Here is a 72,089-nt window from a genome sequence, read left to right as displayed (position 1 = left end):
ATAAAGATTAAATCAAACAATTAAAATAATAATTGTAATATGGATTTTGGACCAAACCCTCAGAACTATCAACCTATCACGTCGAGGTCTAAGGCAACTTCGAGCTTAGCTAGGTGTGTCTAAATCTCGTGAATGAGTAATCGTGACAAATCAAGAAATATAAAACGGAGGTGTGTTTATGTAGCTAGGCTTAGAAAATAAAGAGAGAGAAAGAATAGGCTTTAGCTAAAAGAGAGAGAAGAGATGATGATTCTAGGTCAGTAAAAACGGAGGAAATTATCCCCTATTTATAGAGAAAAACGACTGAAAAGATCAAAGAACGATTAGAATTCCATCCGGAATAAAACAGGTTTTAGCGCGTAGCGATAGATTCATCGCGTCGCTATGGGGGTGTCGCATCGCGATATTTCTATCGATGTGCGATGGATCCATTGTTGCGTGACACTTTTCAGAAGATAAGATCCGTACCGAATTCGACATCCAATTAAATTGGGTTAGTCAAATATCTGTACTTATCTCTTTTAAATCAGAATTAAATCTATTTAAACACATGTTTTATCCGACATAAAATTTCTTTATCATTATCATTTCAAATATAGGATAATTAGAATCTAAAACAACCTTATAGAACATTCCAGAAGCTTAAGATATATCCTAATATTTTTAGAAATATAATTAATATTAATGGACCCTCCACATGATCATTGGGTCCAACATATAAGGCTAAAATTGGGCCTAGTTTAGTATTTTGGCCATAACTTCTTCTTTATTACTCAGAATTAGGCTTATAATATATCGTTGGAAAGCTCTTTTCAACCCCATCCAACTACACAATTATTGGAACCAGATTATTGACCAAACTAAACTGGATTAGACGTTATTCATAAAGGATACGAAATGAATGATTTTCGAAATGCAAAATGAATTATTTTGAATTAAAACATTTTAGAAAAGGAGAAATTCACGAGACTCTTCAGCGTTTCACCTTACTCGATATTCAATGATGTGAAACATACTCATCACTGGGTTTTGTTTTTAGGGAGACACAATCAGGTGTCTACACCTATATTATCAAAGGCCTTAATAACACCTTAAATAACTTCTCTATAATAATTTGGAGCTCTCCTAGGCACCCCACCGGGAACGGGAGATTGTAGGTAGTTTGTATCATAAAAAAAAAAAAAGAATTGAGAGCAAATCCTAAGCAATGCATAGGTATATTCAATTTCTCCCACAAGACAAAAGAATCTCATTCAGTTTTTCCCGGTCGGCATGATGTTTATTATTCTTCATTACATCATTAATTTCAGCAATCATGTAGTCCATTTTTTCATACAATTCCCCCATTTTATGCCACCATTAGCGAACTTTATCATCAAATATATAAGAGTGGTGATGGCCAAAATATTGTCAACTTCATCCTAAAAATCATTATCAAGTATAGTTGTTGCCACTTCCTTTTCCTAATTATTTTGTATGCTCATCTCCATAGTTCACCCAATCCTTCCAAGCCCTTAAAACTATCGTAGTAGCTAAGGCTTCTCTACATTCTGATAATCTTTTCAGTAAGATGTAATATGAAGCAAATCTAGTTTTTTCTTCTTTTAACAACTCAAGTCCTGAGTGATTTCTAAAAAATAGCATGAGCATGATTATGGTTTAAAAAATACTTCATAATGTTTTTGCCTTTAGTGTAAGTATCATGAATAAAAGGAAATGCATTAGAAAAGTCTATGAAAATCAAATTCAAGGTATGTACAGTACAAGGGGACCAAAATATATGCTTATGTACCTTTTCGATTCCCTTCCCTGCTAACTTGCAATTTGCTGCATTATCACTGACCACTTGAAGAACATTTGAGGGGCCTACTTTATCGATTGATAAGAGGAGGAAATCTGCTATTGCTTTCCTTAATTTCTCCACGCCAGAAAAATCTTCAATATATAAAAACATCGAACCTTGACTATTGGATGCAATGACATTGATGAGTGGTTTATGTTTAACATTTGTCAACCCATTAGAAATTATAGAACTCCCTTGAGTCACCCAAGTATCTTTCACAAGAGCACACTCTTTTTCAATTTCTCTCTTGCAGTCATCAAGTAAGGAAGTTCTTACTCTATCCGCTGATGGAGGTTTATAATCGTTTGGAGCATGATTAAGAGCCTTACACATATCTCCAAATTCTAGACTTCTAAAAACATTAAATGGAATCCCATTGGAACATAAAAATCAAACAATTTTAATGTCAACTTGATACCTTTCCATGGTAGCAAAAGACTTTGTTATGGGACTGCTCGTACCAAATGTGGTTTTGATGTTGACAGTAGATCGTGTTAAAGATGGTGAGACACCGACTTACTTAGCGTCTTCCACTTTCTTCCTTATCTGTTGAAGTAGTACCCTATTTGACAACATTGATGTACAACGCCCAATATCGGATTTATTTCTAGGGGGTGCACCAAAAAAATGTTAATGTATCCGTGTAACACCCTAGAAATTCTTTTCCTTTAAAATACCTGTTTTACTCTTTTTAAAACTTTAAATAGGAAAATCTAAGACATTACCACCACCGCGGAAACGGCTAAGGCAAATATCAAACACACACGGCGGAAGACTATCTTTAAGAACATTCAAAACAATTTAAATTTAAAAGTAAACCGAATGAAAGTAAAGTCAAACCAAAGTAAAACGAAGTCAATCTACAACTTGGAAATAATCAAAGCAACTTAAAAACCTTTGCTTAAGTCTCACAAGCATAATATAAAAAAATAATCAAAGCAATAAATAACATCATAAACTTATGGAAACAAACCATGATTCGCTCTTCACTCATGCCCATTAGCTATTGATTGCTAACCAACCATGCATTTAGTAAATTTGTAGCTTTGTCAATTATTGAAGCTAATAAATTGGGATAGCAAGAGCTAAAAATTTCCTAAATTTGTAGTTTGGTCAATCAATTATTGATTGCTAACCAATCATGCATTGAATAAAGCGTCAAAAAAATAAATAAAAATAATTCCCATGAACTCCCAGAGCTTAGAAATAATTCATAAGATTGTTTTTGAGTGAGAATTGGCTCATTGGGATAGTGACATGAATGAATAATTTTGGAAATGAAATGGATTAATTGTCAATGAAGTGAATTAATTGAAAATGAAATAAATGGAATTTTATTGATAAGTAAGAAAATGAATAGAATACTAAAATAAAATGAGTTCTAATAACTTATGCAACTACATAAGTTCACCGACTCCCTGTGGACAAGCCACTTATTACTTTACTGAAACTGAAATAAACAATATGCGGAAACGAATCTATGAATCCCTAAATGAAATGAAACTACAAAGATCTAGTCCTTTCGAACATTATCCCTCTTATCTGTGGATTGTTTGTTACTTCCAGGACCGAATTCAGGGTCATGTGCTTCCTCCATTGGTTCAGGTGACTTTAGTTCTTCCTCAACTTGAACGGACTCCTCCTCTTCCGCATTGTCAGATGAAATATCAATTATAATTGAGGTTGGAGGTGATTTGGATCAGAAATCTCCATAAGGGAACTATCAGCCGTATGGTCGCTCGATCTCCTCCATCATTTCTTCCTCTTCTTGCTCTCCATTTGTCCCTGCGTGTTTGCCCGTGGAAGAAGAACTACTTGACTGGTTACTAGAAAAAGGGGAATTATTCCCTACTGGATTATCAAAATAGTAGTCTGGATATGGGATATTAATGCGCTCACAAAGGCATTCCTCGACCTTAATGAGATAAGTAATTAAGTATCGGTAATCCGGATACCATTGACCATAATAATCCTTATACTTGGAATAGTTTGGGACGTCCCCTAAAAGGTAGAAATCAGAGAACCTTGCTTTAACAGCGAGATATGGAGGTGTAGGGAATATTTCAAGCATCCCACACTTGAGCCCCACTGTGATCATACTCTTAAGCATGGTGGCGTCCAAAGGGAAGAAAGCTAGAGAAAAAGAGTCGCCAATCGGTGTTAAGAACTTGTAAACCATTCACAGGGTGAAGGTTACACCCCTTCACAATCCATGAGATCGCTAACTCCATAGTGGTCCTGAACCATGACTGGATATTCGAGGATGAAGGTACAAATCCAACCTAAAAAAGATTGAACCTGCCCTAAATAGGCCTCTAATTTATTCTTCTCATATTCATGTGCGCTTTCTAACTAACATACAATCATCATATTAATCCTAAACCTGTTTTATATATGTTGGTTGAGTATTAATGCACAAACAAATCTATTATAGGCGATCACTTGAATTAAAATCATATTAGCCTAAATAAAATTATTAATTATCTTATTAAGCGTGATTTCAAGTACATATTCCCTTTAAACCTGCAAGAGAGGGCGTGATCAAGCCATAACTATAATAACAAGCAACATATTAATATTGATACAACAAATCATCATTGTAATCAATCTCATCAAAGCATAAAGTTATTAGCAAGATCCTAGGCATGATACTAACATGATTAATAACAAATCCTAGCATGTCATTAAGTAATAAAATCAAAACTTTAACCCTAACATAATACTAGAAATTAATAAAATCATCCTAATATGATACGAGGAATTAATAATATCTAAACATGCTTTCTAAATATATAGAGCAATGAAATTACTCACTTTGTTGCCTCGTATCTTTTTCTTTTAAAACAATACACACGTTAGTAACTTCAATAAAAGTATTAAATCAAACAATTAATTGAAATAATTGAAATAGGGATTTGGGACCAAACCCTCAAAACTATTAACCTTTCACGTCTAGGGTGAAGGAAACTTCGAGCTTGGCTAGGTGTGTCTAACTGTCGTGATGGAGGAATATTGTATTCGAAGAGGTGAGGTTTAGAAAGAGAGAGAAAAAACAAGCTTCTAGCTTTGAGAGTGAGAGAGAGAGAATAGAATAGATGATTGTTGATGATTGTAAACGAGGAAATACGACCCTATTTATAGAGAAAAACATCCTGAAACGATCAGAAAAAATCGAATTTTAATCGGAGTAAAACTGCTCCCATTGCGACGCAACATGGCTATGGACAAGCTATACAAGGATTAGAAAAAGGTGTATTGGTGGCCTAAAATGAAGAATGAGTTTGCGGAATTTGTAGCAAAGTGTTTTTCTTGTCAAAAGGTGAAGATAGAGCACAAGAAACCCCAAGGGACTGTGCAATCATTGGAAATTCCTGGATGGAAGTGGGATTGTATCTCAATGGATTTTATGACTTGCCTCCCAAAGTCAAAGAGTGGAAATGAAAACATTTGGGTAGTGATGGACAGACTTACAAAATCTGCAGTGTTCATACCAATGAAGGAGACTTGGAAGATGGAGCAACTTGCAAAAGCTTACATTAAATATGTTGTGAGGTTACATGGTGTTCAAAAGGATATTGTGTCTGATAGAGATTCCAGGTTCCGTTTGAAATTCTGGAAAAGTGTACAGGAAAACTTTGGTACAACACTTAAGATGAGTATAGCGAATCACCCTACCACAGATGGACAAATTGAGAGAACCATTCAAACCTTCGAAGACATGGTGAGAGCTTGTGTTATAGACTTCCAAGGGGGATGGGAAGATAGCTTTGATTTGATTGAATTTTCCTATAATAATAGTTATCATGCGAGCATAGGCATGGCTCCATTTGAGGCTTTGTATGGAAGAAAGTGTCGTAGTCCCATTTGTTGGAATAACATAAGTGAAACAATGATTTTAGGGCCTCAAATGATTGAGTATATAGTGAAACAAGTAAGGGAAATTCAAGCCAAAATTCAAGCAGCTCTTGATCGTCAAAAGAACGACGTAGATTTGAAGCGTAGAGAAGAGGAGTTTGAAGTTGGTGACAAAGTGTTGCTGAAGGTGTCACCAATGAAAGGAGTGATGAGGTTTGGAAAGAAAGGAAAGCTTAGTCCAAAGTATATTGGACCATATAAAATACTGCAAAGGATAGGCAAAGTAGCTTATAGGTTGGCCTTACCTATGGAGCTATGTAAAGTGCATGATGTATTTCATGTGTCTTAATTGAGATAATATATCCCTGATAAGTGTCATGTGTTACAACCTGAAACAATTGAGTTAGATCAAAGCATAACCTATGAGGAAAGACCTGTCAAGATTCTTGACAGTAAAGTGCGTAGTACATGCAATAAGAATGTTAAGATTGTGAAAGTGCTTTAGTCTAACCAAGAAGATGAGGAAGCCACTTGGGTAGCCGAGGATGAAATGAAAAAGAAATAGCCTGAGTTGTTTCAGGTATGTTGAGTTACGGGGACGTAACTCGCTTTCTTTAAGGGGGTAGAATGCGGTAGAATTTCGCACTTTTTCCCTATATTTTTAGTTATTTTTGTGCTTTTTGCACAATTTTAACAAGTATTTTGAGTAATTGTGATCTCAAAGAGACACAAAAAGGTAATAGCATGTCAAAAAGTACAGCAATATTATACAAAGTGAGGAAAAAGTTTGAATTTCGTTTCCTATGTTTCGGGACGAAACTTCTTTCAAGGGGGGAAGACTGTAATACCACGTATTTTTATATGTATTTTATTTTATATAAGTATTTTGTGAAGTATTTAAATAATTTGAAATGAATTATTTATGGCATTTTAATTATTTATTTTAAATAAGGTTGAAAATATTTTATAAAAGGAAAGTTGTATTTAATTATTTATTTAAGTTGGGATTATTTTAGGAAAGTTTTATAAAAGGGAAATTTTATAAAATTTAAGTTTTATTAGGAAAGGGATTAGTAAGGATAGGAAGGGAAATTCAGGTAAGAAGGGTTTCTAGAGAAAGGGGTATAAATATTCAACACATGGGCAAATTAAACTTTGCCCAGAGTGGAGAATACCCAAGGTAAATTTTCTCTCCCTTCTCCTTTATTTTCCTTTTTCTTTTTCTTTCTTTCCCCTTCCCCTTTTATTTTGCATGGCCGGACCACCACCACGCACCACCGGCCGCCACCACAGCCACCGGCGCAAGCGCCAGCAGCCATAGCGGCACCAGCCTAGCCGTGGTGTCGTGGTGGCCGCTGCTTGTGGCTGTCGAACAAAAAAAAATTATTCTTGTTTTTTATTCTTTTGTTTTAATCCTAAATCTAATTATTAATTATGGGTTTGGTGATGATTTTATGATGTTTGATTATAAGTATGATGCAAATTAATTTTCAAATTATAATTTTTATTAAAAAGCCTCAAATTTGAAACCCTAGATTTGTAAATAATTGATTATTTAAGGAATATGATTTAGGGTGGTTTAAACCTTTAATTTGAGGTTTTTAAAGTATATTTACAGCAAGTTTTTATGAATTAATATTTCTGGAAATTTTGTTAGTAAGCTAAAAATTAAGTTTGTTGAAGGAATTTTGACTACCCATTAATTGGGATTAAAGTAAGGGGTTTTAAATAAATTTTCAACTTGTTTTAATTAAATTATAAGTGATTTAATAAGAGTATATATTGCTAAAAATTTGTGTGGAGTAGATTTTAATGCCATGTTATAATTTTGGATTGTAGGCGACTTGCAAGTGAGTGATTTCTGTTAGTCGTGGCGATTTTAAGATCGTGTTCAAGGTACGTTCGCGTACTTGGTATTTATTTGGTGACGTAGGAACATGCTAGGTTTTGAATAATTGATTCCAAATTATCATGATAGATTTTGGTTGGAATTTATTATTTGGTTGATGTTGGTGATTGAAACATGAAGCATGAATTATTTGTTATGGATTATTGAATGGAAATAATTATTTTGGCATGTTGTATATGAACCACACTTTTATTATTGGCATGATAGAGAGCATGCATAATTGAACTAAATGTTTAATTTGGTTTGGAATATTAAAAAGGAATTTTATTATGGTTCATATAATTTTTATTGATGCTATAAGCATGAGAAAAGAGCTATTTAAGTGTCTATGTACACGTGGAATAAATTATATATTACTGCCTTAGTGCACTTAAGGTGTTTCTAACACCGAGGGATAGGAATTGTGGCGCATTACGCGTTTAAGGTGTCTTTGACACCAAGGTAGATTTAAAAAGGGTTCAACATTAAATATTATGTGGTTACTAATTATTCAAGAATTAAAGTGGAATTTTTAATTATTTGGATAATTTTAATGTTTGATTGTGTTATGCTTTGAGAGTCATCACCAAGTTTAATAATTATGTAAATAACGTAAAGTGAAAGAGATTACACACTAAAACTCTTGGAATGTATATACCTTGAGTATGAATATATGGGGGGAGTTATGCGACTTGATACTTGACCATAACTTCTACTGGGAGTACAGGACGCTGTATTTTTCCTTTTATTATTATGCGCAGGAATGCCGCCACTTACGAGTGGTTATTTTATACTGGCACGGTTAACTCCCGTGTTAGTACCCCTTTATTGGGGCAGGTTAGGGGAAAACCCGTTCGATGCGTCATCAATGCTAAATGAATAAATTAGTTATTTTAATTGAAAGTGATGTTGTATGTTGTATGCTTGTAAATAGGTGCAACAAGGTAAGTTGTGTATTGACAGGTGATAGCATGTTAGTGTGTTTAATTACGCTTATGTACTCAGCATTGCTGATTGTGTGTTTGTATGTTTGTTTGGCGTTGTCTTTAGCTTGGCCCTATGATGACCCATTTTTAGTGGAGAGTAGTAGAAGCAAGTAGAGAGAAGCTTTTCAGGTGATGAAGCATATTCATGATGGGCATGAGTGAAGAGCGAATCATGCTACTTTCCATAAGTTTATGATGTGTTTATTGCTTTAATTATTTTATTATATTATGCTTATAAGACTAACGCAAAAGTTTTTAAGTTGGTTTGGTTTGATAAGGGCCTACAATGGTTCCAAGTTGTAGGTTGACTTCGTTTTACTTTGGTTTGATTTTACTTTCGTTTGTTTGACTTTTAATTTGAATGGTTTTTTGAATGTTTTTAAAGATAGTCTTCCGCTGTGTCTTTTTGATAGTTGCCTTAGCCGTTTTCACGATGGTGGTAATGTCTTAGATTTTCCTATTTTGAGTTTTTAGAAAAGCAAAACAAGTATTTTAAAGGAAAGGAATTTCTAGGGTGTTATAGTAGGACTCTAACTTATGGATGTCCTTTTTACAGGAGCCTGAGCCCCTTTTCTGTCCATGGGTCGGATTGGACGTTCCTATGGGGCTGTCCAGTATACAGCTCAGCGGCGCTATTTCCAGGGGACGTACGACGCTGTGGTGTATTTGGGAGAGAGAGTTGCGATTCAGCACTCCTCGGAGTTTTTCATCATTCTGACTCGTCCTCCATCACATATGATGGACCAAGCGAGTCTTAGGACTCATATGGATTTGTCACCAGGCGACGTGGAGTGGCAGAGGTTTAGCCATCCAAACCAGTATTATGCTGAGAGACTTTTGCCGCGGTTGGCTCACCCACCTAGCATATCGTAGGAGGCGGAGGTGTGTTTTGCATCTTTTGATTTGTCTTTTAGTAGCCCACAATGATTTTTAATTTTTGTAGCTTATTTTTAAAGGTTGCGGCAGCGGCTACGGAGTTTGTACCTCTGTCCATGTCCATCACCTATCAGAGGTCTTTAGGGCCGGTCGAGGAGATGATACCCCCGGCTCATGAGGAGTAGCGTCTAGTGGAGAGATCGATCCCTTGACGTCAAACCTAGGTGGGTTTATTTCCTGTTTCTATCTGTATGTATATTTTGACCACTTCTGACCCTTTATTTTTGCAGTTTACTCGCGAGGTGATGACGAGGATGGCGAGAGCTATGGACGCCTTTCGTTACTAGTTGGTGAGGTTAGCCATCAGGCATCATGTCGTCGTGATGGTGGTGTGGCAGAGGTATGTCTCTTGTCTTGTATTGTGTTTGTCTTTCTCGTTTCTTTTATTTGACTTGGCTTATTATTTCATTTCATCTTGTTCCTCCGACTCATACTACCTCAAGGCTAGAGGGTAAGAGGGAGAGATCCGGATCGAGGCGCCATCGTACCTCGGTTGAGGGCCAGGACAGGCGAGAGGGGTCGGATCACACCGTTGTTTTAGATGATTCAGGCTCTTCTTCCGAGGGTGAGGTGACGAGACCACTTGGTCAAGGTACGCTTAAGCATGGTGGCATCCAAAGGGAAGGAAGCTAGAGCAAAAGAGTTGCCAACAAGTTTTAGGAACTTGTAAACTATTCACAGGGTGAAGGTTACACCCCTTCACAATCCATGAGATCGCTAACTCCATAGTGGTCTTGAACCACGACTGGATATTCGGGGATGAAGGTACAAATCCAACCTAAAAGAGATCGAACCTTCTCTAAATAGGCCTCTACTTTATTCTTCTCATATTCATGTGCACTTTCTGAGTAACATACAATCATCATATTAAGCCTAAACCTGTTTAATCTATGTTGGTTGAGTATCAATGCACAAACAAATCTATTATTGGTGATCACTTGAATTAAAATCATATTTGCCTAAATAAAATTATTAATTATCTTTAAACGTGATTTCAAGTACAAATTCTCATTAAACTTGCAAGAGAAGATGTGATCAAGCAATAACAATAATAACAAGAAACATATTAATATTGATACAACAAATCATCATAATCAATCTCATCAAAGCATAAAGTTATTAGCAAGATCTTAGGCATGATACTATCATGATTAATAACAAATCCTAGCATGTCACTAAGCAATATAAATCAAATTTTTAACCCTAACATGATACAAGAAATTAATAAAAGCAACCTAAAATGATACTAGGAATTAATAATATCTAAACGTGCTTTCTAAAGATATTTAGCTATGAAATTACTCACTTTGTTGCCTTGTATTTCTTTCTTTCAAAACAATACACACGTTAAAACTTCAATAAAAGTAATAAATCAATCAATTAATTTAAATAATTGAAAAAGGGATTTGGGACCAAACCCTCAGAAATATCAACCTTTCACGTCTAGGGCAAAGGCAACTTTGAGCTTGGTTAGGTGTGTCTAAGTCTCGTGATGGAGGAATATTGTATTTGAAAAGACGAGGTTTAGAAGGAGGGAGAAGGAACAAACTTCTAGATTTGAGAGAGAGAGAGAATAGAAAAGATTATTGTTGGTGATTGTAAACGGGGGAAATACGACCCTGTGTATAAAGAAAAACATCCGGAAAGATAAAAAAAAATCGAATTCTAATCAGATTAAAACTGCTTCCATTGCGACGCGATGGCTCTGTCGCGATGCGATAGGCCTATCGTGACGCGTGGACCTGTCGCAGCGCAATGGTGCCACATGATAAAAATTGTTGTACGGTGTCCTTTTTCCAATATAATTGGGTAATTAGAGTTCGTACTTTATCATTAAAATCAGAATAAATCTTTTTAAAACACTTGTTTTATTTCAACTAAAATCCTTTATAAAAATATAATATAATTACTAATCCTAATCTCTTTAGAACATAAAACAACCTTCTACATTATTCTAGAAGATTAAAATAATTCTTAATGACTTTAGGAATAACAATTACTTGACCCTCCACTTGATCATTGGGTCGCCCATACAACTTATTTAAGATCTAATTTAATATTTTGGCCATAACTTCCTCATTATTCATTGGAATTGGGCTTATAATATATCGTTGGAATGCTCCTTTTGAGCCCCATCAAACTACACAATTATTGGACCTATATTATGTACCAAACTAAATTTGATTGGAAATTTTTTATAAATAAAGTACGAAAAGAAAGATTTTCAAATAAAGAAAGAACTATTTTTATTAAAAACAGAGAGAATCACGAACTCTTTCACATTTCACCACGTTCGATAATCAATGACGTGAAAAGTACTCATCATTGGGTTTGGATGTTTAGGAAGACACAATCAGGTGTCTACAGGTGCTCATCCAGAAGACAATGAATAATCATGGCAGAAATATGGTCGGGAAGGTCATAAAGCTTGTTTCTTAGAACATTACTCATATAAGAACAGTAGTAGCGAATTTTCTCTACATAATCATAGGGATGTTCATTGTCCTTCTTAATGAGGGTACCAATTAGGGTGTATTTGTTTGGAAGAATCGGCATCCTGTAAAGGAAAAGACTTAGAAAAGAATTCCCTTCCCAAAGAAAACAAAACTAACATAGTTCTTGCATGAATTAGGTTCAATGTTCAATTAAACAGTCTTATCTATTTCTAATAATATAATCACATACTTTCCAACCAATCCAAAGATTAAACATCACAACCTAAATATTAATACATACAAGAACATAATTATTACTAACTTATATGCCCAAATTCTTTCCTACCCCAAACTCACCAACATGCTTTTAAAAGCTTTCAACACATAATACTTACCTCAATCCTTGCTTTCTTGCAAAATGAACAAACTAAAAAAAAATATTTTTGACTTCACTTTTTAAAATTTATTTTCGAAAATAAGTTCCGAAAAAGACCATTAAACTCAGCTAATTAAAAAAATTCGGACACCCCTTATAAAAAAAAAAAAAAAAAATCTCAATTTTTTTTTTTTTAAAATTCAGACTTTTAAAACAAATAAATAAAATATTTAATCTTATTAAAACAAAATAAAATAAAATAACTCACTTTAGAAATAACACAATTAAATAAGCACTTGGCCAAGTTTCAAAACAAAACACTTTAAAACACGTTTTTGGCTTTAGTGGTAATAAAATCTCAACTAAAGCTCCCATATACCACTTTGTAACACCCTAGAAATTCCTTTCCTTTAAAATACCTGTTTTACTCTTTTCAAAACTCAAAATATGAAAATCTAAGATATTACCGCCACCGTGGAAACGGCTAAGGCAAATATCAAAGACACACGCGGAAGACTCTCTTTAAAAACATTCAAACAATTCAACTTTAAAAGTCAACCAAATGAAAGTTAAGTCAAACAAAAGTAAAACAAAGTCAACCTACAACTTAGAACCATTGTAGGCCTTTATTAAAAACCAAACCAACTTAAAAACCTTCGCGTTAGTCTCACAAGCATAATATAATAAAATAATCAAAGCAAAACACCACATCATAAACTTATGGAAACTAAGCATGATTCGCTCTTCACTCATGCCCATCATGAATATGCTTCATCACCTGAAAAGCTCCTCTCTACTTGTCCCCACTACTCTCCGTTAGAAATGGGTTATCGTAGGACCAAAGTAAAAACAAGGCCAAAAAAACATACAAACACACAATCAACAATGTTGAGTAGATAAGCGTAAATAAAACACACTAACATACAACATACAACATACCTTGTTGCACCTGTCTACACCTATCATCACACAACTTACCTTGTTGCACCTGTTTACAAGCATACAACATACAACACGAGCCTCAAATAAGCAACTAATTTATTCATTAGCATTGATTACGCATCGAACGGGTTTTCCCCTAACCTACCCCAATAAAGGGGTACTAACACGGGAGCTAACCGTGCCTGTATAAAAGAACAACTCGTAAGTGGCGGAATTCATGCGCATAATAAAAAGGAATATACAACATCCTGTACTCCCAGTAGAAGTTATGGTTAAATATAAAACCCCATAACTCCCCCCATATGTTCATACTCAAGGTATATACGTTCCAAGAGTTTTGGTACGTAATCTCTTTCACTTTACGTTATTTACATATTATTAGACTTGGTGATGACTCTCAAACCATAACACAATTCAATCATTATAATTATTCAAACAATTCAACATACCAATTTAATTCTTGAATAATTAGTGACCACATAATATTTAATGTTGAACCCTTTTTAATCTACCTCAGTGTCAAAGACACCTTAAACGCACAATGCGCCAAAATTCATATCCCTGGGTGTTAGAAACACCTTAAGTGCACTTAGGCACCAATATATATTCCTCGTGTACATGGACACTTAAATAGCTCTTTCCTCATGCTTATAGCATCAATAAAAATTATATGAAGCATAATAAAATTACTTTTCAATATTCCAAACCAAATTAAACCTTTGGTTTAATTAAACATGCTCACTATCATGCCAATAATAAAAGTGCGGTTCATATACAACATGTCAAATTAGTTATTTCCAATCACTAATCAATCACAAATAATCCATGCTTCATAATTCAATCACCAACGTCAACCAAGCAACAAATTCCAATCAAAATCTATCATGATACTATTTGGAATTATTTATTCAAAGCCTAGCATGTTCCTACATCATCAAATAATTACCAAGTACGCGAATGTACCTTGAATACGATCTTAAAATCGCCACGACTATACGAAATCACTCACTTGGAAATCTCCTACAATCCAAAATTAAAAAGAGGCATTAAAATCTACTCCACACAAATTTCCAGCAATATATACCCTCCTTAAATCACTCATAAAGTATTTAAAGCAAACTGAAAATTAATTTAAAACCTCTTACTTTAATCCCAATTAATGGGTAATAAAAAATTCCTTCAAGAAACTTAATTATGGCTTACTAACAAAATTTCTAGCTTTATTAAATCATCAAAACTTGTTGTAAATATGGTTTAAAACACCTATTTCAATAATTTAAACCAACCATAATCAAATTCCTTTAATAGGCAATAACTTAGAAACCTAGGGTTTTCAATTTGGGGCTTTTTAATTCAAAATCAAATCTGAAACTTTATTTACATTACACTTATCATCAAACATCATAAAAACCATCACAAAACCCAAAATAATTAATTAGATTAAGGATTAAAGAAAAAAGAATAATTTTTTTTTTGTGATGCACGAAAAAGAGAAGAAGGGGGGGGTGGTCGGCGCCACCTCCCCCGTGGCTGTTGCTGCTGCCGCGCTGTGCTGGCGGGTGGCAGTGACCGGCTGTGGTGGTGGTGGTGGCAGCCAGCCACCGGTGATGGTGGTGGTGTGTGGTGTTTATTTTTTAGAAAAGAAAAGGGAAAAGGGAAAATAAGAGAGAGAGAGTGAAAATAAGAGGAGAGAGAGAAAAACTTACCTTTGGATATTCTCCACTATGGGCAAAGATCAATTTGCCCATGTATTGAACATTTATACCCCTTTTCTCTAGAAACCCTCCTAAACTTAAATTCCCTTCCTACCCTTAATAATCCTTTTCCTATTAAAACTTGTATTTAACTTTGACTTTAAAAATTTCCTTTTATAAAATCACATGCCCCAAATTAGATTTTTAAATAGTAAAATAAAGTATTTCCAAAATTATTAAATAAATAATTTATTTTGAATTACTTAAATACTTTACAAAATACTTATTTAAATTAAAATACGTATAAAAATACAAGGTATTGCAGTCTATCCCCCTTAAAAGAAGTTTCATCTCGAAACTTGGGTAACGAAATTCAAACGTTTTCCTTACTTTGTATAATATTGTTGTACTTTTTGTTATACTTTTACCTTTTGGTGATTCTTTGAGATCAAAATTACTCAAAATACTCGTTAAAATTGTGCAAAAAACACAAAAATAACTAAAATATAGAGAAAAGTGCGAAATTCTACCGCATTCTACCCCCCATAAAGAAAACGAGTTACGTCCCCTTAACTTAACATACCTGAAACAACTCGGGATATTTCTTTTTCATCTCATCTTCAGCTTCCCAAGTTGCTTCCTCATACTCTTGATTAGACCATAGGACTTTAACAATCCTAACATTCTTATTGTGCGTAATACACACTTTACTGTCAAGGATCTTGATAGGTCTCTCTTCATAGGTTAAGCTTTGATCTAACTAGATGGTTTCAGGTTGTAGCACATGAGACTTATCAGGGATATACCTCCTTAACTGAGATACATGAAATACATAATGTACTTTACTTAGCTCTATAGGTAAGGCCAACCTATAAGCTACTTTGCCTATCCTTTGTAGTATTCATATGGACCAATGTACTTTGGACTAAGCTTTCCTTTCTTTCCAAACCTCATCACTCCTTTCATTGGTGACACAATCAACAATACTTTATCACCCACCTCAAATTCTTCTTCTCTACGCTTTAAATCTACGTAGCTCTTTTGACGATCCTGTGCTGCTTGAATTTTAGCTTGAATCTCCCTCACTTGTTTGACTATATCCTCAATCAATTGAGGTCCTAAGATCATTGTTTCACTTATGTCGTTCTAACAAATTGGACTGCAAAACTTTCTTCCATACAAAGCCTCAAATGGAGCCATGCCTATGCTTGCATGGTAACTATTATTATAGGAAAATTAAATTAAGTCTAAGCTATCTTCCCATTCCCCTTGGAAGTCTATAACACAAACCCTCAACATATCTTCCAAGGTTTGTATGGTTCTTTCAGTTTGTCCATCCGTGTCAGGGTGAAATGTTGTACTCATCTTTAGTGTTGTACTAACGTTTTCCTGCACACTCTTCCAAAATTTTGAAAGAAACCTAGAATTTCTATCAGATATAATATCTTTTAGAACTCCATGTAATCTCACAACATTCTTGATGTAAGCTTTTGCAAGTTGCTCCATCTTCTAGGTCTCCTTCATTGGTATGAACACCACAGATTTTATAAGTCTATCCACCACTATCCAAATGGTGTCATTTTCACTCTTTGACTTTGATAGGCAAGTACAAAGAACATTGATGTACAATCCCACTTCCATCTAGGAATTTCCAATGATTGCACAGTTCATTGTGGTCTCTTGTGCTCTATCTTCACCTTTTGACAACTCAAACACTTTGATACAAATTCTGCAACCTCATTCCTCATTCTAGGCCACCAATACACCTTTTTCAAATCCTTGTATTGGTTGTCCCCTCCTGAGTGCACTGAGTGTGGTGTATTGTGACCCTTTGCCATTAATTTTCTTTTAACCTCCTCACATTTCTATGGTACACACCAATGACCATTGTACCTTAAACTCTCGTCTTCATAAATTTTGAAATCCTTAGCCTTGCCTTGTTTTATCTTCTCGCGAATCCTATCCAACTTCACATTTCCTGCTTGATTTTCCTTTATCTCATCAACTATTGTTGGTTGGATGCTTAGGTTCGCAAGTATGCCTGCTGGCACTCCCCATTCTACAACTTCTAGGTCCATTTTCCTCATTTCTCTGCATAACTCATCACCACTATCAAAGTATTCAATCCATGACTGGTTTTACAACTTAGAGCATCCGCAACTACATTTGTTTTCCCTTCATGATATTGTATGTCTAAGTCATAATCCGTCGTATACTCCAACCACCTCCTTTGGCGTGAGTTTAAATCCCTTTGAGTGAAAATATATTTTAAACTCCTATGGTCTATATAAATCCTACATTTCACTCCATACAAGTAATGCCGCCAAATCTTCAGTGCAAAAATGATTGTCGCTAATTCCAAGTCATGAGTTGGGTAATTCACTTCATGAGTCTTTAATTGCCTTGATGCATACGCAATCACCTTTCCATTTTTCATAAGCACAAATCCCAAGCCATTCTTGGATGCGTCACTATATACATCATAGATTCCACTATCGTCCGGCAGTGTAAGCGCTGGTGCTGTAATTAACTTCTGTTTTAAAAGTTGGAATGCTTCCTCACGCTTGTTATCCCACTCGGAATTTGTGTCCTTCTTCATTAGAGTAGTCATAGGTTTACCAATATTCAAAAAATCCTTCACAAAACGCCTATAATACCCTACTAAACCTAAGAAACTCCTAATGTCAGACACAGTTTTCGGTGTAGGCCAACCTTTCACTGCTTCAATCTTTGCTGGATCTACTTCTACCCTATTTTTGGACACAAAATGTCCTAGAAATGCTACTTTCTCCAACCAGAATTCACATTTGGAGAATTTTGCATAAATTTGGTTTTCTCTTAATGTTTGAAGAATTGCCCTTAGGTGTTCTGCATGTTCCTCCTTGCTCTTAGAATACACCAGTATATCATCAATGAATACTACAACAAACTTATCCATAAATGGATGGAACACCTTATTCATCAATTCCATAAAGATTACTGGAGCATTTGTCAATCCAAATGGAATCACTGTAAACTCATAATGTCCATAGCTTTTTTATTGCAGTCTTGGGAATGTCTTCATCTGCAATCCTCAATTGATGATAACCAGACCTCAAATCAATCTTAGAGAACATTGTTGCGCCTCTCAGCTGATTAAACAGGTCATCAATCTTTGGCAATGGGTACTTGTTCTTTATTGTTACCTTATTCAACTCCATGTTATCATTACATAGCCTCACACTTCCATCCTTTTTATAAACAAACAAAACTGTCCCCAAGGTGATGCACTTGTTCTAATGTATCCCTTTTCCAATAAGTCCTGCAATTTCTCCTTTAACTCACTCATTTCTGCAAGTGCCATTCGATATGGTGCCTCAAAAATTAGTGTTGTCCCTGGGACTAATTCTATTGTGAAATCAACTGCCCTCTTAGGTGGAATTCTTGGGATCTCTATGGAAACACATCCAGGAATTCATTCACCACCTCTATATCCTCTGGTTAGTTGTCTCCTCATGATCCATGTTTCTCACACTACAAAAATACAGTGGATGTCCTTTCTTAATGTACTTTGTAAACTTTAGCATAGATATTATCCTTGGGCACTTGTTCTCACCATGCATCCAATATGTTATCGACTCATTTTCACTTGTACTCATTTTTACTTTTTGCGATCGACAACTGATTTCTACACTGTACTTGCTCAACCAATCCATTCCCATAATGAAATCAAAGTCAATCAATCCAAACTCGATGAGGTTAGATAGAAATACTTTCCCTCGATTTCTAAAGGCACATGCCTAAAGGTTTTGGTACATTTTACTACCCCACCCGTGGGAATGGTTATAGGCAAGTCTACTACCTCTACTACTTTCTAATAATCTTTAAGTTTCAAAACAATATTGGTCTTTGAAATTAAAGAAAAAATTACACCAGAATCAAACAAAAACTTTAACAGGAATAGAATTAATAGAAAAAGTACTAGTGATGACATCTTTCGTGGAATCCGCCTCATGCCTACTCATTACATTCAACTTCCTTGCAGCTCCACCTTTTTGTTGATTGGTTATTCCCGTTGCTATTGTTGGTGCCCTGTGCTCTATTCTACTACACTCCTTTATTCCCAAAATAGTTGTTGTTCCCTTGAAAGTTCCTTTGGGACCCTCCTGAATTATTATTTTTCTTATTTCGATTAGGATCCTTGGAGAAACACTCATACTCCCTATGTCCCATCTTATTACAAGCACGACAAGTAACTAGATTGCCATCACAATCTTTCCCAGGATGGTTATTCTTGCACCTTTTGCAAAAATAACGCCTTCCATCCTTGTTACTCCCTTGGTTAAAGTACCTAGGTCCTCCATTGAAATTTCGTCCCCCTTGACAATTGTTACCTTGGGAATTATTGTTGTTGTGAAAGTTATTGTTGTTATGGTGGTATTTCTGCTTCTTAAAACCGTTTTGGTTACCTTGTTGGTTTCCAGAATTTTGTCCCACCTCTTTTCTCTTCTCCTTCCCTTCTATCTCAGCTAATTCTTTCTTCTTCTTCTTCTTCACTTCTAGTGCATAAATGTGTGCGGTTCTCCCTTACACTTCATCCAAGGTTTCGAATACTTGCCCACACAACTTTAGCTACAAATCCTTAGTCAAGCCACTCTCAAATTTCCTAGCCTTTTATTTTCCCATAGCAACAGACTCTTCAGGAAAATGAGACAACTCGATAAACTTTGTATTGTACTCAATGACTAATATATCTTCCATTTTAAGATTTGAAAATTCTTTAGCCTTTTGCTTTCTGTAAGAAGGTAGGGTAAAACTTATCTCTCACCTTCTCCAGGAACTTAGTCCAAATAAATCTAGGTAGTGCCTTAATGGTAGCATCATTTTGCTTCCACCAAAGGTCAGCTTCACCTGATAAGTGACTTTTATGTCACTTTTAAGGTATTTTTATGTTTATCTTTCGGTTTAGTTTCTAAATAACTTCCCTTGTTTTATGCTTTATTTCTCTCTTTTTCGTATTTTCCTTATTCTATCTTTATTTTGAGTATTTTTATAGTTTTTAATAGTTTTTAGTTTAATTTCGTAATTTATTTTTATATTTCTTTCTTTATTATGTTTGTAGCTCAAGTTCTTAGTTTTTGTTTTTAATATTTTCTAACATCCTCTCATTTTCTTATTTATTTTAGTTTTGTATTTTATTTTATTTAACTTTGTTTTATTTTATTATTTTAGTCTTTGTCCCGATTCTCCCTCGTGTTTGTTTTTGGTTGTAGGTGTGTTCGGGTCGATAATCAAGTTTCAAGTTTGGTTCAAGTTCGGAATCTCGAATTGAGTCAAACAACATTTACAAGCTGCTCTTTCTCACCCCTTTGTTGCTGCCACTAACCTACTCCACTCTATCACTTATCCTCCACCACACCAAGATAGCAGCATCTTCCACACTTGCATTCCCCTGCTCCTAACTCCCCATAAAACAACAACCACCCAAAACAACTCCCCTGCTTCCCTCACCTCATAAACACAACTCTAGTCACCCATTTCAACCACCACAACCACCGCACCACCGAACTCAGCCGCAAAAAACACACAAACAACCCTCTTCCCCTGTTCACACCACCGTCAATAACAGCTGCACAAAACCACCTCCAACTCCCACGTAATCCACAGCCACCATAAAGCCCGAGCAGCAGCCCGAATTGACCAGCACTCGCAGACCCTTATAGCAGCCACCGTGCGCACCACCAATCCCATCCAACTCGCAATTAATAGCCGCCACAACTAATCGGCACCTATCGCAATTCGCAGCAACCCATTCCACCACGGGCGTGGCTGATATTGCCGCGGACGCGGGCTGTAGTGAGCTCCCATCCCTCCAATTTTCGGTAGATGGCTGGGAGATGCCTAGCCGCGGCCGCTCCGATTTCTCGATAATTTCTGTACGAATTAATGAAATTAGACGGCTGAGATGCATTGAGTCAAATTATTGGATGCAATTTGTTGATTATTGAACTTTGAGTCGTTTGATGGTGATGATGCGAAGTCGATGATGGTGAAGCAGAGCAGCCACGAATTGATGAGTTAAGGGGACTGAGTGTTTTTAGGGCTTTCTATTTCTTTTTATTTTATTTTTTTTATTCCCTTTTTATTTCTTTTATTTATTTGTTATTTTATTTTCTTTATTTGTATTTATTAAGTCTTGTATTTAAGGACCTATTTGATGGGTTATTAGGGGGGGGGGGGGGGGGGGGGGAACTTGGAATGAAAATTATTCACCCTAGATTAGATTAGTTTAGTCTCTTTTATTTTCTCTCTCTTAGGGTTGGATTAGGATTCTCTCTCTCTCTAAGTTAGGAGTAGTTTTAGGGAGAGAAAGCTTGGATTTTTCATGGAGTTTTGAGAGGTTGAAGAAGCAATTTGTGGATTTTCTTCTCATATATTCAATGAGTCTTTCTAACCTTCTTTCATCTTTATTGCTTTTCTTTTATTTCTTGTTTTTTGTTTATTTGCTTGTTGATTTGAGTAGTTAATGAGATTAGTTGATTGATTCTTGCTTTATTTCTTATTTTACCATGTTTTCTATGCTTTTGTTCATCACGTTAGCTTAGATTTTATTCTTAGGAAATGGATGAAGGTTATGTTGATGAGTTGAATAATTTATTGTGATTAGTGTGCAATTGGTTCTTGATTATTATGTGTGGATGATGCTTATATGGATTAGAATCTTTCTAGCTAATTGATTCTAAAATCTTAATTGTGCTTTCAATTAATTGTGCGAAAGTGAGTTGGTTGAGAGTCTAAATTCTTCCATACCCATGCTAGGCTAGTTGCACGAGAGTGAATTAGTTTAGTAGGATATTTAGCATGCTTAATTGCTCGAGAGTGAGTTGAGTGTGTTGATTGTTCCTAATTGAGGTCATTTTCATCTAATTGCAATGTTGTTGTTGAATGCATTGATGTAATTGGATTCCACTTTCCCTAGTTTTCGTTGTTTTCTCTAAGTAGTGATTTATTTGTACTTCTCTCTATATCTCGACCATCCTACTAGTCTAATTAGCATAAATTGATACACTTAGTCTTCGTGGTTCGACCATATACTTGCCACTAACTAGTTTGGTGTAAGTTTAGGTATTATAAATTTCTAATTTGTTTAGGTTAGTAGTCCCAACGACCTATAAACCCTCGGTCATCACCTCTTAGATAATAAGTAGCACAACCAACTTTAGAATTCTCCGGACACCCAATTGCCCCAAACAGTTTCTCAAACTCTCTCAACTAGTTTTCCAGTATGGTTGGGTCAGGCTCTCCCTGATAGGTTGGTGTTTACTTTGTGCCACCTTCTTAAATATTTCACCCTGAGCATCCCCATTGTTAGTCGAGTTCCTTGCCAGTTGTTGGGCAACAACTGCCAATTGTCTCACCACTTCACTCAACTCTCCTCCATCATTGTTCTTACCACTTCCCCCTGCTATCTTTCTTCGCCTGAATCAAAACAAGGGTCTTTTTTAAATATGGTTTTGGTTAGCTCTCTAGGTATACACTCATCTATTAATTAATACCCTTGAAACATACACAATAAATTTAAAGTTAACAAATTGGGATAGCAAGAGATAAAAATTCCCTAAATTTGTAGCTTTGTCAATCAATTATTGATTGCTAACAGACCATGCATTTAATAAAGAATCACATAAATAAATAAAATAATTTCCATGAACTCCCAGAGCTTAAAAATAATTCATTGGATTGTTTTTAAGTAAGAATTGGCTTATTGGAATAGTGACATGAAATGAATAATTTTGGAAATGAAATGGATTAATTGTCAATGAAATGAATTAAATGACAAGGAAATAAATGGAATTTTATTGATAAGTAAGAAAATGAATAGAATACTGAAATAAAATGAGTTCTAATAACTTATGCAACTACATAAGTTCACCGACTCCCTATAGACAAGCCACATATTACTTTAATGAAATTGAAATAAACAATATGCGGAAATGGATCTATGAATCCCTAAATGAAATGAAACTACAAAGATCTAGACCTTTCGAACATTATCCCTCTTATCTGTGGACTGTTTGTAGCTTTCAGGATCGAATTCAAGGTCATCTGCTTCCTCCATTTGTTCAGGTGACTCTGATTCTTCCTCTACTAGAACAAACTTCTCCTCTTCCTCATCGTCAGATGAAATATCAATTATATTTGGGGTTGGATGTGGAGGTGGATTTGGATCAGAAATCTCCATAAGGGAACTATCAACGGTATGGTTACTCGTTCTCCATCATTTCTCACTCCGTCTTCTTGCTCTCCATTTGTCCCTGCTTGGTTGCTCGTGGAAGAAGAACTACTTGAATGGTTACTAGAAAAAGGGGAATTATTCCCTACTGGATTATCAAAATAGTAGTCTAGAAATGGGATATGCATTGTAGACAGGAAATGCTATGATATTATAAAAATCCATTCTTCATGCTAGATCAAAGTTCAAGTCTTTATGGACTATGAAATGCACTATGAAGTAAGTTAAAAACCATATTTGAGACCAATTTATCTTAGGGCCTTTTTAGATTACTAATTAGGCCTAAAACGTGCTCATACATGTTTAAACTTGATTAATAACGGACCCAAATGCGTCAAATGCAATGATTGGATCCAATGGATATTACATTGTTAAAAACCGAGCCAATTAAAAAACCAAACATAAAATTTCTATGCATGGCCACTAAATATGGATAGCCCTTTCAAAGAGCTTTCCAACAGTATATTATAAGCCCAATTCCAAGTTAAAACGAAGAAATTCTGATCAAAACACTAAACCGGGCCCTAAAATCGACACCCTTGCACTCCAACGACCATATCTTTTGATCTATAATATATTTTAACCTAATTCCAACAACATTGGAAATAGACATTCAGAGATTTACAATGATATCTCACACACCCTAATCTAACTTTGCAATCAAAAGTTATGGAAGTTTTAAAAATGCGTTTTCGTATAAGGCAAACCGTACTGAGCGCAACTCAGTGAGTTGCGCGCGCAAGTAATTGAGATGCGCACGGCATTGATGGAGGCTGGATTCTAGGTCGTTGACACTAAAATTCCTCTTATCAAAATAAATTTGTAACCAAACCTACACCTAGTAATAGGGCAAGCTCGGGTCAAACCACTAGGATTGGGGGGAAGTTTGCTACGGCCAAAGTTAAGCTATTTCAAAACGTAAGAGGTAGTGTAGGTTATCTAAATTCAACTAAGCAACAAAGTTCAATATATCAAAACACTAGGGATTTAGGATCCACATGTACTTGCAATTAACACACACTAATCAGGTTGGAGATTGATTAATTCGAGTATTGCGAGGGAAGATAGACATTGCAATCAAAAGAGCTCGACAAGCTAACTCTTAGAGGTCTAACTAGCGCCAACTACGAAAGACTCTAACTAGGAACGTCACTAACCAAGCTCAATCGACAAATGCGAGATACAAATCAATGGTCCGTATCAATGTAGACACACAATGCAATCTAGCATGAAGAACAAGGTTGATCACTCCTTCCAATCCATACATATGCACAAAATCAATCAACCAATTTAATCACAATGCTAAATCAATCAAAAACCCCCCAATTAGCTATGATCCATCACTAATACATGCTTTACCACACCTCTAGAAAGCAAACTACTCACAATCCATTAAAGAAATCAAGAACAAAGCTATACAATTCATTAAATTCATCAACATCATTTCAATCAAACCAATTTAATCAAACAATCAATAAACTTGAACAATCAACAAAACAATTGAAATCAAAAGCTAAAGATTGCATTTAAGTAAAGAGAATTCTTACAAACTTGATCAAATCAAGGAAATGTGCTTGAAATCAAAACCAATTGTAACTATCATCAATCATCAACCATCAATCTTCAAGTTTCTCTCTCTCTACAAAATCTAAAACCTAGAGTTTCTCTCTCTAAGAAAATCAAACCTAATTCTAATTCTTAAAAACTCTTCTCCCAAAAATGAAGAGAAAACTATAAATAGTAAAACTAACAAAGGAGGAAGTAGTTAGTCGTCCCAAAAGAACCCGTACAGGCGCGACCTTCACTTTAGAGGTGCGCGGCCGCAAAGAAAAGGGTACGGAACAGGGGGAGCAACAGGCGCGCCCGCGCCAGAGCACCGCGCGCCCGCGCCACCAAGACGCGCGCTCGCGCCTGAGCAGGGCTGCTCTCTTCCCCTTCATCTTGACGCTCCTCGTGCGCCACTTGGTGTGCTTGATGAACACGGAGCATGGCAGTTTCTGAAACACCTTGACGGTGGGTTCAACACCAGAATTGGTGCCCCCACGGCATGGAAGCACGCCCTAAGGAAACTTGGAACTTACACATCTCCATACTTTTTGGGCTTCAAATGGAAGACACTAAGCATCCCAATCAATGCAAAACCTAGGAAGAGACCTCGGGAACGAACTTCTCCTGAAAATAAAAGAAAACAAACAAATAAGGGGAAAAAGGCGAAATAAACCAAGAAATACATGAAAATGGAACTTCTACTAAAGAAAATGCAAACTAAAGAAATAAAGAGCAAAATTAAGGAAAAGGGAATAAAAAGAGCTACAAAAGAGAATGAAATTCACCCTAAAAGGGATCAAATGAGTGCCATAAATGACACTCATCAAATTCCCCCAAGCTAAAATTTTGCTTATCCTCGAGCAAAACCAAGCAAGCAAGAATAAGGATGAAAGAATTATTCAAATAAGAAAAAGAAAGACAAGAGATGAGAATATACACTAAGACTCACTATCATAGGAATCACGATTGGTTTTAGCTACAACAAGCCCTTAAAACCCCTAGATCGCTCTAGAGGACGAGTGATGGTCTCGTAAGGGTTTCCTAAGAGGTTTACCCATAACTCTTTGAAGTAAAATGAGGCAAAATCATTAAAAGAAAGGAAGGTAAATCAAAAATTCAAATAAATAGCTCTTGACAAGGACTTTTGCAAATGATCAAATGCAAGTGAATAAACAACTTTCTACATGATAGGGGTATGCCTGCTCCAAGATATCTAAGGTTGATTGAAGCATAAGATATGCTAAGCGTAGAGAACTAATGAGGCACAATCCACTTTCATCCCAACTAATCTAACCGCGTTCTCCCAATGGCTTCAAATCTACCTTTAGTGAGCGTCTCAATGGTTCCTCGAAGGAACCGGAAAATAAAGAAGTTTTAGGCTAATCAACATCTCGGCTATTACATACCGCTCTATAAGCTTGACCTACATCTCCCTCCACCCACTAGTGACTCAACCACAAACGTCAAAAGGTCTTGGAAAGGGTTGTAATATAAAGGCGAGAAGGGTGAGGGTAGGCTACAATTTGAAATTTGGTGGTATATCTAAACCGTGAAGCAAAGATTGGCCAAATCTCAACACCAAAACCAAGTAATCACCAAACAAAAACACAACACCCCCAAGCTTATTCAAAGATAAGAATCACAAACATATGTACAAAAAGCGTAAGAATGCTTCCCCAAGCTTAAATAAAGCATTGTCCTTAATGCGTAAAATCGGGAGAAAGAAACTTACATCAAAATATTTTTTGAATTTTTTCATCTTTCACTTTTTTATTCAATTTTTTGCCAAAGCTCTTTGAATTTGCCTTGCTTTTCCTCATTTTTTCAATTTTTCATTTTTGCACTTTATTCATTGTCCTCGCCTCTTTTAACTATAAATGGCTTTTTCAACATTTGCATTTGCTTTTTGTTCACAAAATATTTACAACACAAACTTGCTTTCATCAAGAGAACCAAACAATCATTCTCATCCACCAAACCTCCAACATAAGAGACCAAATACTTCACAAAAACCATTGATGGGAACAAAAATGAAACAAAAGGCTCAAGAATGAAAGATGTGGCTTGAAATGAAGGGTATATGGCTCAAATGGTTAGCAAGAAAGCAAATGAAACCCAAAATAAAGAAATGAAATCTATCCTAGAAAAGTAAAATTACCACCTCGAAAAGATGCCTTTGTCCTTCCTAAATGGCTCGATTGCGATCTCGGGAGATGAAAGGCAAATTCTAGATAAAGTACATAATAGCCAAGGATCCATTTGCCGCTCAAGCAAAATATGTAGAAGGCTTGAAAAGAATGAAACCTCACATGGTTGTAGCAAAAACTCACTATAGGCTTCAAATCCACCAAAGGAAGCAACTCCATCTTACCACAAACCAATAGATACCGGCTTCAAGGCCCCAAAAGTTCTAAAGACACTACCTTAGCATACTCTATCCTAGAGTCAACCAAAGATACTCTCAAAGCATGCACACCGTAAGACATAGGAAGGAACATATTCAAATGCAAAACCTCGGATGGTAGTATGTCCAAATACAAGAGCTAAACAAGTAAAAAGAAAATGTAGCCTCAAAATATTTTTGTTTGTTTTTGTTTCATAAATGCAAGAAAAAGGGGAAAAGAAAATAGAGAAAAATAAAATAAAAGAAAAAAAAAACACAAGAATGCAAGCAAGACAAGTAAAACCCAATCGTCAAACAAGTGGTCATTCGGCAACATCGCCAATGACCCCAAACACGCTAGGTGGTACAAGGCAAACATCCTCGAACAACCAACTCTTCCTAAACTAAACCTATTCTAAGCAATCAAGAAAGAAAAAGAAAGAGAAGAAATAGAAGGATCTCACCGGGTATTCCAAACTATGTTAAAGAGGAGAAGCAAGCATAAAATCGTCAAAATACCTCATAAGAAAAAGCAAGGATAAAAACCCAAGTAAGAGACAGAGAGCTATATACAAAAAGAAATTGTTAGTAACTTCCAAACAAAAACCCAAAACAACCTAAAGAAGATCATGATCATAGACCTAGAGAAGTGAAATCATAGAGGAGAGGAAAAATTCATCCATCAAGAAAGCAATAAAGCAATCAGAGAATCAAGTATTAACCGACAGACCAACATCATGTCACCATCATCAGTAAACAATCTCATCAAACAGAAACCATCATAAATCATCATAAAAAAGAGACACAAAATCGAAGACAGAGCCATAGAAAAGCATGGGGGAAACCAACGCAACACAACAAACATAAGAATACTCCCCCAAGCCTAAAATGAGCTTCCCCCCCCCCCCCCCCAAAGCCAAAACCTAGTAACAACCTGACAAAATAACAACACAAAAGCAAACGAGCATAAAAGGGAGGGTAACCAAAATGGCATCACTTGACACTATGGTAAGGGGTAGAATCGGTACTCCCCTCATCGACCTCACAAGAAACATGGCTAAAGACATCATCCACATTCATTGAACCCTTACCCTTCAACCGACTCTCCCCCATGGCCTTGTCCCTAGCAAAATAGTGGGACCAATCATCTAAAACCGGCTCACCCGAGAGCCCCCATCAGCCAAAAGTCTCAAGATTAGGGAATGGGTTAGGGTTAGCCGGGTCATAAGCAAAGTCACATCCTCCAGGCCTCCTATAGTCGTAAGAGGTCGGAGAGGTCCCCTGAATCGCATGGGGGGGCACATGGGGCCCCTCCCAATAGGGATAGCACAATCTAGGTCTAAGGGCCGGGTCATACGGGGCCCATTGAGGTATGGGTCCCTGTTGAACCGGAAGATAAGGGTAGTTAACATAAGGCTCAATCTCCCCCCTCATTACATGCATATCATAAACTTGTCTAGCATGGTAATCATAGCCTAAAACAAAGTCGTTCCCTAAAGGTGAACAATTCAAAACATTTGCAATGGAAGCGATCTTTGCATGCAAAATAGACAAGTCACAAGTAGAGAAAGAAGATGAAGAGGAAGGAATCAAAGGTGTACCTCCCCGGGACACCTGGGGCAAAGTGAGAGCAAGAGAGTGATCGGGGGCATACGGATTGAGGTGAAGTTTTGGCAAAGGAGGCTTCTTGAGAGATTGGTCGATTGGCCACTTGTTCGGTCGCCAAGGAAGAGCGGTGATAACACGATATTATATACGATTTATATGTGATATTTGGTCATATTTTATTGTATTTTCTTCATTCTCCTAATCTTTTAAAGGTATTATTCTTCTTATTTCAATATTCCTTCTCAGTTTGTTTTTTTTTTTTTTTTTTTTTGTAGGAATAGGGCTCGATTTGTTTGGAATTTTCTTTGGACACAAGATATTTTTCATATGGAGTGTTTCTAGCATCCAAGAAGCATCATGGCAGCCTAGTCCGCAACTTGATTGCGGTTTACCATGACTTACCGCAGCTTGCTTGCAGCGCACTTCACAAGGGAGCAAGAAACATAAGGCTGGCAGTCTACTTCGCAGCCTTACTGCGGCTCGCAGCCTTGTACCGCAGCCCAGTTGTGGCCACTTATTTACCAACGAAATCAGCTCTATTTTTGGTGTTTTAGGAGTCCTAATCCTATGTAAAGACTACAACTATTTTCCTAGCATATAAATAGGTTTTAGATAGTCTTTTATTTATCACTTTTACATACATTATTTTAGAGCTTTGGTATTACATTCTTCATTATTATTTTCTAGGGTTCAACTTTCAAGATTCAAGATTTCATAATTAATTCCAAGTATTGATTTCTTTTCTCAATTCTCTTATTTTAATATTGTTTATTATGTATTCTTTATTGATTATCATTCTTGATTTTATTATTATGTGTGTGTAGTTTCATAATCTAGGGTTAGGTTGAACCCTAATATGGATTAATGCGTTTTTTAATTCCCAACTCCCAATTTAATTAATTTATAATTCCTCTTTGTTAGGGTTGTTTTTATTATCAATGATTAACTAGAAATAATATTATTGAATGTGATTAGGTTTACAACGAAAGTTGATTCTTAATTGATTTTAGAACCCTAATTAAAAGTAAGAGCTTTTATGCATGAAAATAGCTAATTGTTCTTGCTAGGACTTATAGGATGTCGTTCTCAATGTCTTTAATATGTATCATTCCATGAAAATAAGTATGATTGCATGTTAAGGAAGCTATTAGTTGATCAAAAGAAACTCTCAATATTGTTACAGGGAGCATCTGTCCTGTAGAATATTTATTGATTTAATTGAGGGAAAGGGATTGTTCTATTGCATTGATTCATATTAGTGGAGATACTTAATCTTAGACGTCTTTAGTTCTTGATTAATTCCGTATTATTATTATTATTATTATTATTATTGTTATTATTATTATTATTATTATTATTATTATTATTTTAGTGCTTATTAGTTAATACAATTCATCTCTAGTGATTCTTTTGCGGGCTCATCGAATGATTGCCCTGTGATCACATAGACGATTTCTTGGAGAAATGTGACACTATGAAGCTCAATGGTGTTACTGATGATGCTATTAGACTACGCCTTTTCCCCTTTTCACTACGGGATAGAGCGAGGGAGTTGTTACGAGATGAAGGTATTGGTTCCTTTGATACGTGGGACAAGCTTGTCAAGGCCTTCCTAGTCAAATTCTTGGGGCAAGAGAACGCTGCAAAATTAAGGAACGAGCTATCTACCTTCCATCAATCCAATGACGAATCCCTATATGAGGCATGGAGAAGGTTTAAGCGATTGCAGAGATAATGCCCTCACCATGGTATTCCAGAGTGGATGTTGATCCAAACGTTCTATAATTGTTTGACCCATGAGTTTCGCATATACATTGACGCTGCGTCCGGAGGTTCTATCATGACTAAGTTCCAACCGATGCGAAGGATTTGATTGAGAAGATGGCAGCTAATGATAATTACCATCCAGGGGGACGAAATGTTACCAATAGAGGTAATAAACATGATGTTGATGCTATAACCATGTTGACTAGTTCTATGCAGGCATGAACTCATAAAGTCAATTAACTCCAAACCAGGTCTCCTCGACCCTCGATGGAAACTTGTCAAATGTGTGGAACACAAGGCCATACTGCGCAGGAGTGTCAACCCAATTATGATGGAATGACGATTGAGCAAGCTAATGCTTTTTATACCACGACCTCCACAAGTGAGCAAGCTAATGCTTTTTATACCACGACCTCCACAAGGCCATTTGATGAAGGGTGGAGAAATCATCAAGGTTTCTCATACATGAACAATCAGGCTCAAGTGAATCCTCTTCCACCACCCGTTTTTCAAGCAAGGGCACCTATCAATCATCAATCCAAGCACCAACCACCACCTCAATCTTCAAATCTTGAATCCATTATGGTGACTTTTGCTACCTCCCAACGTCAACAACAAGAGCTTATATCAAAGCAATTTGAGTTACAAGCAAAGCAAAATGAATATTTTGAAAACTCGATTCAATTGCTTGTTGCTCAAAATAGGAGGATAGAAACTCATCTTTCTCAACTTTCACAACAAGTGAGTCATCTAACTACTCTTCAAGATCAAGCAAAAGTCCAAACGAAACAATGCAATGCAATTTTCGTGAAGAGAGATGGATTGACTACGGAGGAATTAAAGGGGAAAATGTGCAATCTGGAGTCGAAAACAGAAATGCGTGTGAATGAAGGTCCCAAATATGTTGTCCCACAAGCCTATGAGGAACTGATGCCATTCCCACAAAGGTTATCAAAAGTCGTGCTTGATAAGCATTTTGGGAAGTATTCTAAGACTCTTAAGAAGGTATATTCCACCATCCCTTTTTCCGATCTTGTGATTCAAATGCCTCAATTTGCAAATTTTGTGAAGGGAATTCTAGATCATGATTATAATGATAAGAAATTAGAAAGTTTGGTAGTAAAGGAGAAATATTCTGATCTTTTACATGATAGCCTACCACCTAAATTTCATGATCTTGGTAGTTTTACCATCCCTTGTATGATAAACGAAACATATTTTGATAGGGTCTTGTGTGATCTAGGTGCTCGTGTTAACCTAATGCCTTTTTCAGTGTATGACAAATTATGTCATAAAAACCTTAAACCTTCCCATGTATCTCTTTAAATGGCCGACATGACTGTTAGACTCCCTAAGGGTGTAGTTGATGATGTATTAGTTGGAATTGGTGAACTTGTTTTTCCTGTTGACTTTGTTGTAGTGGGTATGAAAGAAGACCTTAAGATTCCACTTATCTTTGGTCGTCCTTTTCTTGCTACAAGTGAAGCTTTAATAGATGTTCCTAAAGGACAATTGACCATTAGAGCTCAGGATAAACAAGTTCTGTTTAAACTTTTTAATGACCATAATTTTACTTTTGATGGTGGTACTTGTTTAAGAATTGATGCTACTAACCCTTTCGTTGATAAGTGTGTTTCTAATAGAAATCTTGTGAGCAAAAATGACAATATTCCATCACATGATGGGTTTAGCTATATCAAAATAAGCTCGGATACAAGGCACATCAACTCTATTTTGAAGAAGTCGTTTAAAGATGGATATATTAATGAGTAATACCACGGAGTATCTTCTCTGTGTGGTGACCCAGGTTGAGCTACTAAAGAGGGGTCCAGCTAAAGACCTTAAACAAGCGCTAAATGGGAGGCAACCCATTCCCCCTTTTTTTTGTTTTATTTTTCCTTTATTTTCCTTGTTCTTGTTTTTGTTTTTTTAATGTCTTAGGGATGATGTGACATTATTTTTAGGGCGGTCCTAGCTCCGCCCCTAGGTATGACTCATATGATCCTCCCTCTGCCAGTAGGGCCTAGTTTCCTCTTTCCCTTGTTCTTATTCGATATATGTTCACATTGAGGACAATGTGAAGTTTAGCTTGGGGTAGGGATTACTTTTTGCTGTGTATATAGTAGTTAGTTTGCTTTGGGTTAGCTTAGTTTATTGCTGTCAAAAAAATAAAAATAAAAAATCCAAAAATACGTTCCAATGAATAATAAATCATGCTTCACTGTGCCCCTTGATGAAAATTTTTCGAAATTGTTTTGTTTCTTGGTTTATGATGATAAATATTATAGATTAGTTGATTATGATTTGATATTAATGCCTTGGAACCTTTACATACGTCAATTTTTCCCAACTACTTGTGAATATAGTGCTTGACTAGTTGATTTGGTGACGAATGTGTGTTAGTTCCTGGTATGTCAATGAAGTTGAGTATTGGTCTTTAACTTTGAGTAATGTTTGTATGACTCGTTATTATGCACAATGAGGAAGACGAAGGCATTTGTTCTTTTAGGTGGCCTTCAGATGAAATTAGATACATTTGTTCCCTTCTTGCTACCCATGTTGTTGCTTGTACCCTTTTATTGTTTATTTAGCCACAATACAAGCCGATTTAAGCCCCATTAGTTACTAGTCCCAAGCTTGGCTTGGGGGAGCTATTAGTTAGTGAGGTGAGGGAGTTGTAGTGAGCACATAATTTGCACAATGTGGGTGGATATGAGGAGTTGTTTGTTCTTATTTTGTGGGTTGGAAAAAAAAGTTAATTGTATTTTAAGGTTGAAAAAATTCCAATGTGAGATAAAAACAAAAGAAAAGAGAAAAAGAAGAAAATTGTTTCAATGTTCAAGTGTTCTAATGAAGGTTGCTCAAAAGAAAAGAAAGAAAAAATGAGAAGAATTCAAAAGAAAAAAATCATGTTCTAAAAAAACAAAAAAAAAAAAGAGTTCAAAGTTTGTTTGTTCACTCAAAACTATAATATCATATCTTTATGAGTGGTTAATTGTAAGTGTTGAAAATATTGTTGATATTGGATTGGTTGTTTGGTGAATTTTTGTTGAGTTATGTTGGAGATGATTGGTCATTATTTATTTTTGGCTTGGTCTTACTAGGATTTGGCTCCCTTAAGCATAGCTTTGCTCTCACATTTTCCCAAATATTTCCTACCCGTTACCGCCCTAGCCTTACATTACAAGCTTTGAAGACCTTCCGACCTTTGGGCATAGAGTTGTGTGAATGTGAAAGTATTTATTTATCAATGCAAGAAATGATTTGACATATTTCGAGTCGACTATTAGGTTGAGTGCTTGTCTTTTTAAACATACGAGTGTTATGAGTTTGGGAGGGCATTGTTCACATAAAAAAAGGTGGTTGGAGAGCGATCGAGTACATCTTTTACTCGCCACATAAATGACAATGAAGAGTGTGTGAGCACTGGTCTTGAAATCTCTATGCTCTTGTGGTTTGCTCTATTTGACAATTGTTAGGAAATATTGGTTGTTGGATGGATTTGATTGATTGACTTTGATACATATCTGTCGGATTTGCCTTGAATTGTAATTTATTGATTTGAATTGTATTTGGGGTGAAGTATTAATTTGTTTATTCATTGCTTTGCTTAGAGACAAGCAAAGGTTTAGCTTGGGGGAATTTGATAACACGATATTATACACGATTTACATGTGATATTTGGTCATATTTAATTATGTTTTCTTCATTCTCCTAATCTTTTAAAGTTATTATTCTTCTTATTTCGATATTGCTTTTCTCGATTTGTTTGTTTTTGTTTTTGTAGGAATAGGGCTCGATTTGTTTGGAATTTTCTTTGGACGCGAGATATTTTTCTTATGGAGTGTTTCTAGCATCCAAGAAGCATCATGGCAGCTTAGTCCGCAACTTGATTGCGGTTTACCATGACTTACCGCAGCTTGCTTGCGGCGCACTTCACAAGGGAGCAAGAAACATAAGGCTGGCAGTCTACTTCGCAGCCTTACTACGGCTTGCATCCTTGTACCGCAGCCCAGTTGTGGCCACTTATTTACCAACGAAATCAGCTTTATTTTTGGTGTTTTAGGAGTCCTAATCCTATGTAAAGACTACAACTATTTTCCTAGCATATAAATAGGTTTTAGATAGTCTTTTATTTATCACTTTTACATACATTATTTTAGAGCTTTGGTATTACATTCTTCATTATTATTTTCTAGGGTTCAACTTTCAAGATTCAAGATTTCATAATTAATTCCAAGTATTGATTTCTTTTCTCAATTCTCTTATTTTAATATTGTTAATTATGTATTCTTTATTGATTATCATTCTTGATTTTATTATTATGTGTGCGTAGTTTCATAATCTAGGGTTAGGTTGAACCCTAATATGGATTAATGCGTTGTTTAATTCCCAATTCCCAATTTAATTAATTTATAATTCCTCTTTGTTAGGGTTGTTTTTATTATCAATGATTAACTAGAAATAATATTATTGAATGTGATTAGGTTTACAACGAAAGTTGATTCTTAATTGATTTTAGAACCCTAATTAAAAGTAAGAGCTTTTATGCATGAAAATAGCTAATTGTTCTTGCTAGGACTTATAGGATGTCGTTCTCAATGTCTTTAATATGTATCATTCCATGAAAATACGTATGATTGCATGTTAAGGAAGCTATTAGTTGATCAAAAGAAACTCTCAATATTGTTACAGGGAGCATCTGTCCTGTAGAATATTTATTGATTTAATTGAGGGAAAGGGATTGTTCAATTGCATTGATTCATATTAGTGGGGATACTTAATCTTAGACGTCTTTAGTTCTTGATTAATTCCGTATTATTATTATTATTATTATTATTATTATTATTATTATTTTATTGCTTATTAGTTAATATTGTTTTAGTATATATTTCTCAACTTTGATTGGTTACTTGTTTAGTATGGATTTGAGTCTGTTTAATTTGTTAGTCCTTAGTCTCTTGGGATTTGACCCTTACTTGCTGAACTACATAGTAGAGTTAGGTTGGTTATTTTTGTTCGGTACGCGACACACCTATCAAGCGGTGTCCAAGCATCGAGCGGTAGCCTTCGGATGAGGGATGGGGCACCAATCGATTGTCCTTGAAACTTTCCAAATAAACAAGTCTTTTTGAGATGTACGCTCCAAAACCTTTGATTGATCAAAGCATAGATACTAAGTAGATGGGATGGAGTTTTCTCTCGTTTATCACAAATAGGCTCAAGGGACTCAAGCATCTTTCCATATTTCTTGTTGAGAGAGAGGGTCAAGATAGTGATCATTCCTTCCAATTGTATGCTTCCAGAGAGAAAGACACCATCACGAATATCGATGAAACGATCAAGCAAATGGAACGCAAAATCAAGGACCTCGACCGCATCTTCAAGAGGTTTGTCCGCCAACCAAAGCCAACTTAGTTCCTCCCTAGAAATGGCTCCGAGTGACTCTTTAGAGAAAAATGCATAAGTGAGAAGCCGACTAAAGTATCTCAAAGCCGGGTGGATGATGGAAGCCAACTTGGAATATTAAGGACGATAACTATCTTCAACCGATATGTGTCTCCACCAACGACGTTCTCTATAATTATGATCTCGTTGTAAAACCTCAAAGGCCGGGTAGATGTAGGGAGCACCTTCCATTGGCGAAGGAAACTTGAAGGCTTCGTTGAAGTAGGAGAGCGGGACCGAGTGGTCATTGTTGAAAACTCGAAAAGTAAGCCTTTGAGTAGACACACCATCCAACTTCTCCTCATGTTCTTCTAAAGATGAAAGAAACTCGAAGGTGATGCGGGCATAGGTCGGAGCATTAAGACCAATAAATTCTTCCAACCCCAAATTCCAAGCCAAGAATCTCACATCTTCATCAATTCCTAATGATGTTGTTGCCGATGCATCATAGAATCGAGTTGATAGAAGCTTCCTAGATAAATGACCACTAGTGAAAAATTTCTCATTCGTAACAGGCTATTTGTAACGGGCAAAGCTTTGCCCGTTACAATTAAGATATTCGTAACGGGCAAAATAGTGTCCGTTACAAATACTTACTTATTCGTAACGGGCAAAGTAGTGTCCGTTACGAATACTGACTTATTCGTAACGGGCAAAGTAGTGTCCGTTACGAATACTTACTTATTCGTAACGGGCAAAGTAGTGTCCGTTACGAATACGTACGTATTCGTAACGGACACTACTTTGCCCGTTACGAATAACTAAGTATTCGTAACGGACACTACTTTGCCCGTTACGAATACTAAATTACACGTAAATGACCAAACTTAGCCCAACTTATGAGAGGAGAGCCCAATACTTGGCTTTTTAGGGTTTCACTCCCTCTCTCTCTCATCAGTCCCTCACTCAGCTCCCTCCTCTCCGTCATTCACCTCTCTCTCTCCTCTCATCTCCCCTTTCTCTCATCTCCTCTCTCTCTCCTCTCCTCTCTCTCTCCGTCATTCACCTCTCTCTCCTCTCCTCTTTCTCCTTCATTCTGTTGGTTGTTGTTTTGGTGGTTTACTTGAGCAGCGATTTCGTTTCATACAAGAGCCCACTGCACATCAGACCGCGTTTTTCGATCACTTCAAACCGCCATTTTCACCGCCGTCTAGCCGCCGTCTCGATCTCTCTCTCTGTTTTCCCCTTTTTCTGTAAGTCTTTCTCTCTCTTCAATCTCCCTTCAAAATCGTTTTGATTGATTGTTTTTTCTTGGGTTTTGGTTGATCTCTTGATTACATTGTTGTTTGATTAATGCAGAGGTTATTTTATGTGCATTGTTGAGCGATTTAGGGATTTAGGTGTTTGTGATTTTGAGTTGATTGATTCGATTTTGATTTGGGGGTGAAAATTAGGGAAAACCCAAAACGATGTCGTCGAGTTTTTGGGGTAATTTTGATTTGGGTGTTGGTTGTTGTTTTCGGGGTAATTTCTCGATTTTCTGATGATTTTTGTGGTTTTTTTTTTCGAGTTTTTGTTGTTGGTTTTATGGTGAAATCAGCTTATTTTTTTTAAATTTTGATTTTTTTTTATAAATCAGCTTATTTTATGTAATTCAATTATTTTTTAAATTTTGATTTTTTTTTGACAGGCTGATTCAATTATGATTCAATGATCTTGTGAATTTTGATATTATTTTTTTTTCAATTATGTTAATTTTGGTTTGTTGAAATTATTGAATGTAGGTGGAGCATATAATATCTACACAAGGGAGCTTAAGACTCAACGTCTCAGACCACAAATGTCGGGATAAAATTTGTTTTTATTACAATTATGATTTGTTTTTGCTCTTTTATTAGTCTTAGTCTTAAGAAACTTGCGACATTATATGAGCAAGTTGATGTATTTTGCAGTGATAATAATATATTTTTGCTTATAGTATATTAGATGTGTATTATACTTTTGTAATAAAAAAATTATTTGTGTATTATACTTTTGTAATAAAAAAATAATCAGTGTATTATACTTGTGTAAAAAAAAAAAAAAATATTTATCTCATTATTTGATAAAATGATCCAGCATGTGCTAGCACGTGCTGGATTTTTTTTTAATTGCATCAAACACTATTCGTAACGGGCAGATATAATGCCCGTTACGAATAACGGGTTAATCGTAACGGGCACCTGAAACGCCCGTTACGAATAACCCCTTATTCTTAACGGGCACTTTAAACGCCCGTTACGAATTACTTATTCGTAACGGACGGTGCCCGTTACGAATAATAATGGCCATCCGTAACGGCTGTATACGTAACGGACGCTGCCCGTTACGGATGGGCCCTTTTTGCCCGTTACGGATGGCCTTTTTTCCACTAGTGGACGAATGAAATTATCCCAATGCTCTTGCTTGGTAAACTCGATGCCATAAGTCTCTTTTACATTGGGTGGAGGCAGCACAACCTCTCTAAAATTAAAACTCCGTGCCCTCTTGGTCCGGCGAAGAGGTACCATCTACACACAAGCAAACAAGAGCTAGGTTCAAAATCATGAAAGAAATGATGTGCAAAGATGGTGCATATCAAGAGCATATAAATTCAAGACCACAATTATCATGGAAATGAGCAAATTATCACACCACAAGTGTAAAAATGCACTTGAACAATAATGCTAGCAAGAATTTATGAACTACAAATGAGCACTAAGAGCAACAACACTCCAAACAATCATCTCAAACCCATCAATATGAACATCATTACTACCAAACATCATAACAACATGTCCAACAATGATGGTACTAAAATAGTGGTTGTTCAAGCAAAATCAAGCATCACAAGTTCAAATATACATCAATAATCATCATCAACACAAATATTGGAGATAAGAAATAAGCAATATGAAAGCACCATTGATGCAAGTACCAAAACAAGTCAAATTTCTCATGAAAAACCAAGGTAGAAAATTTATCAAGAAAACCAAAAGAAATGAAGATAACATACCTTGAATTGGTGAGAAATTCTAATGAAATGGAACTAATAGCACAATCACACACTATCAATCCAAATTTGCAAACTCAAAACCCCAATCAAATAATACCCAAAAATCCCAACTTTTGGAGAGAGAAAATCACAAGGAAAGTGTAAAATAGGCACTTCTACAAAAATTAGCAAACAAACCCGTTCAAATATACCTTAGAAACCGCTCTAGAACGGGTCTCTATCTTAGGGGTCTGTTTGAGAAAGAGACCCGTCCAAATGTGGGGTCTCTTTTTAAGAAAGATCAGACCCGTTATTAAGGAAATGGGGTATGTCATGTTGATTTTTTTAAAGTACAATTTGATAGGAGAAGAGACTCGTTATTAGAGTGATGGGGTTAGTTTGTATAATAGATCAGACCCGTCATTAGAGAAATGGGGTCTGTTTGATAAATAGAAACAAACCTCATAATAAAGATAGGCGGTCTGTTTTATATTTTTTAAATTTTACAAAAATAATTTGATTTGATGTGTTTTTAGTTTTGTTTTTAAATTTGAAATTCAAAATTTGAAGTTTTGTATTCTATTAGAATTGGCGGAAATGTAAATACATCAAATCAACCGATGTGTTTTTTTTTTCATATTCAAATCAAACAATAAGTTATCCATACAAAGTTTTGAAAAAAAAATGTATATACCTGTATAAACTACTTGAAATTTACAACTAAAACTAATTAAAATCAAAATTTATAAGTAAAAACTAAATGAAATTGAAATTTACAAGTATAAACTAAGGAGATCTAATGGCAGATAGACCAAATTTTAGTTCTCAAATTTTGATAAAACCAACATAAACATTGTCGTCTCTAAGTTCATTTGATTGGCACTCAAGAGTTCATGTATTTCCATGCAACCTGAATACAAATTAAGAAAAATCACAAAATAGTGAGAACAATTAATAACTTAAAAAATGAGAAAATTAAAATGGATAATTACTTACTCAACTTTATGAAATTAAGTCCCGCTTTTGTCCATCCCGATGACCCTTCATGTGTCAAACAATTTAACCAAAATTAAATTAAAAAAAAAAAATTCGAGAACGGGAGGAGAAATAACTTGGAAGAGATTGTGGGTTCTATATTTCAAGCAAAATTAATCAGTTGAATGAAAATACCCATTTCACCAATAAAAAAAAATAGCCAATTCATCCGTAACAATCAAGAAAAAACCAGAAAAAAATACATATCAACAATAAAAAGTAGAAAAAAAAACAGAAAATACCATTTATTCGGTGCTAAGGCTTGTGTTGCCTAACAATAACATCAGGCACAGGCATAACCTTCGTAGGAAGATCTGTGTTATCTTCTGAAGTCTACCCTTTTTCTCCTTCACTAATACTTATATGATGTAAAGCTTCTTTGCTTCGGTGATATCGGCATAGTTCACCGTCGCCACTAGTAAAACCCCACTGATCCTACCGCAAATCAAAATCAAACATAATTTAAGGTTTTTGAGATAATTAAAGTAGTGTGAGAGAATTTGGGGTGATGATTTGAAGATAATGGTTGTGGTTGGAGATGATAAAATATGGAGATGATTCCAAGCATGGGGTAGAGAAAGAGAGGAGGCGTTAATAATAAGAAATCAAAGAGACAAAAGGGAAGAGATAACTAGGAAGAGGAGGAAATTTCTTCAAAAAAATAAAAATAAAAAAGGCGATGGAGAAATAAAGGCCCGGATGAGTAAATTTGTAAAAGAAGGTAAGAGACCCGTTGACTCTGACAACGGGTCTCTTATCTATCTCTTCACCTGGAGCGTAATACTTGTTAAAGACCCGTTACTTTTATGATGGATCTCTTATATCTCAACTTTTTTCTTTTGTTTCATTAAATTGGTGGGTCCAAGTGCATATTAAGACTTGTTATCTTTGCCAAAGGGTCTCTTATCTCTCAACCTTTTTTATTATTATTAAATTAGTGGGTCCTAGTACACATTAGAGACCAGTTTTCTCTAATATTAGATCTCATATATCAAACAAATCCGTTGACTGCAATGACAGATCTTTTATTAGCGGTCCTTTTCCAAATTTTGTATTAGTGAGGAGATTCTAGAGTAATAATCAACAAAATGAAGTGAAAAATGATGATATTATGATGGTAAAATGACAACAAAGATGATGAAGATGCTAGAACACAACAAGAGAAATGAAGTAAGAAAATGGAGGAAGAGAGAGAAATGAAAATGGTGTGTTTAAAAGAAGGAGGCAGCAGGGGGGCGCGCCCGCGCGGAGGGGTTGCACGCTGTAGGGAATATTTCAAGCATCCCACACTTAAGCCCCACTGTAATCATACACTTAAGCGTGGTGGCGTCCAAAGGGAAGGAAGCTAGAGTAAAAGAGTCGCCGACAAGTTTTAGGACTTGTAAACCGTTCACATGATGAAGGTTACACCCCTTAACGATCCAGGAGATCGTTAACTCCAATAGGTCTGGAACCATGACTGGAAGTTCGGGGATGAAGGTACAAATCCAACCTAAAAGAGATTGAACTTGCCCTAAATAATAGGCCTCTACTTCATTCTTCTCGTATTCATGTGCGCTTTCTGACTAACATACAATCAATAGGTTAACCCTAAACTTGTTTATCTATGTTGGTTGAATATTAATGCACAAACAAATCTATTATTGGTGATCACTTAAATTATAATCATATTAACCTAAACAAGATTATTAATTATCTTATTAAGCGTGATTACAAGTACAAATTCCCTTTAAACCTGCAAGAGAGGGCGTGATCAAGCAATAACAATAATAAATATAATATCAAGCAACATAATAATCATAATCATAATCAAAGCTGAATAATATTAGCAAGATCCCAGGCATGATACTAACAAGATTAGTAACAAATCCTAGCATGTCACTAAACATTAAAGATCAATGCTTTATCCCTAACATGACACTAACAAGATATTAGAAATAATAGGAAGCAACCTAAACATGATACTAGAAACATACATGATATTAGAAATTTTAGTTATTACCCTAAACATGATACTAGGAAGCAATAAAAACATCCTAACATGATACTAGGAATCAACAAAATAAGCTATGCACGGTTTCTATATCAAAAGATCAATAAAGCAATTAGATTACTTACTTTGATGCCTCGTACCTCTTTTTAATAACAAAATACACTCGTTAGTAATTTCAAGGAAAATATAAAATCAAACAATTAAATTAAATAATTGAAATAGGAATTTGGGACCAAACCCTCAGAAATATTAAACCTTTCACGTTTAGGGCGAAGGCAACTTCGAACTTGGCTAGGTGTGTCTAAAATTAATGTATGAGGAATTTTGTGAGAGAGAGAGAGCTTCTAGCTTTTAAAAAAAGAAGAAAGAGATGATTGATTGTTGAATGATAATTGTTAATTCATGAATGAATGAAAACAGAGAAATACGACCCCTATTTATTTAAAAAATAGCACGGAATCAAATCAAGTCCCATTCGGAATAAAATACCTCCTGTCGCCAACGACATGAGTTAGCGCCAAACGACAGGAGCAGCACCAGGCGATAGCTATTAGCACCAGGCGACAGCTTTGTCGTCTCGCGCTAAGTCAAAATTAAAATGCGCTTCGTACGCAGAATCATCTTCTTATACGATTAAGCAGCTAATTCCGCGTTAAGCAGATTAAAATCATATTTGTGCCAAATCACGTATTTTATTCAAACTAAAACTCTTTAAAATATAATTATCAATCCTAATCTTATTAGAATTAAAAAGAACCTTCTAGGTATTCTAGAAGATTAAATCAATCCTAATAACCTTAGGAATAATAATTAATAGGCCCTCCTCTAGATCATTGGGCCACATTTAAAAATCATATCGAGCCTAATTTAATTTAATCCATAACTTCCTCATTATTCATCGGAATTGGGCTTATAATATATCATTGGAAAGCTCTTTTCGAGCCCAATCCAACTACACTATTATTGGACCCTTACCATGGACCAAACAAAATTAGACTGACTATTTTTCATAAATAGAGTAAGAAAAGAAATATTTTCAAAACAGAAAGAGGGATATTTTAATAAAAACAACCACATCACTAGACTTTTCACACTTTCACCTCATTTGATAATCAAATGACATGAAAGGTATTTATTATTGGGTTTGGTTTTGGGGAGACACATTTGGGTGTCTACATAAGCCCCTACTTTGACTGAGTTTGGAGAAACGCAAGTTTCGAAAACGAAAGTCAAAGTAGCGATAGGGACGGAGAATGATTCAGAACGTTCTGCGATCATATATCATTCTTGTAACGCCAATACCTGCAAACTAGCGTTAGTTAAACAGATAAAAGAGTTAAGAAACGTGTATCTTGCACCATCGAGCACACGTCTCTAGAGTAACCGATTTTGTTTGACGATCTTCCTCATGCTAGGGGATATCGCCTAAAGACTGCTACGCTTGCAACTGCCTTCTATTTCCGCTGTTTTATGACCATTTTCCACATCCTAGGGAACACGATCGAAGATAACTTCGCTTGAAGTCACCTCCTGTTATCTGACAACCTTCCTCATCCTAGGGAACGCCGTCGAAGATAACTCCGCTTGAAGCCATCCTCAGCTGTCTGACAACCTTCCACATCCTAGGGAACGCCGTCAAAGATAACTCCGCTTGAAGTCATCCTCAGTTGTTGTGATAATATTCCGAAGAAAATTACCGAAGACCAACACTTGTTGATCCTCAAAGCTCGGTTGAACTTTGCTGCTGTGATATTTGCTGAAATTACCGTGGTGCCAGTACGTCGGCGCATTTTGCTGCTTGTGAACCATTACGTCGGTGCTTTTTGCAATGAGCTAATGTTTAGGCACTTTAAGCTAAGTGAGACGATATTTTATCAGGTCGATCACTCACTGTGATTGTAATCGAGCAGATTACTTAATCATGTCAAGTTGCTTATAGGGGCTAACTGGCGTACCAAGGAACCCGAAATTGCTGTATAAGGTCCGCATAGTCATTTATGGGGGGCACACATCCTGTCGCTGCACTAGCGCACGCCGAAACACGTTGTCACCAGGATTTAGCTCTATCACCGGGCGACAGACATTAGCGCCATGCGACAACTCTGTCGTCTGACGCTGGAGTTTGGTTTTTTCGAATAAAACCCCCTTTTTCTCCATTTTCGCTGCTACTGTTGTTCGTTGCTCGGTTTTGCTCTGAATCTTCAACTTGGTCGTTTCCTTTCAACTAATTCCGCTCAAATATTTTGTAAATTAAAGCTCTTCATCCCTAATTTACTGATCCATTGTAAGTTTTGCTCAAACTCGTCTTATCTTGGAAGAATTACATGCGTTTACATTTGCGGTTTTTCACAAAATTCGAGAATGTTCTCGCTCGCTTGTCCGTTGGAAGTGATAGCTTCCCATGGCTTGAAACTCTGTCGAAAACCCTATCCTTCAAGATTTTACTGAGTCCAAGTTAATTTCCATAGAGATCTTGCATCTTGGGAAGTTCGCGATTATGACCAATTACTATTCCAAATGAGGTGCTTGATCAAAATTTGGAAGCGCTCAAACAATCAGGCTGATCATCAATCTAACTGCGATCAGGACAACTCTAGTTGATTTGCTAAGCCATTTGCGTCCTTTTGCTTCAAATCTTTTGTAAAGGTTGCTCGTACCTGCATTTATATTTTGGACTATAAAACTTTGCTCATCTTTTTTAGGGTTGACCTAAGACTTAGTGTTACTCAACTTAATATGCAAGACTACATATGACTTGGCATGACTCAAGGTGATTGACACGTGTGTTAGACTCAACTTGATGTGACATGACATAACATGACTCAATGTGCATGACTCGTGTGTGTATTGATGTGATTGACTCAAAATGTAGAAAAGTAAAACTTTCAAAAGTTTTCCGTCATTTTTGTGGAGGGTACCGACTTTCTCCTGAAAAAGAAAGACGTAAAAAGAAGAAGTGAGGTTTTTTGAAGGTGCATGTTGAATGAGCTTAGTCGAATGTAGGCGTCGACGTTGTATCTCATAGATTTCCACATTTTATCTCATAGTGCAAGGATTGTAACATCCTAGACTATCCTAGTTGACTCGATAGTGAAAGTATTTGGGTAACTTAGGCACGGAGGCTAAGTACTTCATACTTAATGATGCAATGATGAGTGATTTTGATATGATAAGGCATGTTTCAATGTTATGCTAAGACTTCATGACAAAAGGTTCCTAAGAGGTGGATTATTTGGTCATGTATCTGTGACGTGTGTGAAAGTGATACTAAAGTTAAGCTACAAAGGCTAACGGTATGGAAAAGTATTATTTCAAGAAGAGTCAAATGATGGTGACTCTTAGGCTAGGTAAGCTAATGATGTAGGGATCAAGTCCCCAAGTCTAGCTCTAAATGGATAGGGATGAGCATTAGGAATTCCTTGGTACGATCATGGTGTAAGTGCGTGAATATGAATATGAATATGAATGCATTTTTATTACGGCCGCACCCCAATGTGAGGTTGCCTACGTATCCGTTAGAAATCAGGCCGAACGTAGCTCTAACCGAACCTCGCACAAGTGTGTGTATACCTTAAAGAGGTCTTTTGAGGGTTGTAACGTGGTTAGGCTAAAGATTAGAAGAAGAAGGGGATAAAGGATGAAGACCCTAGATAAGCCCCCCAAGGTGTGCAACCTTGCTTTTGAGATCTTTATATTTTTATGCTTGAGGTTTCCTCACCTTTTAACTTTCTTTCTTTTGTTTATTTTTTGATCTCTCTCTTTTTTTTTGCTTTTGCATTTTTTGATAAGCATGGGAAATCTCGATCATGCGGTCTATCACTCACTTGGCATTCAAGTTTCTCAGGCACGGTACCAAGCACTCGATAAGAGATGCAATCCGAGACGTGTTCTTATCAAAGATATGTTCATGTCAATGACATTGGAACACTTGCCCTTTTGTACACTTTTATTATTTTTGATTTTTTAAATTTTTGTAAAATCTCTCAAGCTTTCGTATTTAGAATTTGCATAAGTTGCACACCATCCCATCCCAAGGTTTGGTAGATGTGGGTTGAAAAAATAAAGGTCTATCGTTAGACGAGGCTCAAAGTGATTTATCAAGAAAGGATGTATATTTGAAGGGTGAAAGGTGATATGATAGGCTACAAGGGGTGCCTCAAATTATTGGTATACCTTGTGCTTAGTTCGACATAGCTTTTTTTTTTTTTTTTTTTTTTTTTTTTTTTTTTTTTAATGCAATAATCATATGCAAGAAAATAAATGCTCATTTTATTAAAAGGTAAAAAGGGAAAAAACCTACAAAATAAGATCTAAGGAAAATGAAAGGTGCCTATGCTAGACTTATTAGGGAAAGGATGAATAAAAGAAATAGGAAAACAGGTCACGAAATCTTGTCATTGAAGCTCGCCTCTTGTCTTATGCCTTATCATCACTCGCTTTTCTTGCCAGCTGGAGGTATGGGAACCTTGTTATTATCGATCAAGTATTGGATGGCCTCTTTTAGCTTCCAACAACTCTCAGTAGTATGACCCTTACCTTGATGGTACTTGCAATGTGCATCTGGGTTCCAACTAGGCAATCTCTTCTTAGGTGCGGGATCTTGAATAGGTCCAATGGGAATAATGAGTCCCTTGGCATGGAGTTGATCGAAGGCAGTATCATAGCTCATCCCAATAGGAGTGAAATATTTCCTTAGTTGCTTTTTAGACCCTTGATTTTCCATGGCTAAGACTTTATTGAGATCAAAGGTACTAACGTTGTTGCTAGAGTGGGTGTTTTCAGAAGAAGAAGGATTGTCGTTCTTCTTTCCTTTCCAGCCACTGTTGTTGCTATTGTTAGTAGCTTTTTGCTTTGTAAGGTCGTCTTCAATATTAATTCCAATGTCATAAACGGCCTTGAAAGTATTCAAATTATGTTGATATTTCAAATTCTTCGAATACTTGTCTTGAAGGTTCTTAATGAACATCCTTACAGACTCCTTTTCAGTAGGGACCTCGACTATATTAGCGGAAGTTTCTCTCCACTTGTTAAAGAAAAAGGTAAACCCTTCGTTTTCTTTTTGTTTTAGCATGTCAAGTTGTCTATGGTCTGTTTCAACTTGAATGTTGCACTTATATCTATCAATGAAAGCGTTTATTATTCCGTCCCGAGTAGAGTTTTTTCTTTGTCAAGGGAAAAGAACCACTGTCGGCAAACGGTTTCAAGAGATAAAGAAAACAAAGAAGGAAAGACTTTCCTATCAATCCCTTTAATATTCATTATGGTTTCAAAATCCCTTAAGTGAAAATAAGGATTGTCTGTTGGCTTGAACTTAGGGATGTCATTGGCATTGAACTTATGCGGAAGAAATTCCTTATCAACTGAGACCCCTTGTGAGCTAATGCCTTGGAATCTATAGTCATTGGATATTTTTCTCAAGCTTTCTTGCATGAGCTCCATTTGTTGTTGCTTCACAGGGTCATTGATTTGAAGAGCCATACTCTTCATCAATTCAGTTAGGTTGGCCACGTCCTTCTTGAGTTCATTAACTTCTTCCTGAGACGCCATTATCTTCTTGGCTTTTCTTTTCCGACTGATAGGTTTGTCAAAGAGGAGTATTTGAATAAAGGTGTTGTCCTTGATTAATTTCCCTTCTCTCCTTGACCAAGTGCTGTGGAAAGGGAAATTGGGGATATTTACTGTTAATTATTTGACTCAAACTCTATTCAACATGCAGTAGATGGAATGAGGTAGGAAGAATGAAGGTTGTGATATGGAGAAAGCATGTAGAGAATGGAAAGACGATGTAGATGGAGAGGTATGAAAGAATTAAGAATAGAATGTACCCCCAACTCAAATGACGGAAAAACCGACTCATGCATGAACCTAAGACATGGTCATGATGACATATACACAAAGTGTATGCTAAGACTAGTGAGTGTAGGTGACATGTTTGACTCGTGTCATGACCATGGGACTAGACTATGTGACTAGACTAAATTAAGGACTAATCATGACTATTGTCATTAATAAACTAGTTAAACTGATTAAGTAATTGATTAATTAGACTCGTTGTGAAGACTCGAGCAAAAACACGGACTGTCGCTGGAGCAACAGGACTGTCGCTAGATGCTAATGATCAGTGCCAAACGACAACATTGTCGCTTAACGCTAATCACTAGCGCGTGACGCTACAGTCCAGACCTTTGCGCCATTGCTGGAACATTGATCTAGGACTGTTTCCAGTAATTTACTCTAAAGGGACAAGCCTAAAAAGTCGTACTAAGTCAAGTTTGATCAATTTATTCAGACTTTAATCATTTACTAATTAATTAATTAATCTAGCAAAGTCCTTAAGTCATTAATTAGTTCATTTAAACTCATTCACAGGTCAAACAAACGGTTAGTGGAAACACATATAAGTTATGCACAAACAAATAATGCACAAATAGTCAAATAGTCACAATATGATACAATGCGTTTGCAACCTAACCATGGCTCTAGTTCTTTAAAGTTCAGGATATGGGTTAGTCAAAGAGGGTCCATGGTTATGAGTCCGAATGCACCGCGTGGAAGCCTTACCTTTGGAAGGGTTGGCGCGAGTGGATGGGACCCCGCGAGTTAAACTCGCATCCACGGTTTGGTGAATTCAACAAACTCGGATGTACCCTTCGTTGCTAGGAGCGTTCGATTGGGTAGATGGAGCGTGAATCCCCAGAGGGTTATGGCCATATGTAGAACACATATCGGTTTAAGCAAAAAAGGAGAAACTCAATCAGGAAGTAAAATCGAGCAAACTGTACTAGAAACTAGTTGAAACAAGAGGGTAGATTTCTGGCTCGGTATTAGAAGAATTCAGCACGAGAAAATAGCGTATGTCGCCAGGCGACAGAGCCATCGCTCGACGATGACGCTTTTTTCTCAGCGCTAATTTCAACATGCCTCGGCAGCTTTCTGTTCTTAAATTTTCCAGCTTTTTCGTAGCGTTATTTCGATTTTAGTTGTGAAAGTTATTTCCTTAATTTTCTACGTGTAAAAATCCTATGTTTTTGACGCATTTCAGATGGTCTTTTCAATGCGGACCTTTTTATGCATATGCCACAATGTTAATCAAAATTACGCACATGAAATACTTAGAACTTTTCGAGTCTCATCCACTCATTCTAAATCATTACCAAAAAAAATTTTAGGAATTAAAATAGAAATCCTTCCCCAGTGGAGTCGCCAAAAAACTGTAGGGAATATTTCAAGCATCCCACACTTGAGCCCCACTGTAATCATACACTTAAGCGTGGTGGCATCCAAAGGGAAGGAAGCTAGAGTAAAAGAGTCGCCGACAAGTTTTAGGACTTGTAAACCGTTCACAGGATGAAGGTTACACCCCTTAATGATCCAGAAGATCGTTAACTCCAATAAGTCTGGAACCATGACTGGAAGTTCGGGGATGAAGGTACAAATCCAACCTAAAAGAGATTGAACTTGCCCTAAATGATAGGCCTCTACTTCATTCTTCTCGTATTCATGTGCGCTTTCTGACTAACATACAATCAATAGGTTAACCCTAAACTTGTTTATCTATGTTGGTTGAATATTAATGCACAAACAAATCTATTATTGGCGATCACTTAAATTATAATCATATTAACCTAAACAAGATTATTAATTATCTTATTAAGCGTGATTACAAGTACAAATTCCCTTTAAACCTGCAAGAGAGTGCGTGATCAAGCAATAACAATAATAAATATAATATCAAGCAACATAATAATCATCATCATAATCAAAGCTGAATAATATTAGCAAGATCCCAGGCATGATACTAACAAGATTAGTAACAAATCCTAGCATGTCACTAAACATTAAAGATCAATGCTTTATCCCTAACATGACACTAACATGATATTAGAAATAATAGGAAGCAACCTAAACATGATACTAGAAACATACATGATATTAGAAATTTTAGTTATTACCCTAAACATGATACTAGGAAGAAATAAAAACATCCTAACATGATACTAGGAATCAACAAAATAATCTAAGCATGATTTCTATATCAGAAGATCAATAAAGCAATTAAATTACTTACTTCGATGCCTCGTACCTTTTTCTAATAACAAAATACACACGTTAGTAACTTCAAGGAAAATATAAAATCAAACAATTAAATTAAATAATTGAAATAGGAATTTGGGACCAAACCCTTAGAAATATTAAATCTTTTACGTCTAGGGCGAAGGCAACTTCGAACTTAGCTAGGTGTGCCGAGAACTAATGTATGAGGAATTTTGTGAGAGGAGAAGGTTTAGAAAAAGAATAGAGAGAAAGAGCTTCTAGCTTTTTTTAAAAAAAAGAAAGAGATGATTGATTGTTGAATAATTGTTGAATGATAATTGTTAATTCATGAATGAATGAAAACAGAGAAATACGACCCCTATTTATATAAAATATAGCACGGAATCAAATCAAGTCCCATTCGGAATAAAATACCTCATGTCGCCAACGACAGGAGTTAGCGCCAGACGATAGGAGCAGCGCCAGGCGACAGATTTAGCGCCAGGCAACAGCGTTGTCATCTCGCGCTAAGTCAAAATTAAAACGCACTTTGTATTTTCAAAATCATTCTTAATACGATTAAGCAACTAATTCCGCGTTAAGCAGATTAAAATCATATTTGTGCCAAATCACATATTTTATTCAAAATAAAACTCTTTAAAATATAATTATGAATCCTAATCTCATTGGAATCAAAAAGAACCTTCTAGATATTCTAGAAGATAAATCAATCCTAATAACCTTAAGAATAATAATTAATAGGCCCTCCTCTAGATCATTGGGCCATATTTAAAAATCATTTCGAGCCCAATTTAATTTAATCCATAACTTTCTCATTATTAATCGGAATTAGGCTTATAATACATCATTGGAAAGCACTTTTCGAGCCCAATCCAACTACACTATTATTGGACCCTTACCATGGACCAAACCAAATTGGACTGAATATTTTTCATAAATAGAGTAAGAAAAGAAATATTTTGAAAACAGAAAGAGAGATATTTTGATAAAAACAACCACATCACTAGACTTTTCACACTTTCACCTCGTTCGATAATCAAATGACATGAAAGGTATTCATCACTGGGTTTGGTTTTGGGGAGACACATTTGGGTGTCTGCACACGCCCGCGCGGCTGGGCAGCGTGGCCACGCCATGGCCGCGCGCGCGCGCCCTCCTGGGTCTTTTGCTCCTATGAAACTCTCTTGTGCGCACAATGGTGGGCACAAGCTACATGCCCATGATGAACACGAGACTAGGCAGTCTCTAAACACCTTGACGGTGGGTTCATCACTACAATTTCATGAACCCACGATTTCGAACCCACCGAGCTTCAATTCTTACATATGCCTCCAAGTCCTCAAATTGAACACTTCATCCTCAAATTTGGTACCAAAATTGTTGGAAACCTTACTTCATCCAATCAGAAACACCCTAAAACAAAATCAAGAAAGAAAATTAATTAGATCAAAAGCATCAAAGAGGAAAAATAAAATCAAAGAAAATAGAAAAGAAAGTTAGAAATTCGGGTTGCCTCCCGAGAAGAGCTTGTTTAACGTCATTAGCTTGACGTTCCCCACCCTTCAAGGTGGGTCATAGAGGGTCATATCATGAATGACTCCAACAAAAACTCCATCATAGTAATGCTTGAGTCTATGGCCATTGACTTTGAAAGACCTTGAGAAATCCAAAGGAGAGATTTCAATAGCACCATTGGGGAAACCACTTGAACCACAAAAGGACCACTCCAACGAGACAATAACTTTCCGGGAAATAATCTCATCCTTGAATTTTAAAGGAGCACCTTATCACCAACATTGAACTCCTTCTTCTCAATTAGCTTATCATGCACCTCTTTCGTACGAGATTTGTACATGCTTTCACAATCATATGCATCCAAACGATGTTCTTCCAACTTATGGAGATCAAGCCAACATTGCTCACCCGCACTTGCCTAATCGAAATTGATTTTCTTAATAGCCCAATGAGTACAATGCTCAAGTTCAACCGGAAGATGAAAAGATTTCCCATAAACCAAGTGGTAAGGTGTGGTGCCAATAGGAGTCTTAAAGGCCGTTCTATATGCCCATAAAGCATCATCAAGCTTGTCCGACCAATCTTTCCTATTTCTTGCAACCGTCTTCTCAAGAATCAACTTGATTTGATGATTAGACACCTCAACTTGTCCACTAGTTTGAGGATGATAGGGGAGTCCGAAACGTTGATTAACTCCATGCTTCTTCAACATCTTGCGGAAGGCACTATGCACAAAATGAGATCCATTATCACTAATGACCACCTTGGGAATGCCGAATCTTGGGAAAATTATCTTCTTGAACATCTTCATTGCTACATTTTGATCGTTTGTTGGGGAAGCAATGGCTTCAACCCATTTTGACACATAATCAACGACAGTAAGAATATATTGATTCCCATATGAGGAAGGGAAAGGACCCATGAAATCAATTCCCCATACATCAAAAACTTCCAACTCTAAGATGGGTTGTTGGGGCATCTCATTTCTCCTTGAAATATTTCCGGTTCTTTAGCACTGGTCATAACTCTTGAAAAATTCCCAAGTATTCTTGAAGAGATTTGGCCACCACAATCCACATTGAAGTACCTTGGAAGCCGTCCTAGGAACACCCATGTGACCACCACTAGGATCCGAGTGGCACATCTTCAACACACTAGGTATCTCCTCATTTGACACACATAGACGTAGCAAAACCATCAACACCTCTCTTGTACAAGTTTGGTTCATCCCACACATAATGCCTAGCCTCCCTCTTAAGCTTCTTTCTTCGATTTTTGGTAAATGAAGGAGGAAACTCCCCACAAGCAAGATAGTTAACCAAATCGGCAAACCATGGGAGTTCCTTCACATTTATAGCATACAAAGAATCATCCAACATTCTATCTTCAATAGGAGACCCATCATCTTGAACTTGGAAATCCTCAAGTCTAGATAAATGATCCGCAACCACATTTTCCACTCCTTTCTTATCTCTAATTTCAAGGTCAAAAGTTTGGAGCTCAAGCACCTAACAAATTAGCCTTGGGTTTGATTCCTTCTTCCCAAAGGGATGTTTTAGGGCCGTATGATCGGTGAAAACAATTGTCTTAGACCCTAACAAATAGCAACGAAATTTTTCAAAAGAATGAACAATTGCCAAGAACTCCTTCTCCGTTGTTATGTAGTTCCTTTGAGCACCATTAAGAGTCTTCGACATGTAATAAATGACATGAAGCTTCTTATCAACTCTTTGACCCAATACACCCCCAATGGCCGTATCACTAGCATCACACATCAATTCAAAAGGCAAATCCCACCTAGGGGCTTGGACAATGGGAGTAGAGATCAAAGCTTTATTTAATTTGTTGAATGCTTCCAAACATTTGTCATCAAACACAAACTCAACATCCTTTTGGAGAAGATCTTTGAGAGGTTTTGCTATGAGAGAAAAGTCTTTGATAAACCTTCTATAGAACCCCGCATGTCCCAAGAATGATCTCACACCTTTCACATTAACCGGAGGTGGCAACTTCTCAATAACCTCAATCTTTACCTTATCCACCTCTATGCCTTTGTGTGAAATCTTATGCCCAAGGACTATGCCTTCCTCAACCATAAAGTGACACTTCTCCCAATTCAATACCAAATTCACCTTCTCACACCTAGACAAACATTTCTCAAGATTATCAAGGCATGCCTCAAAGGAAACTCCGCCTACGGAGAAGATATCCATAAACACTTCCATCTCCTTATCCAACATATCCCCAAAGATACTCATCATACATCGTTGAAATGTTGCGGGAGCATTACAAAGTCCGAATGGCATTCTCCTATAAGCAAACGTACCATATGGGAAAGTAAAAGTTGTCTTATTTTGGTCATCGGGGTGGATAGCGATTTGGAATACCCCGAATAACCATCAAGAAAACAATAATACTTGTGCCTTGTCAGTCTTTCTAGCATTTGATCAATGAAAGGAAGGGGAAAGTGATCTTTCTTGGTGGATGTGTTTAGACGTTAATAGTCTATACACATTCGCCAACCCGTGACCGTCCTCGTTGGGATAAGCTCACCTTTTTCATTCTTGACGACGGTCATGCCCCCCTTCTTTGGAACGACATGAATGGGAGAGACCCACCTAGAGCTTGAGATGGGGAATATGATTCCCGCATATAGAAGCTTAGTAATCTCTTTCTTCACTACCACCCCCCCCATTTAGGGATGTATTTTCCGTTGTCACTCAATAGAAGGAAGAGCGCCCTCCTCAAGGGTTATGTGGTGTGTACATAAAGCGGGGCTTATACCCTTGAGGTCATCAATGGTATATCCCAAAGCACCTTGGTGCCTTCTCAAAACACCACATAACTCTGGGCCTAAGAACTCATACCTAAGGTGTGGTGGTAGAGGTTTGAGCTCTACCGTGGGAACACCTTTACCTTCCTTGGTTGAGGCCGCTTGCAAAGCTTCTTGGCTTGAGATCTTCATGCACATTTTCTCATCACTTCCTTCCAAGATTTCATCAATCACTCTTTCAAGGAAAGCCATTTCCTTGCCATGCTCACCTATCTTTTGTTTGTTAAACAAAACACCTCAAGAGGATCATTAAAGGCGAGCAAGTGTTCATGCATGGAATTCACAATGTCATCTAAAATTTCGATTCTCATACTATGCTCTAATGAAGAAGAAGGGTATTTCATACTCTCATTCAAATTAAACTCAATCTCTTCTTCCCCCACCTTGAGAGAAATTTTGGCACTCTTGACATCAATCATAGCTCCTGATGTTGCAAGGAAAGGTCTACCAAGAATGACAGGGATATTGGAATCTTCGTCCATCTCAATCACAATAAAATCTACCAGGATCACAAACTTCCCTACCCTTAAGGGAACATCCTCTACCTTACCTTTTGGGATTTTAATGGACCTATTGGCTAATTGTAAGGTAATGTTGATAGGTGAAAGTTGTCCTACCTCAAGTCTTTGATAGACCGAGTATGGCATAAGGCTAACACTAGCTCCTAGGTCACACAAGGCATTATCAATTTGTGTCTTGTTAAAAGCACAAGGGATAGAAAAATTCCCGGGATCCTTCAACTTAGGCGGCATCTTGTTCATTATGATGGCACTACAATTTTTGGTCAAACTAACCGTTTCCGCCATATCACAAGTTCTCCTCCCACTCAAGATTTCCTTAAGGAATTTTGCATAATTCGGCATTTGTTCAATGACATCGGTAAATGGGAGGGTAAGATGAAGTTGCCTAAGCATCTCTATGAATTTGCTAAATTGTTTATCTAATTTTTGCCTATTAAACTTTTGTGGGTATGGGAGCTTAGGTTTGATAACTTCTCTCACTTTCTCTTTCACTTTCTCAACTTGTTCCTCATCAACTTTCACAATCAAAGGACTCTCATCTCCCTCATTCTCAATCGGATCCTTGCTAGGGCTCTCCTTAGCATCACTCTTCTTAGACATTTCACTCTCAAGAATCCTACCACTCCTAGTTACAATAGCATTCATAGGACTCTTAGGATCTAAGCCTTGTGAAGTCAAAGAAGGAAGATTTGCAAACTCTTTCAACATACTAGCCAATTGAGAAATTTGGTTCTCTAACCCCTTACTATAATTCATCATGTCATTAATCTTCTCATTACTAAGGGATATATGAGTATTTAACACCTTAGTTTGGTTCTCAATGGCATCCTCTAACCAACTCCTAGATGAAGATGGTTGAGCATAGAAACTATCACTTTGGCCTTGGGTTTTTGGAGTAAATCCGAATAGGGTACCTCTTTGAGCATTGTTTTGAAAATTCCCCTTACTTTGATTACTCCAATTACCCCTACCTTGATTTTGTCCATGATTTTGATTATGGTTACCATAACCTTGGTTATGATCTCCATATCCTTGGCCATGACTTTGACCACTATAACCATGGTTGTTATAGTTACTAGGAAACCCTTGGGTTCTTTGGTTCCCATAACCACTATTTTGGTTATAATTATCATAGTTCCCGTGGTTGTGATAATTCCTATTCCCAAAATTCCTTTGAACATCAAATCTAGGTCCAAAATCATTATTGGCAACATAATTCACATGCTCACTCCCATTTCCATCATATTTATCATTTTTATCACAAGAAACATTGGGGAAAATAGAAGCATCATGATCATTCATTCCACATAAATCACAAAACCAACATTCACTAATCATACAACAAGAAGAGGGAAAAGTGTTAGGGTAATGAGGTATACCTCTCCCCTTAATTTGGGAGGGAAGAATCGGTGCTTGTGAAGTTTCACTCTCGAGCTTAACCTTGATAGATACCATCTCTTTCCTTAAGTTCGAAATTTGCGTGAAAAAATTGTTGATAGCATTGAGTTGATCAATCGAGCACCCCGTGGTGCTACTCTTGTTTGTCAGATCTTTCTCACCATGCCAATCCATGTAGTGTCTCACTACATCCTTAATAATATCAACAACTTCTTCCTCGGTCTTGTTCATTATTGGGCCTCTAGCTCCGACATCAAGACTTGACCTCCCTTGAGGACTCGAACCACCATAAAAGATTTGAATGATTTGGTAAGTGGGGATTCCATGGTGAGGACACTCTCTTTGATATTCCTTGTACCTCTCCCATGCTTCATAGAGGCTTTCACTAGTCCTTTTGCTTGAAACTATGAATCAAAGCTCTAGCCTCCGCCATTTTCTTTTGAGGGAAGAAACGGGAAAGAAATTCTTTAGTTACATCATCCTAAGTTCTCAAGGAATTAGGCTTCACTTCCTTGTCTAGCCACTCTTGAGCTCTTCCAATTAGAGAGAAAGGATATAGCTTGAGCCTTATGAATTCTTGTGCGACCCCGCTCACCTTAATTGTGTTGCAATATTTCTCGAATTCCTTAATATGATTGAGGGGACTTTCATTTTTTCCACCACTATATTGTCGCCTTTCAATCAAGTTTACCATTGCCGGCTTGATTTCAAAGTCACTTTCCGGAATTGAAGATGGAGCAATCCCGCTCTCATACTTATATGCACCCAAAGTTCCCAACTCCTTCAATGTCACCCTTGGGACTTATCCCATGTTCTCTTGCACACACAATCTCAAAGGAAAATATTAGTAGCACGGCTACAAATGTAGCCTAAAGAGAAATATATTTTTGTATTTTTGAGATAAAATGAAATAGACTCAACAATAATAGCAAACAACTACGCCATTCCCCGGCAACGACGCCATTTTGATGGAGGTTGGATTCTAGGTCGTTGAAACTAAAATTCCTCCAATCAAACTAAATTTGTAACCAAACCTACGCCTAGTAATAGGGCAAGCTCAGGTCGAACCATTAGGAATGGGGGAAAGTTTGCTACGGCCAAAGTCAAGCTATTTCGAAACGTAAGAGGTAGTGTAGGTTATCTAAATTCAACTAAACAACAAAGTAAATCACAAAGTAAATCAATATATCAAAACACTAGGGATTTAGGATCCACATGTACTTGCAATGAACACACACTAATTGGGTTGGAGATTGATTAATTCGAGTATTGCAAGGGAAGATAGACAATGCAATCAAAAGAGCTCGACAAGCTATCTCCTAGAGGTCTAACTAGCGCCAACTACGAAAGACTCTAACTAGGAACGTCACTAACCAAGCTCAATCGACAAATGCGAGCTACAAATCAATGGTCCGTATCAATGTAGACACACAATGCAATCTAGCATGAAGAATAAGGTTGATCACTCCTTCCAATCCATACACATGCACAAAATCAATCAACCAATTTAATCACAATGCTAAATCAATCAAAAACCCCCCAATTAGCTATGATCCATCACTAATACATGCTTCACCGCACCCCTAGCAAGCAAACTACTCACAATCCAGTAAAGAAATTAAGAACAAAGCTATACAATTCATCAAATTCATCAACATCATTCCAATCAAACCAATTCAATCAAGAAATCAATAAACTTGAACAATCAACAAAACAATTGAAATCAAAAGCTAAAGATTGAATTTAAGTAAAGAGAATTCTTACAAACTTGATCAAATAATGGAAATGTGCTTGAAATCAAAACCAATTGTAACTATCATCAATCATCAACCATCAATCTTCAAGTTTCTCTCTCTCTACAAAATCTAAAACCTAGAGTTTCTCTCTCTAAGAAAATCAAACCTAATTCTAATTCTAAAAAAATCTTCTCCCAAAAATGAAGAGAAAAACTATAAATAGTTAAACTAACAAAGGAGGAAGTAGTTAGTCATCCCAAAAGAACCCGTACAGGCACGGCCTTCACTTTAGAGGTGCGCGGAGGCGAAGAAAAGGGTACGGAACAGGGGGAGCAATAGGCGCTGCCGCGCCAGAGCACCGCGCGCCCGCGGCACCAAGACGCGCGCCCGCTCCTAGGAGCAGGGCAGCTCTTTTCCCTTTCATCTTGACACTCCTCGTGCGCTCCACTTGGTGTGCTTGATGAACACGGAGCATGACAGTTTTTAAAACACCTTGACGGTGGGTTCAACACCAGAATTGGTGCCCCCACGGCATGAATACACGCCCTAAGGAAACTTGGAACTTGCACATCTCCATACTTGGGCTTCAAATGGAAGACACTAAACATCCCAATCACTGCAAAACCTAGGAAGAGACCTCAGGAACGAACTTCTCCTGAAAATAAAAGAAAACAAACAAATAAAGGGGAAAAGGGCGAAATAAACAAAGAAATACGTGAAAATGGAAAATCTACTATGGAAAATGCAAACTAAAGAAATAAAGAGCAAAATTAAGGAAAAAGGGAATAAAAAGAGCTACAAAAGAGAATAAAATTCACCCTAAAAGGGATCAAATGAGTGCCATAAATGACATTCATCAGGCACCCAGCGTGACTTAGAGAGTTGCGCACGCCACCTGACAGCGCGGGTCTAAAACCCTAAACGTAGATTCCTAAACCTATAAATAAGGGTCTTTGTTAAACCTAAAGGGGACTGAAAAATCAAAACTCTAACCCTAGCATTCTCAAAACCCTAATCCCTCAAGTTCTCTTACTATCACACTACTTTTCTTCTCTCTTCCCAAATACTTTCCAACCCTAATTGAATCCATTGAAGTCTTTGGAGGTACAAAGAAGAAAGAAAATCCATAAACGCATTAAATGGAGATTTAACATAAAAGAAGAACGGTTAGTTTCCTGAGCACTTAGATAAATCACTTTTCTTTTATTGTTTAAATAACTTTAATTGATTAATTAGTGTTGTTTGATCACTTTAAACAAACTTTTAATTAATTAATTTGACATAGTATTATTGCGTTAATTAAAGAATAGAATTGAATAATTAATTGTTGATTGATCACCTAAGCCAAGGCAAATCTTGTTTATTTATTGTTCTTTTTACGAATATTATTTAAACAAAGAATAACGACTTTTACAACGAAATTCCTACGTGATTAATGTTTGTAAATAAAATCAACTAACTTAGTTTTTAGGAACCACATTGCATATATTGTTTGGTGATGAAATTGTGAAAAAGGAAGAGCTAGTAAAGGCCGCACTAGGGCTAGAATAGCGATTCCCCCTAAAGGGAACGTTATTTTATTACCCTCGCTCCCAAACTCATTTTTGGTACACGTAGACCAATTTGGCCATGGGGTAAACTTATGATTCATGCTAAATATCCCTTGAACTCTACTTGGGAGAAAGGCATGAACGAGGTTTATGAGTTTTCCTAAAACTCATTGGCGACTCCTTATTAGTTTCTTACAAAAAAGCATGATGATCGGATCAACTCTAATTCAAAGGTCTCCCAAATAGTCAGGAATTCAAATCCTAAAACACCCTAACAAGTGTAAAGTCTTAGGCTTTTAAAGGGTCATGGCATATAAGGAGAAGGATCCCCTACGATGGGCACACCCTCCTTACAGTGGCGACTCCACTGGGGACTTAGAGGTTACAAGTTTAGTTCTTAGTTATGGTTCAAGGTTTCCAACACTAGGTTACCTATGGGTTGTAACGAGAACTAACTTGGATAATCTCTAGTTAGAGAGCGAGACTTAAACACATAATATCTTCCTTTTTCACAAAAGTAAAAGCCAAACAAGGAACATTGCATCACGCATAATCATAGCACACTTTAACCATTGGGGATTGGCTCATTGACTAAGGGTTCCAACACTAGGCTTCTATCCCGAAATCAATAACCATCATCCCACCCATACCGCCAACAAAATGTTGGGAGGGCTATGTCATGGGTCAACAAGTTGATTTATTGATTCGTGCATCGTCCTTTAAGATATGGTACCTTTGGACGCCCAATCCTTAACCTTAGAATAGCATTGTATGCTTTGAAGGTTCCTTTTATGTACTTATGTGACTACATGAATATGTGCTTATTATGTGCTTCGTGTCTAATCTAATTAATTCCAACTTGTTACCAAGAGATATTTAAAAAAAAAAAAAAAAAAAAAAAAAAAAAAAAAAAACTGCACTTCGGTTTTCGTAAAAAAATAAAATAAAATAAAAAATAAAAAATCTAACCTACCAGGTGGCATGCGCAACCATCAAAGTTGCGCGCGCCTTCCAAGCGCAAGTCCAGGAGTTGCGCTTGGCCCTTCCGCGCAACTCTATGTCTGGCACGCGCCCACTGTTCAATGTTGACTTTAACTCGTTATGAGCAATGTTATACGGAAAAAACGATATTACCGTTTCAAGGTTAATCGTTAAGTAGGTGCTAATAATATCTCTTTGGCTAACCGTGTTGTCTAACTTAGTTGTTTCTTTTTAATAGTTCATCTTTTAGTTTTTTTTTTAAAAAAAAATAAAAAATCTTTAATCATTCTTTGTTTAAAAAAAAAATCAAAAAACACGTCTTTTAATCATCCTTTTCGTTTACACAACAAAAAAAAAAAAAAAAAAACAAAAAAACAAAAAATACCGCATATGGCAGGCGCTACTCTTGAAGTCGCACTTTCCACATTAGCGCAAGAGGAAAATTGCGCGCGATACTGTTTTTGATTATGATGATTCATTACGTACTTTATAATCGAACTAATGACATTACTTCTCATAAGATTCGTCATTAGAAGTTCGCATCTCTTGATAGGGCGTCATCAATATTCCCAATCTTAAACGTGTCTATTTTCAAGGTTGTCATCTTTTAGTTGTAATTAGTCAACCTTGACTTAAGAACATAATTTATTTACCTCTTCTATGGTTTAAAAAGAAAATCCCGAGAACCTTCCTTGGGATGATTGCCTCTTAAACAAAAAAACAAAAAAAAAAAAAGCAAAAAAATAGAACAAAGAAAAAATCAGAAAATCGTTTTATAAAAAAAAAAAGAAAAAAAAAGAGTATGATACAAAAAGATTATTATCCTAAAAAAAAGAGAAAGAATATAATGAATGATAAAACTGAGAAAATGATTTAATTATTTCTTGAATTTTACATTCGGAGGCCATCGTTCTTTTAAGCAAATAGTAATATACTATCCTTTAAAGAAGAGAAATATGTGAATTATATTAAAAAAAATAAAAAAAAACGATAAAGATCTCTATTGTAATCTAAATAATCAACAAATACAATATTTCTAGTATTTTGATCATTTTAAGGAGTGTACTAAGGTTGACTAATATTTCTAAAAATTTGATGAGCATGTCAATACAACTTTCACTTTCTTTCTCTTCTACATTTTTCGAAAAACAATACATATAAAGTAAAATCCTTAGATGATTACCTTGTTGAAATCAACACAAATCATGACATTCCATTGTTCGTGAATTTTTTGACATTTTTTCATCAACAAACTTAAAGTGAATTTGTATTACAGGAATATATGAAAAAAAAAGAAAGAAGACAATTATTTTGACTTTTGATCGTTGTTTGAATGCTTGGCAAAAAAGGTTTAAAGTGAACGCGCTCAATTTCTTTTGATACACATTACTAGATCATCTTCCATATTCGCATACTAGTTCAATCATGGGTGACAAAGCAGCATTGGAGAAACTTAGAGGGGAACTCCAAAACTTTAAGGCCCTATGAGAAGAAGAAGCCCAAATGAAGGCTCATAAAAAAGAAGAAAATGCGAAAATAAAAGCAAAGAAAGAAAAAGAAAACATCCTGCAAGAAAAAACAAGAGGCGAAAGAGTAGAGGCCTTGGAGAAATTGTCCTTCGAGCTAGCTAAGGGAATAAGTAATTTAATTACGAGCTTGCACCACAACCTAGTGGCAACACTCTCTCAGAAAAGGTCTTGACAATCCTAGGACTCACTTAATGAGCTTTATTGGAATTATGGCATTGAAAGGGGTTAAGCATAGCTTATATGCATGTACTTTTCCTCTTTCATTGGACCCAAGTGCTAGATCATGGTTTTATAACCTTGATGAAAAACAAATTTCCACTTGGATTGACATTTTAAAAGCGTTTTTAGCCTAATATGGAGACAACATCGAGCTCAAAACTACCTTGCGCGATCTTGAATTGCTTAAGCAAGAGGAAGAAGAAGGCTTTATTGACTTCTTTTCCAGGCGACGATCAAAGGTTGCTCTTCTTTCACAAAGACCTCCGGATCATGAACTTGTCCCAAACTTCATAGACAATATGTCTCCACCATACAAGTGCCATTTACAATACCTTGGTTTAGACACATTTCAGAAATTCTATATTGGGAACATTAATTGAAAAGGACTTGATAAATGAAACCATGAATCATATAGATGGACTAGATTTTTAGAGAGGATTTCGCCTATGTTGGAAACAGACAAAGCTCGAAGACGCAATCTTAAGAAGTTGTCAACAATTCAAGATGTACACCCTAGGTCTTGTTTCTTTTTCTTTTTCTTTTGTTTTCTTTATGATGGACTAAGAGATTCATTCTGTCGAATCTACTTATTATGTACTCTCATTAATTAATGAATAAAAATTATATTTTCAAATACGTTTATCTTGTTCCCTTTTCAATTTCTTTGTTGTTATTAGCTCGAATTAAATAAAACACATACAAATAGGTGTAGGGAATATTTCAAGCCATTAACCCCAAACTTGAACCCCACTGTGATCATACACTTAAGCATGGTGGCGTCCAAAGGGAAAGAAGCTAGAGCAAAAGAGTCGCTAACAAATTTTAGGAACTTGTAAACCGTTCACAAGGTGAAGATTACACCCCTTAACGATCCAGGAGATCGTCAACTCTAAAAGGTCTTGAACCAAATAGGGTTCGGGGATGAAGGTACAAATCCAACCTAAAAGAGATTGAACCTGCCCTAATAATAGGCCTCTACTTCATTCTTCTCGTATTCATGTGCGCTTTCTGACTAGCATGCAATCAATAGGTTAACCCTAAACCTGTTTATCTATGTTGGTTGAACTTAATGCACAAATAAAACTATTATTGGTGATCACTTGAATTATAATCATATTAGCCCTAAACAAGATTATTAATTATCTTATTAAGCGTGATTACAAGTACAAATTCCCTTTAGGCATGCATAAAAGGCGTGATCAAGCAATAACAATAATAATCATCAAGCAACATAATAACAATCATCATAATTATAATTATAATCATGTTAAAGCATAATATTAATAGCAAGATCCTAGGCATGATACTAACAAGATTAATAACAAACCCTAGAATGTCACTAAACAATAAAGATCAAAGCTTTAGCCCTAACATGATACTAAAATGATATTGATATAATATTAGAAAGCATAGGAAGCATCGCAGGAATCATAATAAGCATATTTGATATTATAACCTTTTCCCTAAACATGATACTAGAAAGCAATAATAACATCCTAACATGATATTAGGAATTAAACAAATTTAAACATGCTTTCTACAAGAATAGAGCAATAAGATTACATACTTTGATGCCTCGTATTTCTTTCTAATAACAAAATACACGTGTTAGTAACTTCAAGGAAAATATAAATCAAAACAATCAAATTAAATAATTGAAATAGAGATTAGGGACCAAACCCTCAGAAATTATAACCTTTCACGTCTAGGGAGAAGGCAACTTCAAACTTGGCTAGGTGTGTCTAGATCTTGTGAATGCGGAATTTTGTAAGAGGGAAGGTTTAGAAAAAGAGAGAGAGAAAGCTTCTAGGTTTTTGAGAGAGAAAGAGATGATGATTGTTGATTGTTGTGGATTGTTGATTGTAGATGAATAAAAACGGAGGTTCAGGACCCTATTTATAAGAAAACAGTCCGGAAATAAGTAGAATTTGATAAGGAATAAAACTCCACGTTGTCGCTGCAAAACCGACCTTGTCGCCAGGCGACAGGGTCTGTCGCGTGGCGACAGCCTGGATTTCTACGCGCTTTCAACACGAAGTCCACATATGAATCAAAATCGATTTGTAAAATCCGTATGAAACTGAAATCATATTTTCCATAAAATATAATTTTATTCCAAATAAAACTTTATCAAAATATAATTATTAATTCTAATCTTATTAGGATTAAAAAGAACCTTCTAGAGAATTCTAGAAGAGTATAATCAATTCTAATAACTTTATGAATAATAATTAACATTGGGCCCTCCCCTGGATCATTGAGCCGCATGTAAAGATCAAACCGGGCCCAGTTTAGTATTTTGGCCATAACTTCCTCATTATTCATCGGAATTGGGCTTATAATATATCGTTGGAAAGCTCTTTGCAAGCCCCATCCAACTACACTATTATTGGACCCTTGTCGTGGACAAAATTAAACTTGATTGGCTGTTTTCATAAAATAGAGTTGTTTTCGAAAACAGAAAGAAAGAATAAAAACCAACCGCAACACTAGATCTTTAACACTTTCACCTCGTTCGATTATCATTCGACGCAAAAGGTATTCATCACTAGGTTTGGTTTTGGGGAGACACATTTGGGTGTCTATAATAGGCGATATCAAAAAAGGCATACATACTTAACACTTTAAGAATCTTGATGAGCTTTGGCTTATAAGATGTACTGGATGAAAAGAAGCCCATCTGATTGGCCCACTAAAAATAGATATGATGACTACACCAACACATGAGGCAACTTGAAACTCCACGTAGATAATCCCATGTTAATAACCTTAGAACAATCCATCTTTTGTTAGCCCTTTTGAACTTCGTCAATTGAGCCTTACTTATTCAACCTACATTATTTCCAAACCTTGGGATGGGAATGGTGCAAAGAGATACAAATGAAAAAATTGGGGGAACAAACATAAGAGGGGGACACAAAGTTAGTCTAAACCCAAAAAAAGAAAGATTGAATGCAAAATTTTTCTAAACCCAAAACCAAGATTGTTAAAAAGGAAAAAAAAAAAACGAGAAAGAGAGGGAAGACAAGGAAAAGGCACCTAATGTAGAAGTTGTCACACAAAGTAGAAAGGGTTTAATTCGAGAAGCACCAAAAGTAAGGGATTAAGGGAGTATACTTGAGCCTATCCATTTTTCATAACCTTGAGCCAAGCCACGTTACTGACGCAGGTGAAACCTAGGTCGTTGGTTACTAAGATTCCCCGATGAAAACAAAATTTATAAAACCAAACCCAACCCTAAGTATAGGGGTAAGTCCGGGTCGAACCCAAGGGAAAGCGGTATTTGCTAAGGTCTCAAGCTAAGCTATTTCGAAGTCTTAAAACAATGGGTTGGTCTAGGGTATCGAATCAACTCTATCAAAACCAACAAATAGAATTCAAATATCAAATAAAGCACTAGGGAATTTAGGATCCACATACACTCGTAATACACTTGCTAACTTGTCAGGAATTTGATCAATCAAGCAATGCGAGGGAAAACGATATTTGCAATCAAAATCACTCAAAGAGCTATTTCCTAGGGTCAAGCTAGATGTCTCTACAAATGACTTCAAAGGAAAATCGCAAAATAAGATCAATCGATAATAATAGCTTCCAAATCAATTTTTCGTGTCATTGAAAACTACTATGCAATCTAGCTTGATAATCAATGTTAGCTACTCCTCTTTAAATCAAACACATGCACAAATTTCATCAACTAATTTAATCACATTATCAAATCAATCAAAAACCCAAAATTAGCTATAGATTGTCACTCATACATGCTTCACCACTTTCCTAGCAAGGAAACTACTCACTACACATGGTAAAATTGAAAAGCATAACAAAACTAATCATCAATTCCATCATTAACATTGTAATCCAAATATCAACAATCAAATCAAACAAAACAATAGAAATTCAACAATATATAGAACCAAACATAAAATTGCATTGAAAAGGAAAGAATTCTTACAAAACTTTGATCAATATCAAAGTGGAATGAAAATCAAAATGTAACAATCGTCAACACCAAATCTCTCACTCTAATATCTAAGAACAAAATCTCCAAAATTTCGAGCTTTTCTCTCTAAAATTCTAATCAAAATATATCAAAAACTAAATCAAAAGCTTCCTTTCTCTATAGAAATGAAGAAAATCTATATATAGTAAAATTAACTAAGGAGAAGTTAGTTAAACATCCAAAAAGAACCTCAAATAGCGTAGCCTCTCACCCCAAAGCGTGGCCGTAACAAAGTGGGTACGGAATAGGGGGGAGGAAGCTGTGCGGCCGCTCCTGGCACCTGCGCGGCCAATCCTCCTTTGTGCGCGGCCGCGCCTGGGAGCAGGGGAGATTGCTTTCGTGCACTCGTTGATGCTCCCGTGCGCTCCACTTGATACATGTTGGGGGAGGCAGTCACTAGACGCCTTCACGGTGGGTTCAACACCGACTTTGATGTCCACACGGCATGAGAGCGCTCTATAGGCTTGACTGACATCTCCCTCCACCGACTTATGACTTAACCACAAAGGTCAAAAGGTCTTGAGAAGGGTTGTAATGTAAGGGCGAAAAGGGTAAAGGTAGGCTAAAATTTGAAATTTGGTGGTGTACCTAAACTGTGAAGCAAAGGGTGATCAATCCTCAACACCATAATCAAGCAGTCACCAAACAAAAACACCAACACCCCAAGCTTATTCAAAGCCAAAATCACAAACATATACACAAAAAGCGTAAGAACGCTTCCCACCCCTCCCCCCCAAAGCTAAAATGAAGCATTGTCCTCAATGCTTAGGGAGAAAACACTCACATCAAAATGTTTTTGAACTTTTACATTTTCACACTTTTTTTCAATTTTGCCAAAGCTTTTTGAATTTTCTTTGCTTTGTTTTTTCTCATTTTTTTCATTTTTTCAATTTGACGTAGGGAAAACTAGGTCGTTAACTAATCCTCCCTAGTGTCAAACAAACTTATAATCACCTAACAAACCTAAATACAAGTAAAGAGGTAAGTTAAGGGTCGAACCACTAGGAACAGTTATGTTGAAGTATTTCTAATTAACGCCTAAGCTAGGTCGAAGTCAAGGTGAAAAGGTAACACTAATCAACTACCTAAACCAAGAACCAAACAAACAAATGAAACACTAGGGAATGGGGATCAACATGCATTCATGATAATCAAGCTAATTAGGGAAACATGCAATCTAAGCAATGCGAAGACAAATAGTAGGAGCAATTAGGAGCATTCAACTAATCATCCTCATACTCTCTAACCTAGATTTCTCTAGTGCTAAACAACAAGAAGAAACATAATCAAATACTCAACCAATTATGATCAAATTGATATCAAGTGGTCATGTCAATCAATCCAATCATGCAATCAATGTTAGCATCATGGTTAGCTACTCCAATCAAACTAGACAACATGTAAACCTCTATGAATCAATTTAATTACAACACAAGAACTACTCAAATTCCCAAATCAATCTCAATCCATCAATCATACATGTTTACCCAATCCCTAGCAAGGAAACTACTCGAGAATCATAGTAGAGATGAAAAACAAAACTAAACCAAACATCAAAATCAACCATCAAACCAATATCAAAATCAATCATTAAAATCAACCAAACAATATGAAATTAAACAAAGGAATAAAGAGGAGAGAGAGTGAGAAATGCTCATTGATTAATTATGAAGATCTTCAATACAATTGTCACCATTGAATCTTTAATCTCACAAACCACCATTGAAATCCCTCACTTTCTCTCTCTAAAACTACTCCTAAACTATCCTTAAAACTAGAGAGAGAAACTCTCAACCTAAGCTAAAATATGAGTGAGAAATTCTAATCTAGTCTAAAGTTGTTCAAAAATAGAAAGGTCGCAAGTATATATACAAAGAAAAACAAAAGGGACGGAGAACCACGGTGCGCACGCACAAGAGGGTGTGCGCGCGCACACCAACCTATGGTGTGCACGCACAAGAGAGTGTGCACGCGCGCACCATAGGTTGGTGCCAGTCATGCACACTGCTACGTTCACGCACCATAGTGATGGTCGTGCACTCGGCCTCTTGCTTTAGTTCTAGCGCTCACAAGCATGCTCCTCATCGACGCTCTCGAGGTGATGCCCGCGAGGAGGGCAGCCTTTTAATCTTCAAATATTTGCACACTCCGGACCTAAAATTAATGAGAAAACATCCGTAAGAGAGCGGCAAACAAGATTTCAAAACTTCACTTGCAAGGAATCAAGTAAAAGTAAGAGAGAAAGCAAAAAAAATAGAAATTAAACTAAAATAGCTAATTAAGAACAAAAATCATGGAAAACTCATAAAAGTGAACGGAAAACCACAATGAGCTATAAAGACAGAAAATAAGAGAAAACTAGAAAGAATATAAGAAAATAAAACGAGAAATTATAGAAAAATGAATCAAAAACTATAAATGACGCTCATCACAATTTTTCACATTATTTCATTGTCCTCGCCTCTTTTAATTATGTACGGCTTTTTCAACTTGGCTTTTGCCTTTTATTCACAAGATATTTATAATACAAACTTGCATATATTATAAGAACCAATATTCAACTAATCCACAATAATCTCCAACAATGATCAATTGCTTCACAAAAACCAATAATGGAAACAAGAATGAAATAAATGGCTTAAAATCTAAAGATATGGCTTAAAATGAAGGTACCCAAAATAAAGAAATAGAAAACTATCCTAGAAAATGTAAAATCACCACCCCGAAAAGATGCTTTTGTCCTTCCTAAATGGCTCGGTCACGACCTCGGGAGACAAGAGTCAAGTTCTAGATAAAGCATACAATAGTCAAGGATCCAGGTGCCGCTCATGCAAAATATGTAGAAGGCTTGAAAAGAATGAAACCTTACATGGTTGTAGCAATAACTCACTATTAGTTTCAAATTCACCAAAAGGGAGCAATTTCAACTTTCCAGAAACAATTAGAATCCGGCTTCAAGGTCCCAAAAGTTCTAAAAACACTACCTTAGCATACTCTATCCTAGAATCAACCAAAGATACTCTCAAATAGTGCATACTGGTTACCACATAAGAAACTATTCATTTAAAAGAAAAAGTTCGGATGATATTATATCCATAATAAAAGCATAACACAAAAAGAAAACAAAAAGAAAGCCTCAAAATCATATTTTTGGATTTTTGCATTTTTTAAAAGAATGAAATGAAAAATCAAAGTAGAAAAGAGAAGAAAAGGAAAACAAAGGAAAAGATAAAGAAAAGTGCAAAGATGCATGCATGTCATATAAATCCCAATCGCCAAACAAGTGGTCATTCGACAACATCGCCAATGACCCCAAACACTCTTGGTGTTACAAAGAAAACATCCTCGAACCATTCAACTTTTCTTAACCTAATCCTATTCTATGCAAACAATGAAAGAAAAGAAAGAAAAGAAGGAAATAAGAAAGATCTCACCGGGAATCCAAGCTAAACTAAGAAAAGCGGGGTAACGAAAACACCACCTCCATGAAGCTCCAATCAAGCATAGCATGAATTTGCAAAACCGAGTGAGAAAGAAAAAGAGAAAATAGAACTATATACAAAGAAAACGGTTAGTAAATTCAAAACAAAATAAAACGAAAGAAAAATTAACAATAGAAAAACAAAGTTATAGTCGCTCCCACCGGGCACACGGTAATCATAGTTATCGTGCTCATCCGGAAATGAGCGAGTCTCGGTGTTGGACCCTTGAGGTCCTTGCCATTATGGGTAGGTAGCCCTCCCACAATCTCCCCAAGAAGGTACGGGACCGAGTTGAGGAGGAAAATACGGGTAGTTAACTGGGGGAGTGATCTCCCCATGGTTAACACTCGCATCATAGAGTTGTTGGAGAAACATACCTTGTTGCAATTCTGAGATGCCTCTCATTTGGTTGTAGATTGCCTCAAAATCTTGATCATACATCCCCTCCAATCGAACTTGCATGCCCGCCATTTGGGCACTCAAAGCCTCCATGTCGGGGTTGGAGAATCGATGTTGTTGATGTTGAGGTTGAGGCACTTCTTGATCTTTTTGTAGTTGTTGTTGTTGTTGACGTTAATTTTGATTTTGCTGAATTTGTTGCTCTTCGTTGAGGACATCTTGCATGTCTTCATCTTCACCGGGGATGTGGTTGCTAATGGGAACAAACCACACATTCGGGGCATGCCGGTGGAGGGAGGTCAAGGAGGGGTTCGGAAGATAACACCGATGAACATTCCTCACTAGCCAATCAAACACCTCATCATCATTGTCCTTTGTTACGAATTGCACTTGCCGGAGTTGAGCAATGTCGAGGTAGAGGGTGTCGGCATCCCCCACCAGAGTACAAGAGAGGAGATATCTACCTTAACCAAGGTTGGTAGCCAACCTAGTCACCATGCTACCACAAGGGATGTCTCCCAACTTCTTGCCCCGCATATCCATACAATTCCTCAAGAATATGTTCACAAAGTTCAACCTTCCGCACAACTCTTCCCTAGTTGCCATCCAAAGAACTCCCAACTCGGCTTGCGACATCTTTCCCAAGTCTTGTTTTGGGAAAACCGAGTAACCCAACAACCGATAAAGCACTCGAAGACATGGTTGAAAAATGTCGCTTGCAAGAGAATAGCGGGCGGTGAACTCATCCAACCCTGAGATATTACGCCACCATGAATTTATGGCGTACCCATCCAAATAATCATGCTCTGAGAAAAGAATATCTGCCCCCGGATTGAAATCAAGGGCCGTATTGAATTCGGCCAAAGATATGACATGCTCCACATTGAATAGTTGGAAGGTTATTTGGTAGTCCTTGGTACCAACCGGAGTAGTAGTCAAAGAGGCCAAGAACTCCCTAGCTGGCTCAAGGTAGGTTCGGTAGCGTTTGTTGACGAAGCTACCTAACCTAAGGTTGTCAAATAAGACCCATAAGTCCTCATCAATTCCCAGTTTGGTCATGCTTGATTGATGATAGTGTCGTGAGGGCTTTATGGTTCTTTTCTTGAATTCATTCCAAAGCGGTTTATGGTTTGGATTGGTGAATCATGTTATGGGTAGTGGAAGAGGGTCTTCATTTTGTGTTTGGGAAGAAGGTGTGTTTGATGGAGAAGGTTCTTCAATGGTTATGTTTGCTTCACCAATTCACAACCAAAATTCAATCACAACTCTAAAATTCACCACAATCACAATACAACCACAACACTACCACAATACGTGGTTCAACCAACCAATACTCCAATCACCACTTACTACCAACAATACCAAAATTCAACCTTTTACAAATTGCAACAAATTTCACAAATAAGCTACACAATCAATCAACAACACAATATAAGGAAATATTAATCAACAACAACACATATAATCAACAAAATTACTCAATTAATCTTCAATTTCAACCAAAATGATACTACTACTATTCACTATTACAAAATTAATCAATTTCTTGCTACAAATTGATATAATAATGTAAAATAGAGGTAAAGAAGATGATTATACCATACAAGAAGCAAGATTGATCAAGATTTAAACACAAAATCCACTACACCGAAAATCTCCAATTTGCTCTTCAATGGAGGAAAGAGATTTGAGAAGAAGAAATAGAGGAAGGTAGTATGATTCTTGATGAAAATGATGAAATTTGAGTAGGAAATTGTTTATTTTGTGTGTTGTTTTGATGATTTGAGGGATGATTTTTGTTGTTCGAGGGTTAGGGTTTCGGTTTTGGGAGAAAGAGGAGTGCGGACGAGGGTGAGGTTGAGAGTGAAAATGAGGAAAAGAAAGGAGAAAAAAGAAGAAGTAGTGC

The 72,089-nt window shown here is 36.4% G+C and overlaps 1 protein-coding gene, 1 long non-coding RNA gene and 2 other non-coding genes across 4 annotated transcripts; 2 read left to right on the top strand and 2 right to left on the bottom strand.

Moving 5' to 3' along the window:
• Positions 1-30,411: 30,411 nt before the first annotated feature.
• LOC145565791 (small nucleolar RNA R71) lies at positions 30,412-30,518 on the bottom strand. The gene has a single exon (XR_014095168.1). It is a non-coding gene; the product is annotated as a small nucleolar RNA R71 (small nucleolar RNA).
• Positions 30,519-31,409: 891 nt separating this feature from the next.
• Positions 31,410-31,859, top strand: LOC145565091 (uncharacterized). Its single transcript, XM_081625190.1, has one exon. The coding sequence runs from the start codon at positions 31,410-31,412 to the stop codon at positions 31,857-31,859; it is 450 nt and encodes a 149-aa protein (XP_081481316.1).
• Positions 31,860-39,263: 7,404 nt separating this feature from the next.
• Positions 39,264-40,634, bottom strand: LOC145563839 (uncharacterized). The gene is made up of 3 exons (XR_014094628.1): positions 40,212-40,634; positions 39,931-39,975; positions 39,264-39,844 (listed from the first exon to the last, which is right to left on the bottom strand). It is a non-coding gene; the product is annotated as an uncharacterized LOC145563839 (long non-coding RNA).
• Positions 40,635-56,603: 15,969 nt separating this feature from the next.
• On the top strand, positions 56,604-56,710 carry LOC145565988 (small nucleolar RNA R71). The gene has a single exon (XR_014095335.1). It is a non-coding gene; the product is annotated as a small nucleolar RNA R71 (small nucleolar RNA).
• Positions 56,711-72,089: the final 15,379 nt, after the last annotated feature.

Source organism: Chenopodium album, chromosome 10, assembly GCF_948465745.1.
Source record: "Chenopodium album chromosome 10, dcCheAlbu1.1, whole genome shotgun sequence".
Classification (NCBI taxonomy): domain Eukaryota; kingdom Viridiplantae; phylum Streptophyta; class Magnoliopsida; order Caryophyllales; family Amaranthaceae; genus Chenopodium; species Chenopodium album.
This window is presented reverse-complemented; position numbering and strand designations above follow the sequence as displayed.

Excerpts from the sequence above, each read along its gene's own strand:
- LOC145565091 (XM_081625190.1), top strand. The coding sequence starts at position 31,410 with ATGCGTGTGAATGAAGGTCCCAAATATGTTGTCCCACAAGCCTATGAG.